This window comes from Protopterus annectens, chromosome 5.part0 (assembly GCF_019279795.1).
Source record: "Protopterus annectens isolate FY-2018-M chromosome 5.part0, PAN1.0, whole genome shotgun sequence".
NCBI lineage: Eukaryota > Metazoa > Chordata > Ceratodontiformes > Protopteridae > Protopterus > Protopterus annectens.
In genome coordinates this window covers 1,980,130,740-1,980,202,828 of record NC_056735.1, presented here as the reverse complement: position 1 = coordinate 1,980,202,828, position 72,089 = coordinate 1,980,130,740, and positions in this window count along the sequence as shown.

The window sequence follows — 72,089 nt, the reverse complement described above, 5'->3', positions numbered from 1 at the left end:
TGGTTTTGTGAGAAATAGACACACATGGGATAACACCATAACACTAGAATCTATAATAAAAATAACTAAACAAGATCCTAACCCCAGATACGCTTTGATTCTGGATGCCTGCAAAGCTTTTGACAGAGTGAACTGGAACTTTTTGTTTCTAGCTCTCGAGAAATTTGGTCTTCCACCTGAATTTATAAACCTTATTAAGACTTTATATAATAGTTCAAAGACCCACCTATACATAAACAAGAAACTCTCAAATCCGATTAAAATCACTAATGGAACCAGGCAGGGCTGCCCCTTATCCCCACTATTGTTCAATCTATACTTAGAAGTTTTGCTCTTGTTCATATCACAGAAATCTTACCATGCTATTCCTAGAATCTGTAACTCTAATATTAGATTTACTGCCTTTGCAGATGACCTGAATCTGTACTTTATGTATCCCCTAACTGACGCCATGAAGTTGGTTAACTCTCTAGATGCCTTTGAAGCAATCTCAGACTTTAAGATCAATGTCAATAAATCTAGTATTTTTCAAATTAATCCCTTAGCACACAAGCCCCATCTTTTCCCGGTTTTACCTATCCATACCAGTCATTCCCTAAACTATTTAGGTGTCTCTTATGACCATTCATATTCATCTGTTCTGCAAGCTAACCTAAATAGAATATGGTCCACTATCTCACAGGATATGAAAAGATGGCAAACATTAAAACTTTCTACACTTTCAAAAATCTCTATTGTCAAAATGAATATTCTGCCAAAAATTCTATATCAATATAACTCATCCCTATCCCCGGTTGCAACTACCTTTATCAAGAAAATACAGAATGAAATTGCAAAATTTGTATGGTACCCAAAGTCAGTGAGAATGTCTTATTACAAACTTACAGTTCCTAAATCAAGAGGGGGCATGGCGATGCCCAATCTCATTCTATATTACAGAATTATTCATGCTAATAGGCTTTTAGCAATTGCTAATTATACTCCTGGTTCCATCCCGTGGACTCCTTATGGATTAAAATTTGGTATAACCACACTCTTAATAACAACATTAATCCCAGAGCTTTACCTTTTTTGACGAAAACTTCAACTAGAGGAGCTAAATTACATAACTTATTAAGAAGTTTAATTGACAATTTTCAGGAACTATTCAATTCTTTAGGATTGGGTAGCGCTTTCTTACTACTTCAGCCCCTCCACCTCAACCCTAATATTAAATTAGGAGGACAGATGGTTAACTTGAATAAACTTCCCTTAATTAAAGATCTTACGGTGTGGGATTTTTGTAAGCTTAAACATCTCTCATTGACAGAACTTAGAGAAACACTTTCTCTGTCTAAAGCTTATACCACCACTTTGAGACAATTAAAGGAACTCACCTCAACTTTCTTAATAAATCAACATAACGTAGATATGGAAGTTAATATAATTAGACAGCTTCTACTAAGTTTAGATTCCAAGAAACATATGACTTCTATTGCATACAAAGCATTTTCTGTATATTTATATAGAAAAGAACTTATTTTTGCTGACTTTTGGAATAAACAAGATATTACAATATCCCCGCAACAAAAATTGGATTCGATAAAACTCACACTTAAACACTCCCCTTTTAAGAAGTTCACGCTTACTCAATTTATGATTATTAATAATTTATATTATACCCCAACTCATTTAAATAAATTTAACTCATCTGTATCCACTGTTTGCCCCTGTTGTTCACACCCACGTGCCGACATTATCCATATTTTATGGTTTTGTAAATATGCCCAAAACCTATGGTGTTCTCTTAAGGTCAGACTAAGTAAAATGGGTTACCATAAGTCAACATTATCTTGGGAAATGGCCTTACTACATATTACTAATATAAATTTGTCACCCTTACGACTTAGGTTACTGATTAATGTCTGTCTTCTAATTAAGTTCTATATTACCAAACACTGGATGGATCGCTCAAAGCTATCTTGGATTAGTTTTAGGAATATGGCAATTACTTATATTACCTCCCAGAAATTGATTACCATGAGCCCGCGTAAAAGATTTGAAAACCAGAGTCTATGGAATTCTCTTTTTTTACTCCTCGCTGAAATTTGATTGTTGAGAATCCAAATATATGATTTATATATAAAGAGAGATCTCCTTATTGTATAAACTCTACTGAGGGTCAGAGATGGGTAGGATTTACCAATTTAAAACATTGGCACTTTGTATATATTGTGTATATAGTTTGTGTATGACAATAGGCTTAAATGATATCTTATCCTTTATATCTCGTTTTAATGTTCTAATGCTTATGTATCGCTGATATGGTGTAACCACTGACTTCTGTTGTTGCATATAAAACTGAAATAAAGAATTTAAAAAAAAAAAAAAGAAATGATAGACAAGGCATGTGGTTGAGTATCACTGTGCTTACCAGGCATTTGGTGAAGTTATCACTAGCCAACACAAGCAGTTGCCCATCATGTAGAAGTTTGACTGTGCTTCAGTGTTATTTATTTTTCTTCTATAACCAGTTGGAATTCCATGGAAGCTGGTATAACCAGGATCACCATCAACCTCACCCTTCCTGCAGCCATGTATACATGTCAGTACTGACACTGCCTTGGTAAGTATATGGCTAGTGTATGTGTGGTATATGTGCCATGTACATGCCCATAAGCTGCCTTATCTGTGTCTGGCTGATGATTAAACTTGCTGATCAATGCTTTATTAAAACATGGTGATAGTTAAAAAGTAGTAATAGGAGTATCAGGGTACAATGGGTTTGTCAGTGCAAGTTTTACTCTTCCTGGCTGATTATGAACTGTCTATAGGATTTGTCTGCTACATAACTCGTGATTTTATTAATGCTAATAAAGGTACCACAGAACAGGACAATATAAGACAAAGGATTAAGAAAAAGTGATAGAAGTACATAAACAAAGCAGAGGTTGGTAAGTTAAGTCGTTCTATGAAGGGTACATGACATTTTATTTGCTCATAGTACTACAAAAAAAAACACAATGCAAAACATATTAAGCTCATGTACTTGTATTGTTCCACACCACATCTGACATGAAGTCTCAAGGGAGGATCAAGCTATATTTATTTATTTTATTTTATTTACATTTGTTCACCGGGAAAATCCGACTGGACACATGTCCATTTTCAGCGGAGGCCCGGGGAGAAAAGCTCCACAGTACAAGAGAATGCAGTATATAGAACAAAATATACAATTAATTTTAATACATATTAGGTTAGAAGTTAACAGTTTTAGTTAGACAATACAGTAGACAGTCATTGAGGTACATAATAAAAACATTGAGGTACATAGTCGAAAACTTAAAAAATAAATTTTTTTTTTTTTTTAACCAGTATCTGGGTTTACAAGCTTTTTACGGCAAATCTGTTTATACTTATCTGAACATATGATGCACAATTATTATTATACTATGGAACAGATTTTATCAGAAACTGACCTTGTGCAAGCTTATGCTAGACATTAGTGGTACTGCTGATAATGCACTCTTCCCATTCCTACTCATTATTTTTATTATCACTAGAAATCGGACCATTTATTCTTGACATCAGGTAAAACAGAAAAGTTGTGGGTTAAAAATTCATGGCAACCATTTGTAGTGATTTCACCAATAACAGTATAGCAAAGTACTAATGTAGTTTTGTCTTCATGTAGTACTGATAAACTACTTGCATAGTTACAGAACCCCATAACCAAATCAATATATTTGTTTGGAATAAACATTGTGCATTCTGCAAAGCAACATGGAAAAGGTAAGATATATCATCTTTCAGTGTGCAGTTTAGCAGTTTTGTAATAATACCTGCAGATCAATCATGCTAAGATTAGTTGCTTTACTTCTATGCCATTATTACTTTTCTGAGGTGAAAGGAAGGCAAAATTGCCTAATTTTTCTTTCTTGGTCAGTAAAATGTGGAATAACATCAAAGACCGTATCAAACACTGTAATAGGATTTATTTAAGTCTGTGGATATTAATGTAATAAATATTCATTAGTTAAGCAGAAGCCTAGCAGAACTTCATAACCCTGCTACAGTAAATGTTAAAAGTATACATTAAAGTAGCTGTAAGATCTCCATTTAATTTCCAGAGATCAGATTGTGGTTAATTGCTGTAAATGCTGTACGTCCTGCTCTTTGGTTCAGTGGACTGAAGTGCTCTTCATAAAGCAGGACCTGCTTATATGTAACTCTGTGTCTAGGGAGCATTACCATGGCGGTGGACCAGATAAGATAAGGATTATTTTTCCTGTCTCATAATTAATGTAAAATGGGCTTGTGCTTACAGCAAAACTAAAAAGTCCCTTTTGGATTGAAATGATCCAGTTAGTAAAAATGTGTAGCCATCTCTACCGTTAGCAATTGACTTTCTTTTGTAAAATGTTTGCTGCGTGTTCTCTTGCTCAGCTTTTCCTTGTGGTGGTAAAGACATTTGAAACAGATGCAATCACTCATGAATCTGACAGCACCTTGAATACAAACATTGCATCTAAAATTGTAATATTTTCAATTAAGGACTGGATTCCAGATGCTTGGGATAATGGCATTGCAAGCTGTATGCCTTGCCTGATTCCAGAAAAGGACCCCTGCAATTCCTCAAACAGAATAGGCTAATGAGATTAAAAGGTATAGTCCTGATTCTGAAAGTCAGTTGTTTTTCTTTAAATTGAAACAATGAGTAAATATGCATCAGTGTACCAAACCAGTGCATTCTTCCAAAGCAGTGGTATAGGCCACTGACTCCAAAGGACCGTTTCTTCTTCGATTCGAGTTCCATCTATATGCCAGTAGTGCAAATGCATACATAATGGAGGAGGACTTGCTCATATATTAACATTGCCATGACTGATATCCAGAGGGAACATGCCACACTAGCAAAGTTGTATTTTAATGTTCAAGTTGACCCCAACACTCATTTGCAGTTACCTTCTAAATGATGCTGACCCTTCATGCATAGCGGCTAATGTTATAGTAAAAATACTGTTGTAAAATGAGTGTTGCACACATGTGATCTATGTAATGCACTTTATTTATTCATTTTTATCTTATTTTTGATTACTGGGAAAGTCTAATTTGGTTAAAAAAAACTTTTCAGTGGAGGCCTGGGGAGGGAAGTTCCAACAAACATATCACACCCGTATTAAAACAGAAATGTAAAAATTTACACAGTTCTTCAACTAGCAAATGCAAATAAATGACCTATATAATATATTATTGAGTATCTGACAATAATATATTTACAATTAAAAGCACTTACACTAAAATGAATAGATTATATATGTACATTTTGTAGGTGTATCGGCTTATAACATATCAAGTTCTAACATGTCAAGGATCTTTTAATATTGCTATATATACAACATACAAGTAGAAGTTCTCCATTTAAAAGTACTATAGCTGAAAGAGCTCTTTCTAGACTGGGACCTGCTGCCTGGAACCACATGCCTACTGACATCAAAAACCTAGATACTATTAAGAGCTTCAAAAATGCACTTATCTACAACTTCTACCACAATAATAATTAGATAACTTACCAGCTCTTATCATAGAAAACAGAATACATTTAAGAAACTTTTCTCAGCCTTTTATTGTGGTATTTTATACCTGTATATTTCAAATGTACATAGAAGTATATGTCTGTGTATTATTTGCATTTATAGATATGTATGCATATCGTGTGGTTGTGTGTTTTTTTTTTTGTTCTTCTGTGGGTGTACTCTATCTACATCTTCTTAATCTTATCCAGACTGCACTGAATGTTATTGTCATATATTGATTTTACCATTTCCTCATTCTGTATATGATATTGTTGCTTACCAATATCCTAATTAAAAAGGATCAGTAGACCAGCTCACTTATGCAGGGAACAAAGCATAATTAATAAATAGTAAGTCAAACATGAGGATTTAATAGTGGGTGAAGCAGAGTATAAACATAAGCAAATTCATGAGGGTGTAATGCTGGTAGCATGGAAGCAGACATAGGCACTAAATGTGAGCAGTGCAATGTGAAAAAAGTTAAGGACAGGGAGGTGGGGATGGAGATGGCCGGAGTATCTAAGTGGGTAAAATGGGCTACTATTTTTTAGTTAACTTTCTTAGAAAATATAAAAGTAGTGCAGGCAGTACAATATCTTCCTTGTAGTGCATGAAACACAGATGCTGATTGACATAGGTGGTGATGTAGGGTTCAGAAGCCTTCATCTCAGGTGAACTTCACCATTCATAGGTAACACAGTTCGTTAACATGTAATGTTTCTGACCCACATTACCCATGCATGACACAGAGTGCCTTATACAGACAGATCATCCTTTGTGTAAGCTCTGGCATAGTTTAATGCAATCTGTCCCCTGACTGACATCATTCAGGGGTTGGTCTGTTTTTGTGGGGCATGGGGTAACAATACATGGCTCTGGAGGCTGTCTGCAATGCCACATCATTGTTTTTGGAATATAGCCCTGTTTTTTTCTCTATTAATCTGAGAATAGACTAGAATATCTGCTTTTGGGGAGGGGCAGAGGATAGATCCCAGAAGAGCCACTTAAGTTCAAACTGTTTCTTTTTCATTTATCGTCAGACTGTAAAAAATTGCTTGGTATGTTTTTTTGGTTGCAAAATTCCAGTTCACTGGAACTAGGAAGTCCCACTCTCTCTGCAGTCATTAAATGTAGCTGGAGCAGTGAACAAGGCTCATGCAATTTGCTATTTACAGCGAAGGTACTGTTACAAACTGCAAAGTTTCCTGTTTACCTATGAAATGCCATGTCATAATAACAAAAATATCCACTTCCTTATTGAAATCAGAAAGGTAGGAGTAATAAGTAAGGCTTAGTTTCTTTACATATGGGGTATGTCAGGGACTGCAAACCATTTTTCCCACCAAAGAAACTAATTCCCATCAAACCTAGAATGACATCTTCTTCTGGGCAGGAGGAGTATACCACTAACAACCCAATAATTGCATAGTTCTAGCATATAGTGTCCTTTCCTTTGTTATGCACCTTTATAACTGCTCAGTATTTTAGCTAGATTGTTTTCAGGGCTGTCAGATTTTCAGCTGTTGAAAGTGTGGCACAACGGATGTGACTATAGGTATGATACTAACATGGGGTGTGGCAGGATGCAAAGATTAATATGATATGGGTTGAGCTGCAACAAATAGCTCTGATGCCTCTCATGTCTCATACCTTTGTGCGGCTCTACATTCAGAGTGAAAGATAAAAATATAAATAAGCTCATCAGTCCGAAGTTACAGGAAGCAATGAAGTCACTGTGCACAGTGTGCAGACACTGGATTGTAACAGTAAACCCTCCTCCGTTGTTGTGTCTGGCTTGTCCTGCCAACATTATGCAGTAAGTGATTGATCAGTCACTATGAAGTCCCTCGTAAAACAAGGAAATTAAGGAAAATATAAAATAAAAGAGGATCTATTTAGTGGTTGTCTGGGTTGTTGGTATACCTAAGTGAAGACTTTCTCACAATCCTGCTCCCACCATTGTAGCTGGGACATTTGGTCGACTGTTAAAAGTCTGTGTGGGTGGCAGGAAAGCAGAGCCAGAATTAGGACTGCCTATAAGACCCAGGACAGGGGGGGAACTCAACTTTTTTATTATACTAGGCTCAAACTGGACAGGTTCCCAGCACTGTAGTCACACTTTTTCAATCATGCATTGTGCCTCAACCCTGCTCTAGAAAACATGCATGTAGCAATTACCCCTTCAGGAAGGGGAAGCCATAGAAAAAAAATGTTTTCTGACCCCCCCCCCCAAGTGTATCAATGGCCTTTTTTGCATCCTGCAATTTTCACAAATCCCAAAAAGGAAAGCAGTTTATCCAGCTTTTTTTAATGAGTAAGGCTCTTATGCAAAACAAGCTCTTGATCTTAAATGGGTTTGTTCTGTTTTCAAACTTCAAACAACAAAAAGAAGGAACAAACCACACTAGGATAAATAATCAGGGTTAGCACTTTCGTTTACTGAATTAAGCAAACTTCTTCAGACAAATGGAAAAGACAAATAGATGCATTTAAATAAATTCACAAATCATTACATCATTTCCTTTTCACAAAGACCAAGCCTCCAAATAAAGTACCAAACCACTTACAAACATAAATAAAAAAAAATCAATGTAAAATTCAAACATAAACATGTACATGTTAAAACAATACATGAATTGAATAAAAAACACATTTAAGGCATATAGGTGTATTTATAAATGAAGTAATGATTTGTGAATGTATTTAAATGCATCTATTTGTCTTTTCCATTTGTCTGAAGAAGTTTGCTTAATTCAGTAAACGAAAGCGCTAACCCTGATTATTTGTCCTAATATGGTTTGTTCCTTCCTTTTGTTGTTTGAAGTTTGCAGTTTCATTTTTTATCAGTTTCCTTTTTGTTTGTTCTGTTTTCAAGCTGTGATTACATTCATCTAGTCTTTCTTGAATATGAAAGTAGTGATGAAGAAGATTTTGTATTTGTACTGGCTATATTAATATGGAGGCTCATGCCACAGTCGTAGGGCACCAGCTAGTTATAAGTATATTTTAATAATTAATTTTAGTTGCTTTTTTGGTGTGACTGAGTTCTGTAGAAGCATAGCTTTAAGTTTCAAATATGTAATAGTTGCCTTTTCAACCCCCACTCCTTCTTCAGAGACTTTGTAAGAAAATCATTAGTTTTCACTTCAGCGTCTGACCTTTCCTAGCTCCATTTGGAAGAACAGCCCATTGGGTAGGCGAGGCTGAGAGTATAAGGCCAAGAGACATGCTAACATTTCAGTTTTTTAAAGTAAAACAAGCCTTACAGGCACTTATGTCATTGTAAGGGAACCAGGGAATTTCTTATATTTAAAGCTTAACATAAGCAGTAACTTAACCTTCTTATCAGCAGCTGCAGCATTATGATCAAATTTTGGATTTAACTATCCTAATGATTTAACTATCCTAATGAATTTTGTTATTTTGCCATTGGTCATAAGCAAACAGCACAGGGAAAAAAAAATTGTACTGTATAATTGCTCAGAACTGCTCATCGTTTGGTCACTATGCCAGAGAGCTCCAGTGAATCTGCTTACAGCTATGGCAATCCTCTGCAAAAAAAATGAAAATAAGTATTATTTTTCACTTCTATTTTTAATTGTGATCACATTTTATTAGTTTCCTGTGATATTTGCTGTATTTGCTGCACTTTACAAAAGCTGTACTGTTCTATTGCTGCTTTAAGTGCTTATTACATTGTATCTAGGGGTCAGGGCTGTTGTATCTAGATTGTGTGGTCTTACATTTTGGCTCCAAACCAGCCATTTCACATTAAGAAGGTTTTTTTTCCGTACTCTTGTGGCAGAAGTGTACTGATCTAAACCTATCTGAGTTGGGGATTGCTGGTGGAAGGCCTATTCTGTGCTTTCTAGATTGGTAGTTAGCTTAAAACCTGTTCTTTTTTGCCCGTATATAAATCTCATGTTTGCATGAAGCTTAGCCGTGCCCTGTATAGACACAATAACCTTAAAGATGAAACTTCGCTAGAATAACTATCACTGAAACCATACCCATCTCCCTGCTACTCTAGGAACATCTATGTTGTGCACTGAGCAACACTGCTCTGTTAGTTAATCGTAGACTACACAAAGTATTGTTCCCACTCGTAGTCTCTGTGCTACCAGCACATTCCAGTCTAATTAACCCATATCTTTCCCCTGATAAAAGGTACAGTAAGAACCTGATATCATGGATGGGCAGTTTTCTACCATCTCCGTAGCCAGCCTGATGGACATGAGCATCCTGAGACAATGTAGCAATTGTCTCATGTACATTGACAACCACTTAATCCTGAAACAAACAAAGAGTATATGTGAGAGATGCAGTTATACTATGGAAATGGAGGCAAGACTCTAATGTACAGACAAACTGAATGCCTAATAGGTTGTCAACACACACACACAGACACACACACACACACACACACACACACACACACACACACACACACACACACACACACACACACACACACACTAAATAAGGGTTTGATGCATAAACCCACATATGCGGACGTATTCACTAGTAACTTACCAAAAACTCAGAGGCCTCCCACACACTGCCTTCAGAAACCACATATACACACAACAAAACAAACAACAACCACAACACATAACAGTACATACACCAGTGTCTCAACAATCAAGCCCATGAATAACCTGAGATGTACCTCTCTGTACTATATGAAGAGAGACATGATTGAGCTCTCAGATTATATGTCACAGGCAGGTATGAACCTAGCCTTGAGCTGCATTCTACCCCCTCCAAGGATGATGTCACAATATAAAAAAAAAGACTGACTTTAACAATTGGCTTAACTTTTGGTTTCAGTCTAAGGGAATCCAATATTTGTCAGCCTGGGAGGACATGATCAACAGACCAGACTGTGTTGCCAGAGATGGTCTGCACCTGTCTCCTCTAGGCTTTAAGATACTGGCAAATGCTTTCCCCACTCCTACAGTACCTTTTTTAGGCCATGTCAAAATAAGCAACCTATCAACATAGCAAAATCTTCTCTTGACAAGCTTAATGTACTGATACTCAGTGCTAGGAGTCTAAACAGGAAATTGCACTACCTGGAAGCACTCAACACCTTGGAAAAGCTGATGTCTCTGCAGTCACTGAGGCGTGGTGCAAAGCCATGGAAAGCACCCCAGCCATGCATGGTTGCAATTCTTCCATATGTTCAGACCATTGACTAAGGAAGAAAGAACCAAAGGAGGAGGTATATCCATCTTCATACGGATAAATACACCTCATGACTGGTCAAACAGTATGACTCTCTTGATCTACTCCATGTCCAATTAAGCACAACCAAAACCACCTACTACATCATCGCTAGCTACAGGTCCACCACCATGAACCAGGAAAAACATACTGCGCACCTGGACTTACTGCAGTCACTCGCCATGCAGCCCATTACCTTACTCATGGGTGATTTTTAGTATCCTACCATTGACTGGGGAACATACATGATCACTAACATGCAGGCTCAGAGATTCTTGGACGTTGTCAATGCAAAATGCAAATGCTCAACAGCTGGTGAGCACACCAACTAAGGGCTCAAATATCCCGGACATAGTACTCACTAACATGGGAGAGCAATGGACCCCCATGTAATCTCCTCTTGGTAAGATTGTATTACAAAATGGTCTTCTTTGAAATAAATATAAGACCAGATACCCCATCAAGCTCAAAAGCACTAAATAATTTCTCCAAGACAAATTATCTTCTACTAAGTGATGGAATAAGACATTTTGAAGCTCCCCGAAACCCAGACAATATAGATTTCTATGCATTGGTGTACACCAATACCCTGTATAGCTAGTTAAGGATTTGTATAGAATTGGCGACACTGGAGCAGATTAAACTCAAGTATTGCTGGAAAAACAAGCCACCCTGGTGGGCTCCTGGTATAAACATCTTTAAGGCCATGGAAAGAATCTTCATGGACCTTATTAACAAGGACATAGGTAATCTCCAGATTCTGGACCCAAAAAGTTTGGGTTTGTTAACAGTAACAAAAGAAAGATACTAATGTCCAAAAATAAGCAGGAACAGGCTCAGCTGAAGAAGAAATCCCTCACTAGTCTAAACAAAGAAATCAGAGATCTGGTCAAGTCCTTAAAAGAAAATTATGAAGCAAAAGTAGCCTCCCTAGCCAAGGAAAATTACAACACATTTTTTTAACTATGCACAAAATCTAAAGGGGACTACACAGCTATGCAAAGAGCTGGTTGTGGATAGCACCTCCCACACTCAACCAGATGAAATAGCAAACCTGCTAGCTGACAGATTTAGATCAGACGTCACCCCCCTGTCCCCATCAGCCGTCTCCCCAAAGTATACCTGCCACCATTCCTCAGCTTATTATCTCAAGAGAGCAGTTCATCTTTGCACTCTCTAAGACTAAAAACACAGCATCAATAGGCCCCAAGAACAACCCAGGTCACCTTTTAAATAATTTAGAACATGTCCTAGCAGACCCACTTGAATCCCTGTTTAACCACTGCCTTCAGACAGGCTATGTTCCAGGAGAATAGAGAAGAGCAACAGTCATCCGTCTGCACAAGCGGGGACCATTAACCAACCCAGGGAATTATAGACTCATAAGCCTGACAAGGCTCGTCTGTAAGGCCATGGAAAGAATCTTTATGGACCTTACCAAAAAAGGCATAGATAATCTCTAGATTCTCGACCCAACCCAGTTTGTATTTGTTAAGTGTAGATCATGTCTGTTAAATCTGGTTAACTTCTTTGGGTAGGTCACCAAGGCCATGGATGAGGGAAAGACAGTGCATACTGCATATCTTGAACTGGCTAAGGCATTTGGCACTATTTCCCACTCAGGTATTCTAGAGAAACCCTGTCAATTAGGCATAAACCCCTACAACACTAGGTGGGCACCCAAATGGCTCACCAACAGGACACATACTGTCAAAGTGGGCATATTCACCTCTAGCAAGAGGTCAGTCACCAGCAGCATACCACAGGGTTCTGTACTAGGCCCTCTCCTGTTCTGTACTTATTTCTCAGAAGTCAAGGCAAATATAAACAGCTTGTCGCTGACCAAGTTCATGGATGACTGCAAACTGGGGGCAGTCATTGACAGTACTGATATACTGCAGAAAGGGTTAATGCATTAACAAATGACTGGTGCCAGACCATGGACTGAAACTAAATACAAAAAAATGCATAATTATTCTTTTTGGGAAAGCAAATACCCCATCTATTTGCAATATAGACAGCACCCCTCTAAAAGTAGATCCAGTGATACGTGATCTGGGTACTCAGGTTGATAGTAATCTGAACTTCGACCGTGTGTCCATAGTGGTGAGAAACTCCTTCTATGTGACACAACTCATAAGTAAGGGCATGGAATATAGATCAAAGGACATTATAATTCCATTGTACTCAGCCCTCTTCAGACCAATAATTGAATACAATGCATCCCTTTCCATGTACCTCACCAAACATCTGCATCAGTTGGAGCAACCCCAGAGGTTTCTCACTAGGAATATACAGGGTATATACAATAAGTCCTACACAGAAAGATTGAAATCCTTATCACAGTATTCTGTCTCCTACAGACTATTAAGGGGTGATCTGTGTCTGGCCTACAGGTCTCTGATCTGGCCCTGATTGAAATGTTACACATTCGTAAATCAAACTGCACTAGATTCACTCATTCCAGGAATCAAAACCTAGCCTCTAACATAAATAAATCATGTCTGAGAGATAGATACATCTCTCAGAAACTGCCTCTTCTGTGGAACAAGCTGCTCTCTGACCCTCTTCAAGTACAACCTAGATCAATTGTTGAGTAATCATAAATTTACTCCTGAGGTGGCACCCATGTCCATCATGGGCAGAGGCAGTTGGTATGCCCATGTCCACCATGAACAGAGCCAGTCAGTATTAGATACCATAGCATAGGCTCATATGTCTGTGAGCTTTGTTCACCTAGCTATTGAAAACTGGAAAGTTTAGGTTAAATATAGCTAGGCTTGTAAGGGCTCATGGGCCATTAACATAGTAATATCCTATGAACCTATGTTACGTAGAACTACTTTCCTTAATAAAAATTTTGCTGACAAAAAGAAGATCCATTGCTTCTGAAATTGAGCAAACAATACTTTGGATTACATATTTTTAGCTTTAAAATCAGATGGAAATTTGCTTATCCACTTATTATTAGATAACTAAAGGTGAATATAACAAGAATAAATAGATTAAGGATTACCATAATAACTTGAGTACTTTCAGGCATATTTTCTTAATAAATGCTCTTAAGTTGTATAATCTGTAATCTTCCAGGTTTTAGGCTTTATTACATAGTTTGTCCAAATATGACTTTGCATTTGATAACTGCACTTTGTGAGATTGTGAGATGTTTGGATAATTTAAAATACCCTATGGCAGCTGGAAACCCAGTGTGCAAAGAGTGGTTTAAGTTTTTAAAATGTTTTACATTTGCTTCTGAAAGATCTGCCGTGTTGGTAGTTGCACTGATTCATATGAGTATATTACATAGAATTCTTCTCTTTATCTTGTTTGGTCATATTATTTTTTTTCACAGATGGGGTACACAATTTAAATTGTACTTTAAGCTTCTGACGCAGCATACACTGCTTTTAAAAATAACTTTCATCTGATGTATTTGATTGGCTAAATGGAATATTTTTACAAGCGAGAAACTACAATTACCACCTAAAAAAGATCAAGATGCAGCTGAAATCAGTCAGACTTGCTACCATTAAGCTATTAATGGCAAGTTTAACAAATTCTATCAAATAAAACAAAATATATCATCTTGCAATGTGATAGCAATCTTCATTAAAGAACAAATGTAGAAAAAATTCAGTTACATTTATTTAATGCCACATAACAGTGGTCTGAACTGTACAAGTGTTAGTGCAAGTAAGCACATGCAGAAATAAGCAGATACTAAGTAGATAAGATAGAGCCTGTTCTTAGTATATGCAAAGAAACCCACTAAAGAGGAAGAGTAGCATTATACACAGAAGTTGTTTAATCCAAGTAAGAAATTGCTTTTTTACTAACTATAGTCTATAATACTAGTAGTTACTGCCATACAATGGGAGAAGCATGATTTGCCCATTCCTAGCAAAGGTTTATTGAGCTGAGCTTCAACCTCATGGGTAAACCACAGTGGTTGATAATATATATGGCTTCAACAAAAAGGCAGACATTCTACACAGATGAAATACCTCATTATTACAATTGTAAAACAGTAAAACACCATAAGCTTTCACATCCAAGACAATTCTTCAGATGTTCCAAATGGTAACAACAGAATATTTATTAGAAGTATCTGACATTATAAATATAAGGTGATTAGCAATTAATATTTAAAGGTTGAACAGCAACATTAATATGAATTTCCTAAAACGGTAACTGATGATGTATAAAATGTGTATAAATTAAATGTATTAGAATTACTTAAAAGTTGGTCTAAATGGTGGATTGCTCAGATCTTTGTATACTTTGGCACACCGAATATAGCAGGTAATTTTGGAATTTCAATGTGCATAAAATTATATTGACTAGGTGTTATTTGGCCTTGCATTAACATGTCATGCAGGAAAATATATTTTCTAATATTGAAATATTGATTTCATTTAGGGAGGCTTCTAAATACATGTCTTCATAAAGAATATTTAGCATACGCTGCTCATATTCAATTGGTCCATGATGACCAAGCCTCTCCCTTTATACAGTTGCATAATTCTTAATTGTGTATATTTAAGTTCATTCCGTAAATCCCATTGTTTTTCATCAAGGTTACGATTATTATTAATACACTGTTGATTCAACAAGTGCTGGACATCAAGCTCACAAAACTGCTCAAAGATGCTAAGGGTCGGATACAAACCCAGATTAAATGTACTTAGGACCCATAAACTGCTAGGTACCCTTTCGTTATTATCATTACTAAACAGTAGACTCAGATTACGATTTCTAGTAAACATTTTCTATTCACTGATGACCTTAGTAATATCTGCATGTTTGGAAGGAACAAATGTATAGCCCCTATTGAACAGGTCAGCATATTCTGAAGTGGTGATAAAGTCAGTATACTTGTAAACTTTAAAATTATTTGTTTTGTTAAAAATGACTTTACAGGTACCTGCATTGTTTGTCTGCTGGTGTTGGCCATTCCTCTTGCTTTTGTAGGTGTTCCTCTGTTGCAATTACAGTTCCCGAGAAGGAGCAGGATAGGAGCTGTAATTGTTGCCCCTTTTGTTCTGCAGGCAGTCTGACCTTCGTGGTTCTAGACACTCCAAAGGGTGTTCATCTTGCCCTTGTTCAAGATAATCCTCATGGATACTTTCTAATCCAGTGTCATGGACTGGTCCATTTCAGTGCTCTGCCCTGTATTGGCTCCTGGGTGGTTTAGTATATGCTGTGCACCTGAAATAGTCAGTCCAGTCCCATTCAATTTTCCTAGTTTTCTGCTGTTGAATGCTGTTGCAAATTGTATCAATTTCCACAAAGAAGGACTGATATTTGAATTTAAAATCACTAAATAAAACATCCTGCATGATGGCAGCATCAGGTTGATTGATCTCAATGTATAGCCCATCCATTTCATTTGAATTGTATTTAATCAGCAGTTCCATCATCTCACACCCATGTCCATAGCTCTCAATCTTCCATCTCCAAAATGAGGAACACTAGCCCTCATAATATGGAACAAATGGGCAAAATGTGGAACACAAACTAATGGCTTACTAACAACCTCAACTAGGAAGGTCATAGGATGGTTAAAATATGCTGGTTTTACTTATAAAGAAGATCTTTTTAATGAATTAATATGATTCTTTTCTACTTACCATGGATTTCACTTAAAAAAATTCCTAAAACTGAATGTGTGACAGTCTTTCAATGTGGAACATTGAGGAACATGAACTTTTTAAGACCCCAAATGAGGTACACTTGAGAGGTATGACCATGTCCATTAAACATGGCAAGCAATTCTTGGTGTAACAAGGAATGCTGGACAATTCCCGTTGAATATTTCCAGCATCTTAGCCCCTCAGGAACTTGCTGCAGCTTAATGCATTCTCAGAAATAAGCATTTTCGATTTGCAATTTAGTAAACCGCTGTATCTTACTATCTTTAGACAGAGACTACATGGGTAAGTAATGGTTAACTAACAACCAAGTTTGTGGTTGAGTGATGCCACTTGTTCTGGGTTAAAAACATTAATCCCATAGGTTTATTTAACCAGTTATCCAAATTAACTGGTTGAGAAATGTAAGAAAAAGAGTGAGGGATATCCATGTAGTTTATATTATAAGACTGGAGTTGTTGCTGGAACTGCTGCTGCCCGGGTGGAATACCTTCTCTCTGTTGTGAGTTGGAATCCAAATTAAAGCCAAGTAAACTGTGTTGATCCTTGTGGGTGCCTGAAATATTTTTTTGGCATTTGCTGAGCATTACTTAAAAGTAGTTATGCTAAAATGAATGTTTTAAATCTCTAAGCTTTAATACTGAATCACAGCTCAGTAATCTCTACGCCATTAATTTAAGAGTATGTGTTGTTAGTATTCAAAACTATTTGCATTGTGTATTATTATTTAACTTTCTGTATCAGAAATTTGCTCAGATAGTCAATATTTTAAGCTTTACTTTGTCTTATCTACATAACAGGTCTATATTATCGGATCAAAACTTTCAAACTCCGAATATGGTCGACACCATATGTTTGAAGTTTTAAAATTTCAAATCCTAAAAAAAAAAAAACAAAAAAACAAAAACCGCAAACCTGTCATTAAGGGTTTTATGGCAAGCCCCCCTGCACCCCCCACACCCCCACTACTTAAATATACCAACTCCAAGATCGCACTACATTGAAGTAAAGGGAAGAATTCCCTATGGCAATGTCCAGTCACACTTGCAAAGTTTTCAATATTCGAACATTTGGTGTCGCCCAAATGGTGTTTGACTATTGAAATCTTCGCTGTGATAATATAGACCCTACATAACAGACATATGAGATTATACAGTACACTGTATGTACCAATGTTGTAACTGTTGCATCTTGCATAAAATCTAAATGTACACAGTATGGTGGTGGCCATAGTAGAAATAATTACAGAATTTATCACATGAGTACATGCCCTGTCTTTCACTAATATTAAGAGCAAGAATGACAAAGTATCTGTAGCAAAATTGTTGCTTTAAATTAGACACGTTTACAAAGTAAGGGAATTACGTGGGACTCTGGCAACTTTTTCTGATGCATTTAAAATATCCCAATGCTTTTTCACAATAGCATTTATATCAGAAGTATGTGTAATATTTCCTATTGGACTCTATAGTTTCTGAGTAGTTGCTAGTTTGACTTTAAGAGGTAATATTTAAAAAAAAAAAGTTATGTACTTAACATAACATTCCATGTGAGTTGTTCATCTCGCCTTCATTCTTTACTGATGGGTTCGGAACTGATCCCTCAGCTCCAATACGGCCAATTGCAAAGCTCGAGATCTTCAAATAGCTCGAGGCCAAGTCCATATCCCACAATGCACCTGTAAATTGCCTCAGATCTTGATTGCTGTGTATACTAATACTATGTCATTCTTACATTCCTAGAGAAAAGGAAGAGAAGGTTTGAGTAACCAGGATGGAACAAGCATCTCTGTCATCTATCAGCCCAGAAGGGGGTAGGAGGGAGGGATATAAGAATGAAGACGAGATGAACAACTCACATGGAATGTTATGGTAAGGGCATAACTTCTTTATGTGAAATTGTTCAATCTCACCATTCATTCTTTATTGATGGTAGCATCCCAAGCACTATCAATCTAGGGTGGCTCACAGGAGTATATTTCTCGGGACTGTGGATCCAAAGGAGGCCCTGTCTCTGGAGGCTTTGTCAACTTTGTAATGAGTGATAAAAGTATGAGGTTTTGACCAAGTGGCTGCTGCACAAATATTATCAATAGGAAGTCTGGCAGAAAAGGCAGATGATGTAGAAACTGCTCTGGTTGAGTGAGCTTTAATCTCGTGTTGCAAAGGTATATTGGCAGCTGAATAGGCAAAGGTGATACAATCAGATAACCATTTAGACAGAGTAGTTTTAGCCACTGGTCTCCCTTTCCTAGAATCTGAAAATGAAACAAAAAGCTGGTCTGATTTCCTAAAATCTTTTGTTTTATCCAAATAGAATCTGAGCTGTCTGTGAACATCTAGTTTGTGCACCATATACTCTAAATTGTTAGAATGATTTGGGGAAGAAAACTGGCAAATCAATAACTTGGTTGAGATTGGTTTCAGTGCAAACTTTGGGCAAGAATGAGGTATTTGTTCTAAGTGATACTCTGTCAGGGTGAAATATGAAATAGGGAGGCTTGACGGAGAAAGCCTGAAGCTCTGACACTCTGCGGGCAGAAGTAATAGCTACCAGAAAGATGGTCTTCCAAGACAACAATCTGAGATCACAAGATGAAGCTGGCTCAAATGGAGGGAGAATTATACATGAAAGCATAACATTTAGATTCCATGGAGAATAGGGAGATTTCATAGGAGGTCTCATATGAAAAGTCCCTTTGCGAAATGCTTTGAATAACTTGCGAGACATGATATTCAAACCCAAGATGAAAATTAGAAATAGCAATCAATTGTACCTCAACTGTTGCTGCTGCAGCTCCTTCATTGAAAATCATAGTTAAAAATTCTAAAATGGAAGCCACAGGGGCTTGGTTAGGATCGATATTATTTTTTGAGGCCCATATAGAAAATTTCTTCCATTTGCTAGGATATAGCTTTCTGGTAGAAGATTTGTGAGAGGACAAAAGGATCTATTTTGTCTCATTGGAAAGGTTATGGAACCTGGCTATGATGGGAACTGGACCAGCCAAGCTGTCAGCTTCAGGGACTGCAGAGAAGGATGAAGGTCCCCTGAAGGATGTGTCAGAAGGTCTGGAACTGGGTCCAGGATCCAAGGATCCTCCAAAAGATGAGGTAAAAGGAAGGGGAACAAATCTGATGAGGCCAATGAGGGGCTATAAGAATGATGGTTCTTCCCAGGGATTTTGCTTTCTGTAGAACCTTGAGTATCAATGGGATTGGTGGAAATGCATAGAGGAGACCCGGAGGCCAATTGTGCATGAGTGTGTCCCTCGGGGCTTCTACCAGAGGGGGGAATGAGGGCAAAGTAGCTTCTGGATTTCGTGTTTATGTGACTGGTAAAAAGGTGACAGCAAAGCTGGACCCAACTGCGGAATATCCTGTCCGCAATTTCTTTCTTGAGGGACCACTCATGGGGCAACAAGATTGCCCTGCAAAGTTTGTCTGCTATCATGTTGAATCTCCCTGGGATGCGCATTGCCAACAGAAAGTGCTGGGTGGAAACAGCCCACTGCCAAACTCTGAGAGCCTCTCAACAAAGGAGGTAAGATCTGGCTTCTCCTTGTTTGTTCAAGTACCAGAACCCTGACATGTTGTCTGCCTGAATCGCAATCGTACCCAGAGGGAGAAAGTCCTGAAAGTACTGCAATGCCAAAAGTACTGCTCTCATCTCCAGGACATTGATATGCAGATGTGTCTCTTGATCGGTCCATGTGCCTTGGGCAGTCTTTTCCTGAAAATGCCCCCCCATCATATCAGGGAAGCATCCATGGTCACTCTGTGGCCGCTGGAGGGGGAAGAACAAATGGGCGTCCTATGGTGACATGAAATGAGGTCAACCACCACTGAAGGTCCTTCTTGCAAGAATTTGTGATCATTATGGTGTGATTCATGGGGAGCTCTTGGTAAGTCCATTGAGTGAATAATAGCCATTGAAGTATTCTCATGTGCATACGAGCAAGTAGTATGGCTAGAATTGCTGTTGCCATCATGCCTAATACTTTCAGAACTTCCAATGCTGGTGCTTTGTCCTTTGATATCAGGATGCTGACATGTGGACGAAGAAGAGGGACTCTTTCTATTGGAAACCTTATAGTGGTGGTAGTGGTGTCCAGTTCTGACCCTATAAAAATGATATGCTGTGATGATGACAAGGCAGATTTTTCTGAGTGGATTGTAATGCCCAGATGATTGCAGAGTGATGGCGTGGACTCCCTGGCCTGAATTAGTTGATGCCTGGTGGTGGCGGTAAGGAGCCAATCATCTAGGTACAGAAACACCTGGAATCCTAGATGCCTCAGGTGAGCCGTGACCACTGCCATGCATTTGGTAAACACACTGGGGGCTATAGTGAGACCAAAGGGCAGGGCTCAAAACGGATAGTGATTGGCTCCCAGCTGGAAGCGCAGATGATCCCTGGATGGTCTGGCCATTTTTATGTGGTAGTACGCATCCTTGAGATCTATTGAGCACATCTAATTGTCTTTCCCTAAGAAGGAAAGTATAGACTGTAGCATAACCATCCAAAAGTTCTCTTTCTTTATGTATTGGTTCAGTCTGCTGAGGTCCGATATGGGTCTCCAGTCCCCCATCTTCTTTGGAACCAAAAAGAATCTTGAGTAAGTTCCGTATCCTGTCTGGTCTGCTGGGACTGGTTGGATGACTCTTTTTCTTAGCAATATTTGGACCTCTACTGTTGCTTGATCCCTGTAACTGGGTGGAACATCTGGGATTTGTCTTATGATTGGAGGGGGTATGGCGAATGGTATGAAGTATCCTCTGGAAATGATACTTTGTACCCAGCTGTCTTTTGTTATATTGAGCCAGGCATCTGAGTACAAGAATAAGTGACCTGCGACTGCCTCCAGAACAGGATAGTTGAGCCTCCTCTCAGGAGCACTAGTAGGGTGTCCCAGAGAAGTGATCTCTGTCAATTTTAGTTGGGTATGCTAGGAAGCTGTGTCAATTAAATAATTAATTAATTAATTAAGCTATTGTATTAAGTAATTATACTATTAAGAAAATGTATATTTATACTGTGATAAAATGCTGAGTTTTTGTGATCCGTTGAAGGCGAAAGGCCGAGGTACCAGATCCGAATAAAGAGCTGGTTGTTTGGATTACGGACTACGTTTGTGCTTTATTTATTTTTGAACTGTGTGATAGATATATGTGGATTTGTTCTTAGTCCTATTCTACTGCCAGCATCATGACACAGGCGAGTGGAGCTTCGGGGCAGACTTTAATGCCAGGAGCTTTTGATTTTGCTGAGATAGTGAACGAACGTCAGAGGAAATTTGTTAATGCAGATTTGTGGAATATTGGTGGAAATAGTCAGATGGATGAGCGCTTTTTTTCTTTGGACAAACTCATGGTTAAAGAGACTGCTTTATTTCTCGACACTTGTTTGCTAGAGAAGTATCTTAACTTGAATGTGACGCCCAGAGGATTACGGATTGACAAATTGCCGGCTACAGCCTTTTCCGAAGAGGAGCAAGACCTACTAGATGAGTGGAAACAAGCGGCACTTGAGTGTACCACCAAATGGCTTCGAATTCTAGTTAAACGTAACCAAAGGTTACATGACAAGCTGAAAAATGATATCATGCACCTACAGGACGAGGTGGTGGAGGAGTCCTGTTTTAAGGTGCAATTCACCAAAATTAAGGAAAAGGTGTCTAAATTGGAGAATGACATCTTACAGCGGAAAAGAAGTAAACTGTTACGCGATTTGAAAGATTATGAAACAGGTGTACTTTTTTCCTGGCAGCGTGAAAAAACGCGTAGTAGGTCAAAGGTTAGAAGGAATTCTTCCAGGCAGAGGAGTATGTCGGCTTCTTCGGGTGAACGAGAAAAAGGTACTGTGGGTTCTAAAAATGTTACTTTTGTTGAATTCAATGGCAACGAGAATGTTGAGACTGTTTGTGCTGATGGTGGAGTAAATACGTCTAAAAATGACAGTTCCTTTCAGAGTAATAGATCGGGCCGTGGAAGAAACGGCCGCAAAGGAAGGAACCGTTTCAAAGAATAGTAACGTGAATTTGTTTAATGAACGCTCTCTGTATGTGGTCAATTTGTCCAATTTAACACTAAGTGAGGGGATGGAATTAGTATTAAGAAAAGGTGGTAAATTTGTGCCAACGTTTTTTCCTTCACTTGGTGATTTGTACATGGAATTTAAAAGCTTTGTTAGAAAGCTGTATTTAAAAGTTTATTTTTCTAACATTAATGATACTGTGTATACTGAAAGTTGTAGTACTGATGAAACTGATGATGCTGATGTTGATACTGATTTGCTGAATCTGTCCATATATGATTATGAAAACATGGATTGCAGTCTGCTAGATGAAGATGCAGTAGGTTCAAATAGAAGTGATGATGATTTGGGAAACTTCTATACAGGTTATGGAAAATTAATGTTACCAAAATTAGTATCTAACAGTAAATTTATGCCTAATATTAAAGTTCCAGTGATTGCTATGTTTTTTAAGATTGTATTTAGGGAACTGTCGCAATTAATCAAAAAAGTGAATGACGATGGAAAACAATACAATCTAACGAAACTTGAATGGAAGGCCTTAAAGGAGTTAATACATGTTAAAAATGAATTCATTTTTAAAAGTGCAGATAAAGGGGGCAATTGGGTTATTACAAATAGAGATGCTTATTGTGAAATGGTATATGATCTACTACATAATGAAGATGATTACAAACAGCTAGTTAAAAATCCTATAATGGAATTCAATGCTGAATTATTAAATTTGTTGGAAAGAGGGGAACACCTAGGCTTTTTTTCTAACAATGATGTTTGTAAATTATATATTAAAAACCCTTTAACACCTAGTTTTTACGTTCTACCTAAGATACATAAAAACTTAACTAAACCCCCTGGTAGGCCAATAGTATCTGGTATTGGTGCATTTTTAAGTAATGTTAATCTATTCCTTGACTTCCATTTGAAGGAACATCTAGGTAAAGTGATGGCACACATCTCTAATACCCAGGCTTTATTGAATGAGCTCACTCACATTAAATGGTGTAGTGACTATTACTGGGTAACAATTGATGTGAAATCATTATATACAAATATTAATAGAAAATGGGGACTGGATGCAGTTTTTGAGATGTTAGGTGATGGACCCAGGACGATGTTTTTGATTCAGTTATTGGAATTCAGCCTGACTCATAACTACTTTTGCTTTAATAATGAGTTCTTTTTGCAAGTAAAGGGAACGGCTATGGGGGCTGCTTTTGCACCCTCATATGCCATTATGTATATGGGTTACTTTGAAAAGTCATTTATCTACCCTAGTGCCTTTTATAAAAATAATATTGTTCTTTATAAGCGTTATATTGATGATTTATTTTTAATTTGTAGGGGTGACATTATGGAATTTTTTGAATTTTTTGATATACTGAATAGGAATAACCATGGGCTCTCTTTTTCATTTGAATTGAGTAGGGAAGAGATTAACTTTCTGGATATAACTTTATATCAGAAGGAAGAAAACATTGGTTATAGACCATTTAGAAAAAACACCTCTGTTAACATGTTTCTTCATGCTGACAGTATGCACCCCGGGCATCTTATACGCTCATTACCATTAGGGGAGTTTAAAAGAATTTTTGACCACACAAGTAATCCTAGTGAGAGAAACAAAGAATTAAATATGGTTGAATCAAGATTGACTGAGAGAGGTTATGATAAGAGGAATCTAGGTATGATAAAAAACAAAGTTCTGGGGATTACTGATAATGAACATCGAGTAACCAATAAGAGCTTTAGGAATACTGATTATGCTTATGATAGCTCTAATAAAAACACTAAAGAGATGTGGGAGGAAGAAGAAAAACTATTTTATGTGACTAAGTTCTCTCCCTTATCAGGTGAGATTGAGAAGCTGATAAGAAAGTATTGGTATCTCATTACTGATGATGAGAATATAGGTCACCTTTTTCCGAGATATATAACATTCTCTTATAAGAGGGGGAAAAATTTAAAAGAATTATTAAACTTTAAATTTGGAAAAAGAAATGAAAATTTTGATCTTCCGATAGGTACACATCCATGTGGTCTTTGTAATATTTGTAGTAAGGTTATAAACCCAAGTAAAATCAATGGAATATCCTTCTTACCAAGATTCTACTTTAATTGTAGGTCAGTAGGAGTAGTATATATACTGGGATGTGCATGCAATGACATATGGTATATAGGGCAGACCAAGAGAATGGTTCGAGTGCGCATACTCGAACACTTAAGGGACATAAAGAATAAAAGTGAATTTAGTCCTGTAGCGAAACATTTTTTGGAATATCATGGTGGCTGCTCTAATAGTTTAAGATTTTGTATCTTGGGTAAACCAGTTTTTTCTGTAGGTGGTGAAATGTTTGTTCAAAAATTACTGGAATTGGAAACCAAAATGATTTTAAAGTATCAGACTTTAAAACCAGGTGGACTAAATTTGGAATTAAGCATCTAGTTGTTGTAATAAAATCACTTTACACAGTATTTATGATATGGATTTATGTATTTATTTATTTATTTATTTGAATTATTATAAATTATATTATTATTATTTATGTAATAATTATAATTTTTAAAAAAATTTTGAATGGTATATTCATATATAAGATGTATATTTTTGTACTTATTTGAAGGTGAATATTTCTGTTGGTGCTGACTATCCCCACACTAGGGTATTTTGAAACTTTAAAATGAAATGTTATCTGCATTTGAAAGTTCGTGAAAGTATCATTGTTTATGTAATGGTGAATGTTCACTTTAAATATATGAAACAATTTTAGTTGGGTATGCTAGGAAGCTGTGTCAATTAAATAATTAATTAATTAAGCTATTGTATTAAGTAATTATACTATTAAGAAAATGTATATTTATACTGTGATAAAATGCTGAGTTTTTGTGATCCGTTGAAGGCGAAAGGCCGAGGTACCAGATCCGAATAAAGAGCTGGTTGTTTGGATTACGGACTACGTTTGTGCTTTATTTATTTTTGAACTGTGTGATAGATATAAGTGATCTCTGTCACCCTGGTACTGTGGATTCCCTCTGCCATGAGGGCAGCATCTTCCATTATTACCCCCTCCTCTGCTCCGGGGGGGTTCACCACGTATGTCCTGAAAGGTTCCTAGGGCTTTTCGGAACCACATTTTTCCTCCCCTTTGACCTTTAGGGTATGGTCGGGTAGGGGTGGAAAAACAGACCCCAATGGCAGACAAGAGTCTTTCCATCCTGTTCACACCTGGTTAAGCTTTCCTTCACTTTAGGCCTGAAAAGGGATGAGCCATCAAAGGGAGTGTTCATGAAGGAAGACTTGAAATGTTCCATGAAGGAACACAAGCGCATCCCGGAATGTCTCCTAAGAGCAATTTCTGTACCCGCTGCCCTACTCATTCCATCAGCTGCATAAGATATGAGGTGCATGGACAAGTTGACGATAGAATGTAGGGTAAAAGGCTAGGCAGTAACTTTGTCAGAAGCTGCCACAGCCACTGTACCCTGAAGAGTATCTCTGCCACAGCCACTGTACCCTGAAGAGTATCTCCCAACTCCTTAAGGAGATCTCTTTTCAAAATAGTAAAATGGGTTAAGTAGTTCAGCAAATGGAGAGCAAAGGTCACTGAACTGAACATGCACTTCCTATATCTATCCATAATCCTGGAGTCTCTGTTAGGAGGATGGATGGATGAGGAAGTCTCAGACATTTCCTTCTTGGTGGCCGTCATCACCACCATGGCATCAACCAGAACACTTTAGTTAAAAATATTTTCTCAACTGGGGCTGAAATAAATTTATTAGGCCTCCTGGGGATAGGCTCCATAGAATCCAGGGACTCCCACACCCTTCGTGAGACCAGCTGCATCAGCTCATCAAAGAGCGGAGTCAACCAAGAGGTGCAGGGCTGAGACCTGAAAGCCTTCTGGAAAACTGATTCATCCTCAGTAGGGCTTTTGGACTGCCAGTCACCCCTCTGCCCAAGGATCTCAAGTATATCAGCAAATGAGATATCCTCTGAGGAGGACTGTGGAGACCCTTCTGACTCCTCAAAGTCAGTATCCGATGTGAGAGACTCCTGTGGGGAGTCTAGGTGCTTCCTCTTGCACAATCTCTTTCTGGGAACCTCATCAGTGGGGGCCTCTGGTGAGGTCTCAGAAGAGCAGGGGCCATCCATTGGGGCTTTCTGAGGCTCTACATCTCTACACTTGGTCAGGACGTGTGATGCAGAAGCAGACACAGGCACTTTTAGGGAGGAGGAGGGCAGACCCTAGGTCAAGGATATTCTGGGAGACATGACTCTCCTCATGGCATCGAAAGCACCTCTGCTCTGATATGAGGGAGCTGACAGATTCAAGGACACCATCGACACCCCGGGCACCAGGACAGTGGGCTCTGAGCCCAAGGTAGGAGCCAAGCTCATCCGAGCCAAGGCCTCGAGTGGCAAAGTCAGAACCAACAAGTCGGTTTGACTATCCTCCATGGACCCGACCAGAAAGTGTCATCTCCTAGAGTCCTCGATTGGCACCAAGGATGTCAGAGTACATGGAGCTGAAGACACTGGATCAGGTGTTGGCTCCGTGGGTTCCACTAACATCAGGTCTGCCTCTTCCGGCTCCGAAGGACCAGCATGACTCAGAAGAGGAATAGTAATAGTCAGTGCAATGGTCTTTGGCGCCAAAGCCATTTGGGTCAAAGCCGATAACATTTTGGCTAATGCCAGTGTTGACAACAGCTTCTGTACCACACGATCCAAGTCCAGATCTAACATGCTGATAGAAGATCGAGATGATCTTACAGAAGTTGGTATCAACTGGAGAATAGGACTCTTCAGAGCTTTAGAGACCAGTTCCAAGACAGGGGACCGGCTCCAAAAGGGATGGACTGTCAGCTCCGAAAGCAGTGGAGCTGAAGTCGATGACTTTTTTGATTTTTTTGACTCCAAAGTCTTGGAAGACTTTGAAGACCAACTGGAACCATCCTGGTCACGCAAAGCTTCCTGAAAGGAAGGCTTCAACTAGTCTCTATCGATTAGTTTCCTCTTCCTTTCCTGCAGGACCCCAGAGGAGAAGGAATGGCAAATGGCACAACTGTCTTGCAAATGCAGAGCCCCTAGACAATAAACACAGTTGACGTGATTGTCTGTAGCTGACATTTTCTGGTCACACTTGGCACTTTTTGGACCCAGATTTGGGGTGCTTGTCTTGATCCGCCATAATAAAGATAAGAGATATTATTGCCACACAAAAACAATAGTAAATTTTCTCCAAAGAGAACAGATAGCAGGTAAGCCTTAATAAAAACAGGCTAAACACACACACACACACACACACACACACACTATGTGAAGTCACACAAAGCAGAGAAATAATGTTATCTAAATAAGTAGAGTACACTGTAAATTAGACAGCAACCAACACAGACGAGACCACTATCTACGAAATGTGACAAAAGGTCATAAAAAGCACAGCAAGCTGAAAGAAGGAAAGGAAGAATATTTGAAGAAGTATCAGTGATTCATAGTTCCTTGCCAAGTACAGGATGCACAAACTGTTTTGCACACTAGACAGCACTATCCCCATTCATATAGCAGTGCACTAAATGCTTAAGTGCTTGCACAGTTTAACCTTGCACAACTGTACATGTCAGTGACAAGTGTCCACACAGAGAGAACATGGCAACATCACCCTGCTCAGGCTGTTGATCCAGTTAAATATTACAGTGAAGTGTGTATATGTAACAGTCTTAGGTAGTGCACCTCTTTGAATGTGTGTGTGTGTGTGTGTGTGTGTGTGTGTGTGTGTGTGTGTGTGTGTGTGTGTGTGTGCATGTAACAGGTTAAGGTAGTGCACCTCTTTGTGTGTCTGTGTGTGTATAACAGGCTAAGGTAGTGCACCTCTTTGTGTGTGTGTGTGTGTGTATGTAACAGGCTAAGGTAGTGCACTTCTTTGAGTGTGTGTGTGTGTGTGTGTGTGTGTGTGTGTGTGTGTGTGTGCATGTAACAGGCTAAGGTAGTGCACCTCTTTGTGTGTCTGTGTGTGTGTAACAGGCTAAGGTAGTGCACCTCTTTGATTGTGTGTGTGTATGTAACAGGCTAAGGTAGTGCACTTCTTTGTGTGTGTGTGTGTGTGTGTGTGTGTGTGTGTGTGTGTGTGTGTGTGTGTGTGTGTGTGCGTAACAGGCTAAGGTACTGCACCCCTCTTTGATTTTGTGTGTGTGTGTGTGTGTGTGTGTGTGTGTGTCTATGTAATGGGCTAAGGTAGTAAACCTCTTTGATTTTGTGTGTGTGTGTGTGTGTGTGTGTGTGTGTGTGTGTGTGTGTGTGTGTGTGTGTGTGTGTGTGTGTTTGTGTGTATATGTGGGTCTATCTAACAGGCTAAGGTAGTGCACCTCTTTGATTGTGTGTGTGTGTGTGTGTGTGTGTGTGTGTGTGTGTGTGTGTGTATGTGTGTGTGTGTGTATATGTGCACGTGAACTTGTGTGTGTGTGTTTGTGCCTGTGTGTGTGTTTGTTCAAGCATGTCTGAGCATCTGTAAAGGGTGTATGACTGTGTGTCTTTGCTACCAGGCAAGGAATACGGATTAGAGCAGATTTGCAGTTTATAATGGCTCAGTTGTAATTGGCCTTCCCTATCTGATAGCACTTGAGGAAGCCACAGTATGGAAGGTGTGTGTGTGTGTGTGTGTGTGTGTGTGTGTGTGTGTGTGTGTGTGTGTGTGTGTGTGTGTGTGTGTGTGTGTGTGTGTGTGTATATGTGCACGTGAACTTGTCTGTGTGTGTTTGTGCCTGTGTGTGTGTTTGTTCAAGCATGTCTGAGCATCTGTAAAGGGTGTATGACTGTGTGTCTTTGCTACCAGGCAAGGAATACGGATTAGAGCAGATTTGCAGTTTATAATGGCTCAGTTGTAATTGGCCTTCCCTATCTGATAGCACTTGAGGAAGCCACAGTATGGAAGGTGTGTGTGTCTGTGTGTGTGTGTGTGTGTGTGTGTGTGTGTGTGTGTGTGTGTGTGTGTGTGTGGGTGTTTGTGAGTGTCTCTCATTCTCTCTCTCTCTCTCTCTCTGATTGTGGGAAGAGTGCCTGATTCTGTACAGTTTGCAAGGTACTTATATTACCTACCGGCACAGGTTGGCAGAGTGGTCAACTGATTACTTGTTCAAACTGCACAGCTGAGCAACACATGGTTATACACATATTCCCAACCTTGGAATTCTGTATGCTGCCACACGGAATGCCATAACCATTTATTATGTTAGCACAGCAGCACAACTCACCTTATATGTGTAGCATGTGCTGTGCTGCTGCACTTTTCATTGGATTCTACTTACTGCTTGTCATTTATTTGGCTCAGTCTGATCTAGTTTGACTCACTTTTATTTTTATTTTAATTAGATCCTGCATTACCCTTGGTTGACTTGCAATTGCTTATAAGATCATGGTCCACAGGAAATACAAGGCAAATGAGTCACAAGATTATTTCTGCCTTGCCAGTATGTACCATTATGCTGTAGCACCTTCTCATTAAGGGCAAAACAGGTCACTCCTGGAGTATGTACCAAGCATTCACTCACCCAAGTTTAATATGAAGGATGCTAAGGTGTCACTTTGTTTAACTTACAGGGGAAGTCTGATCCAGAGGTAGGGTAGGTATTATATAATACACTTGTATCTCAAGCACGTTTTGTTTTTATTGATGTGCTGATAAATATTTAAATCCCTAGTTTTGGTATTAGTAGAGTTATATAACTAGTAAAGATGCAGGAGATCACGTTCACTAATGGTGCAGAATCAAGGCATCAATCACCTCACATGAGCCTATAAGAAACCAGGTAAAGGATATTACTTGAGCCTACCCTGGTAGCATGGGGACTTTAGGATAATAATTGTCTTCATTAAGAACCTTTGTGGCCTTTCCATCTGCTTAAAAAACCCAGAAAGGTACAGCCTAAAGGTTGCATTGTACAGAATAATCAGTATAATTAGGGCTGGATAGAGAGGGATGATAATTTCTATTGACCTGAATGATATGCTTTCAGATATTAGTTGTGCTAAATCGAAGGATTTTTGACTGATTTTGCTACATAGTATTCAAAGAAGAGATAATTATCCCATTTCCAAGACTGTTGACAACATTACCATTTAGGAATGGGTTATTGGTTACACTGCACTTTGAGACAATTGTTTAACAAATATGACAATACAACACTTGACACATTTAATTTTAGTCCTTTTTTGTTTAAAACTTGTTTATGATGGTTAGTTTCCATTGTAATGAGTGAGTATTACAGGGACATTTAATGGTATCATCCAGTCTGCAGTCATCTGCAAGTTGCTTTGGCTTGTTTGTCACATGTTTCTGCTTTTCATGATAATAACATTTTAGGAGGCCTTGTTGCTACAAACTTCCTCTCTTATATGAAACAGAAATTTTACAAAATGCTTGTGAAGTGGAAATTAGGCAGATTTTATCTGGGCCTGTTAAGAACAAATTCTACAATTTGAATTTAGAGGACAGGAAAGCCTTGTAAGAATTGTGTGTAAATAAGAAACTTAGAAATGGGTAGTGGCTTTGCTTTAACGGATATTGTGGCATATTAACATAAACTGTTGCAGCTTCTATCTCAAGATAAAGCTTACAAAGTGATTAGTAGCAGGTTACTGATGAAATGTATGCTTGAATAGATGATTTTATGGATACAGATTCCCAGCTGCAGTGATATAGATATTTATATGACTACTTTAAGGTACCGAGTCATAAACTGCCAGTTATCTTTTGCATTCCAAAGATTCACAGGGATCATCATTGCCCTCTGTTTCATCCAATAGTGGAGTGGTGGCAGTTGCTTCAAGGACTGAACCATTGCCTGCATGGGTAAAACATAAATTGAAACTGTAGTTAAAAATATATCAGCCAGAATTCATTAAGAGGTACACGAAGTGTAGCCATCGAGTTGGCATTGCACAGAGCACCAACATGACAGCATGCTAATTGGTATACATTAAGCAGCTCTACATGATGTGTAGAGCTACCAAACAAAGGGAAATGGGAGAATATGCTAATGAAATTATAAAGAAGCAAAGTACATGCTAATTAAGCAATCAAAATGGCGGAGCTATTCAGGAAGCTATAAAGCAATAGTGTACACTCGGTGTAAGCATTTGCCATTTACACCAAAACCTTTTGGAATACAGGCACAACTACACTTAGAAAAAAACATGTTAGGGGCTGCTGCTGCCACTATTATGCTGTATGTGCAACAAGCTTTAAATCAAGGAGCTGCTGCTGTTGTTGTTGCTGCCAGACCTCGGGCAAGAAGGAGAAGAGTGTTTAGACCCTGTTAAACTTATCATGGGTTGCATGAAACAAATTGTTGAGAAATATAGGGTAGACAGGGAAATATGCAACCACTGCTGCCCCACCTCAGGCCACAGGGAAATTGTGGAGAACCAATCCGAGTGCAAACAAAGATAAGTGTAGCATTACCTATACGGGTGTCACAGGCATTAGATTCTAGAATGTTACATCAGTTTTTAAATGCAATGTACTACATGCAATGGACTGTATCTGTTTCCCATGAACACCACAGGAGAAAGCAAGAATCATTCAGGAATTCTCTGCAACAGCACACTTCCCTGAAGTTTTGGGTGTCATAGATTGCACATACATTGAAATAAAAGTCCCACCGAGGGAACAGAGGAAGAAGTGCATCAAAAGAAAAGGTTGGGATCATCATCATCAACATCTGTGCAGGTAACCCAGGCAACTTCCATGACTCACACACACAGCATGTTTTTGAGCTGTACACCAGGTTTGCTAGGAGTGACATTTCTCAACGGCATCTAGTGGAGATGCAGGTTATGCACTAGAGTTCTGGCTCAAGACACCTATGGAAAATCCATACAACCCACTGAGCAAGGATACAATGAGGGCCATGCTCAAACTAGGAATATTATTGGACGTGTGTCTGGTTTGCTTAACTCAAGAATCTGGTGTCCAGACACATCAGGAGGTGCACCGCAGTATGACCCCAGAATCTGTGCTGAAGTACTTATAGTCTGTGCCATGTTACACAATACAATTCTCAGGAAACAACTTCAATGAGGACAGCAAGGGGAAGGACCACAGTTTCAAGGACCACAGGCAGGGCCATCAGTGGCAGGTACAGATGACAAGTCTGTGGGAGAACTACCAGATGCAGATGGTGCTGGCAAAGTGTACACAGTATCCCCTGACTCTGGCTAATGGGCAAAGGAGAGCACACAATTACTAACTAGTTCAAAGTCTAAGGTCCCATGCACATGCAGATAGGAAATTTGATGCCTATCAGACACCATAGCATTTATTTAACCATGGAATGGCTGTGTTCTGATAGTTTCAGACAGAGACGACCCCAAGGGCACAATTGTTACTTGTAGTAATTACAAGGTAAGTGTGGAACCTGTAAAGCAAAAACAGTTATATATCTGATTACTCTCATATACCCCTAAGCAGGGCCTTTTGATTGAGGTCTAAGGTTGTGTCCGTAATATCTCCTCTGTAAGATGTTTGCAACATACAGGTATGTATTAGGAATAGTTTGCATTAATTAGACCATCATTTGCACAGCTATACCAAGAGACAAGACTAAAGTAACTAATGCTTCCAATGTTGTATTGACAATACTAACTGAAATATGAGGAGATACAACAATGTAGCAGTACGTCATTCACAAATGTGTAGGAACAAGAAATCATCAGCTTTAGCTCTGTAATACATATTGATTAATCTAATCTTGTAAATAAGCAAGCATTAGCTATCCACTGTGTATATCAACCCTAAGACACAAAGACATGTGCAAATGGCAGGGCACAGTGATCATCATTTGCACATGGTGGAGGGGGAGTTAGAGACCTAGTCTGACACCAAAGATGTGAGTCTGTGCAAGTAAGAAACACAACGCATGTTCCTCTCAGATCAATGGTGTTCAGGGCCAATAACAACAGATGTATAGCCCTCAACAATACTGTTTAGATAGCTTGCCTGTGTGTAAAGTGGTATGACCAAGTGAGTTACTTTATTCTATGTGTTTGCATCTGCATAAACAAAACCAAGCACTATGCTAGCACTAAGTCATAGCATCTTGGACAGCACATGCTCACTTAATTATAAACAGCCTGACACATGCACACACACATACACACACTCACACATGTTTACCATGTTGGGTATTGAACCTTCTACCTGTCTAGTTTACACAATCTAGAGAGCACTGTATTACTCACAAGCACCACAGGAGAAGTTTAACTCTTAAGGAGAGACAGTGCACTCTTATCAGGATGACTTCATCAGTGTTTAATACAGGATGTTTCCATAAAAGTTGGTATAAAGGAGCTCTGTTCACATTTAAATGCATCCTCTCCAAGAGAAATGGAGATAGCAACAAGCATTACACACACATGCACCTTACTAGGTATTGACCTCATACCTATCTAGATTGCACAATCTAGAGAACACTGTATTAGTTACAAGCACAACAGGAGAAGTCTGACTCTCAGAGGAGAGAGAGAACACTCTTTTCAGGATGACCTCATCACTGTGTTTCATACAGGATGTTACTGTAATAACAGGGAGAATGGATCTGTGAGAGCAGTTAAATGTATTATTCTCAGGGAAAGTGAATATACCACCAAGTGATACACACATTCACACACATGCAAATCTTCAATTTTGGGCAACATACCACCTCTCTGTCTAAGTTACACTATCTAGAGAACATTGTATTAGTCACAAGTACTGCAGAAGAAGTGACTTTTAGGGGAGAGATTGCACTTTTGTCAAGATGACCTCATCAGTGTGTTTCAGAGGGGATGTTACTGTAAAAAATATGGACAAGGGATCCATGAGAGCAGTTAAATGTATGATACATACATTTGCACACATATGCACACAAGTCTTCAGTGTTGAGTATGAAGCAAGCACCATAGGAGGTTGACTGACTCTTAGGGGAGAGATTCAACTTTTGTCAAGATGACCTCATCAGTGTGTTTCAGAGAGGATGTTACTATAAAAACAGGGATAAGGGAACTGCAAAAAACACTTAAATGTATTATTCTTGATGGAAGTGGATACACCAGCAAGTAATACACATACACAAAACAGGTTGGGTGTTGAACCTTCTACCTATCTAGGTTACACAATCTAGAAAGCAATCTACTAGTCACAAGCACCACAAGAGAAGATGGTAACACCTTTATGAAACTGGACATTGGAATAATTGTAAAAAGTAATGCTTTGAAGAGATGGTACTGTACATCGAAGATCATACAATAAATGCATACATGTGCACAGGACAATGTTGCATCACTATGATTGAAACATGTAATGACATGATTTTATAATGAAATGTAGATACTGTCCTTACTGTACATTGAGTTACTGTAAAATAGTTTGACATGTCCCACATAATGGGATGACACAGACATTGAAAGTTATACACCAGTGGATTATTAGTCAAACATTGCAGTGACATCATGTCAGGATGATTACACACTTGCATTTTCTGATACTTGCACTATGTGCATTGTCAAGACAAACATGCAAAGTCATACATAGGGCTGTGCACTACAGAATGACAGTGCTGGATTTGATGAGAATAAGTAAACTAAACTGGTAACACAGTGCAAGTGTAAAAATTGCACAGAAGACATACTACTTTAAATGAATGAATGGAGTCAGCATCATTCAAAAATCATGATAATCTTTGGGTAAAAGTAATGCAGACATACAAACTTTGTGCAATGGAAAAGTATAATACTTTAATCGCCTCTTTTTCTTGTACTTTTTGAACGCAGCATCACTAAGATGATTTGTGCTGCTAATGTTAAAGTGTCAGGGCATGCATAACCATATCCTAAAGTGTTGAACTTACAATGATAATTAGCAGTACTCTATGTTGCTCTATGCTGACTTACACTCAAAGATCATTACAAGACAGCCTTCACAATAGGTACCAGCCAGGTTACTGTAGCAGCAGGAAAATGATGTGTGAACTAAAGGTTTAACCAACATTGACAGACACAGTAGTTAGACAAAACATCATAAAACATGTTGTCATCCACACATATTCAAACATTTTCAGCATGCCAAGAAACAAAATTAGACCTGAGATTTAGCTTAGCACAACAATTAGAAATTCATATTTGTGAAAGTTAATATTTGACAGCAGATTTCAGAAAACATGAGTGTATGTAATCATCTTTATTACCATATTGATCACTATAATCTGTACATCAAACTCTTCATCTTGTGAAAATTGCATTGAACTGAAGAAGCATAGTTTAGTACAACAGCATGAGGTGAGACAGAGTAATGCGGAAGAAGATAATCAAATCCAAAGGTATTGCCATAAGCTTTGCACTTCCATTTAGCCGTAGTTGCATTTGTTGGCTGACACCAGACATTGCACAAATGCAGAGGTAGAATAATAATAATGCGACAGAAGGGAGAGGATACATCGTCAGGGTGACATGGAGGCAGGGACAAAGTAGATTAGCACTGAAGAAGGAATATGGTGGCTCACAAAATGTTGTAGTCAACAGATACACCTAAATTACTGAACTAAAAATTCTCATTAATATTTAGCTAATGGTCAGAATAGAACCACAGAAATTATTCAAAAGTATTTCTACACATTTGAACATTAGTTCATCATGCCACAAAAGAATTATTACTTCATAGCATTACAATAACACTATTGAAGCACACTGACAATTTATTAAAGAAAGTAGTGTGATTAGAGAGAATTATAGACAAAGAGGAATAGTTAAATTATGTTTTGTAGGGCATGTAGGAGCATTTCACTAATCTGTCATGCTCTGTACAATAAGATGATTGCTCTACACACAAATAAGGCTGGGAAAGTGCAATAAACAGGAATACCTAACCAGGATAAGGTTGGCTTACTAAATGTCCCTGTTGGGGCTGCAATGTTTTTGAAAATGTCTTGCTGCACTATTCCAATGTTATGTTAAGCAAATGTGTTATATTTTGAGAAATACAGACATTTGCAAGTGAATATATGGCAGGAATATGAACTATCATGAAGTAATAAATTGATATATAGCTGTAATCGACCCATGCCACTATGTCAAAACATCCGGTTACAAACAGGGTAATTTTTGCAATATGTCACACAGGAATTCCTTGTGTATGTATGTATGTATGTATATATATATATATATATATATATATATATATATATTTATATATGGGATCTGTGCAGATCCCCGAATGCACTTTCCACCAAAGCAGAAATCACCAAGCATACTTAACCGAAAGTACTATTCACCGAAGCAGCACTTTTGGATAAGTATGGTTGTTGTGCCGGTCATACTACAGTGCGGATAAGGGAAAATTCCCTATTTCCCACTGTAGTGCAACCTCAGAGTGCATAGAAGTAGGTTTAATGTTGTGTTTTTTTTTTAAACATACTTTACCGTAAGCGCTATTTCGGTAAAAACGCTTTCGGTAAAGTATGTTCGGTGATAATGGATTCGGACTTTTGATCTTTCGATCAAAAGTCCTACATCTATATATATATATATATATATATATATATATATATATATATATATATATATATATATATATATATATGTATAGTAGAGAGAGACAATAACCGTGTGCATCATAGAGAAACGGTGGAGTTTGCTTTGGGTTTGGGAGGACAGCCAACTGTTCACTTTTTTTTTATTATGAGAACCTGTTTAATGTGATCTTGTGAAGGGGAATGTTCTCTTTTTCTTATTTCATTTGCATTGTAATACTTAGCAGACTTCTTTCCTTTCCATTCCTCTGATAAAGGCACTTCTGGGCTGCAAGCTACCAGTCCACCTACACATAGTAATACACATTTGTTTGTTGTTAATACTGTATATAAGGGAGAGTCAGGTCTATATGGCAGTGAAGTTTTTATAGCTTTAGCATCTGGTTTGGAATTAAAACATACCTTTATTATAAGGAAAATATGTGATCAGTTTTATTCTCCATGGTTTGTTCATTGTGATTATTGCTTGTTATCATAGATGATTCTGAGAGTGGCAATGTGGAACTCCTATGACCTGAAGTTGGAGTATCAGTAGCCTCTGATGATGATGGTGGTGATGAACAGGCACAGTCTGGGGGTGCAGAAGGTCAGTCTGACACTGAGGTTGTGACTCCCACATCCCTGCCCATGCTTTGGACATGGTAAGTATGCCTATGCATACATAGGACATACAGACATCTAATATAGGACAGGTTGAGGTTGACACAGTTGATCTGGCTAGTCTGGTTACTCCAGTTGTAGAGCTGGCTGCTTTTCCTGGTAGCAATTATGAAGGCATATTGCCACACATAAGGGTTGGCAGTGGTGGTCAGAGGAGGCCTGCTGTTCACTCTTCTCCTGAAGCCGGTGTGTCATTAGGTGCTGCCAGACATATGCGTAGGGCTGTCATGGAGGCACAAGCATGTTCCACCCAGGCCTCAATAGACATAGTACGATTACTGAATGTAATGCGCTCTAATGTGAGTGACTCTCTGAACTGTGTGGGTGACTCCTTGGATAGGGTGAATGATACACTGGATCAGGAAGCTTCTATGATGGGACATCTATTGGTGGAGGGTATGCATCCATTGGCCAGAGAGGTGCACCATCTTCTGGTGTTAGCAGATGTGACCATGCAAGATCCTGTTCATGCAGTGACACTACATCCACTGCTCTGTCAGTGACTGCAGCATCCACACCCAGACATGGTAGGCCACAAGCCACAAGATCATGATTCTGGATGTAGTCCTGATGAGAGCTCATCCAGCAGACATTGCTCATGTTCAGGTAGTACCCTGACTTATAGCTAGGGCCATGGAAGTCCCAGTGTAAGATATGGCAGTGGTGTTTCTCATGGTCAGGGGCAATGACACTGAACTAAGTAATCTGCCATGCATGGCTCATGCTTACTGCATTCAAAGAGCATTTAAAGTACCTTTGGTGTAAAATCATTGTCTTCTCTAATTGTTTCTTTCTAAACTTCTTGCATTTAAATAGCTTTGCTGTAGGGTGGTCTTACCAAGCATTGTTATTTTGCTGCTGGATTGCATTTGTGGGCTCCTTTTCTGCTGTATTTTTACATTATGAGGACCAGATCATCTATCTTATTGCAGAAGTTCTTTGCCTGGTCTTTCTGAGTATAGAAGCACTTCAGAAGAGCAGAAAGTATAATTGTTTATTGGCCAGAGCACTCAGGAGTTATATTTCAGTTTATTTTCTGTTGCTATAAATTACACGCATTTATGTGCAGCTGCTTACCTTGCAGTGCTGACTGGAATTGCCCTGAGCAGAAGCAAATGTTTAGACAGTAAAGTTTACCTATATAACTAGTATTAGGACTGTAACCTGTAACTTAGTGAGGCGTTATACAGAGTTAAGCTTAGACCAGCCAGCTTGCATTGTATAACAGTACTAATACCATATCTTAACATTGTCTAACTCTAGTCCCTAACACTAGAGACCACCTTAGGGACCTCTGTATAACCCAGTTCTCAAACCATAATAGCCTACCATAATACACGTCCTAACAACATGGATATGCAATTTCCAAATATATCCATAGCCAGCTTGGTAGATATGGGTATCCTGAGACAATGTAGAAATTGTCTCATATTCACAGATGACCTTTTCATCACTGAAGAAACTAACACAGCATCTGAATGCTGTACATATACAATTTCCTTGGAGGCAGAAATATCTCTTACAAACAAGGTTGTCATAAAAATGCACACAACATCCACCACACACAGTGCCTGTCACACAAATAGACGATCTTATGCTGAGGCATTAAAAAGAAATCGTCCTAAACTTCAAAAACCTCCTAAGTGAACAAACAGCAACATCTATGCCTAGCAGTCTCTAAAGTACACACCAAAAGTAACACTAAGCACCATATATAAGCCTATACCCAATGGACCCCCAGGAACAAAGCCCATAAGGCAAGCAAACATTTTACCCTGGATTGTTGTCATAGCAGACTCCGTTATACACACAGATGCCCTACTCATCAGACCCTGGATCCATCAGTTCCTGCACTCACTAATGCACCACAGATACCAGAATGATTCTGTCATAGCCCATATTGGTGTAAATGACCTGAGACATACCTCAATGGACTTAATATAGAGAGACATTATGGATCTCTCTGAATATGTGTCTCACAGAGGTATGTGCATTACATTAAGCAGCATTTTACCTTCACCAAGAATGATGTCACAGTATGAACAAAAAATATTTGACTTTAACAATTGGCTTAGTTTCTGGCATCATTGCAGGGGGATTCAATATTTGTCAGCATGGGAGGACAGGGTTAATAGACCACATTGCTTTGTCAAGGATGGTGTGTACCTTTTCCCCCAGGCTTCCAGATATTGGTTGAAACTTTATCCACCCCCTTAGTCATTTTTAGGCAATTCCAAATTTACAAAACTACCAGCTTAGCAAATAAAACCCAAAGGAACCTAAAGGAGTTACTGCTCATTGCTAGAAGACTAAACAAAAATTCCACACCCTACAAGCTCTCTTCACTCTGGAGAATATAGATACTTGTGCCATTACCAAGACATGGTTTAAAATCACAGAGACTTCTCCGAAGTGCAGGGTGACCATCAGCCACACAGACATCTGAAACTACATCACCAACATATAGTTGACCATCTATTCCCCAAGAATCCCATAACTTGTACCTTGACCTGCTTGAAGTACTCATCATCTAGCCAATTACTCTATTCATGGGAGACTTCAACTACCCCTCTATAGACTGGGAAACATACACTGCCTCCAACTTGCAGGCACAACATTTCTTGGACTTTATTGACACAAATTCCCTTGACCATATAGTGCACACTACAGACAGATTTAATCATACTGGACCTAGTAATCATCAATATTAGAGAGTGCTTCACCCCCCACCACCATGTCACATCTTCACTGGTGATGTCAGATCATAAAGCCATCTCCTTGAAAATAAAAAGCAACATGGAAAACTCAGAAAATCCTGAAAAAGTTAGGAACTATTCTAAAGCAAGCTACATCTTATTAAGTGAAAGTATGTCAAACTTCAATTTGCCTGTGAACCCCAAGTTCACAGCAAACTATGTGGAATTGTTCACACAGAATTTGTATAACCATGTAAATGGCAAATGGCTGCTATATGTATCAGATGTGAGCAAAAAACAAACCTCACTGGTGGAATCCTTACCTTAATATGGTATACAACAAAAGGAAAAAAGTCATGGCCAAAATCAGAAAAAGCAACTTTCATAATGACAACACCTTACTAATTAAACTAAACAGGAAACTAAGAGGACTAATACAAGGCCAGTTACAAGGTCAAGGTAACCTCATAGGCTAAAGACAACCACAGGACCTTCTACTTCAGTGTCTGAAACCTTTGATAGAACCCACATTGTAAAAGTTGCAGACTCCAAATCTGACCTCAAAGCAGTGTGTACCACAGAGTCCTGTCCTAGGACCTCTCCTGTTTGGTATCTACTTCTCTGAAGTACAGGCTAACACAGAAGGCCTCTGGCTAATGAAGTTCGCAGATGACTGCAAACTAGGGGCCATAGTCAAGTCCTCAAATGATGTGGACATCCTACAGAAGGGCCTGACTGAGACAGATGCCTGGTGTCAGAGCCATGGCCTCAAGCTCAATGGCAAAAAGTGCAGTGTCATCCCCTTTGGTAAAAACTCTGTACTCATGAACTACCACATAGGCAGCAATCTACTTAACACCAAATGTGTGATAAGAGACCTTGGGACCCATGTGGACAGTAGTCTCTCCTTTGATAGTTACATCACCACAGTAGTCAGGTAGTCCTTCTAAGTGGCACAACTCATCATAAAAGGGTTCTCATCCAGGAAAAAAGAGGTCATTGTTCCTCTCTACTTGACACTCATTAGACCCATTATAGAGTACAATGCCCCTTTTGGACTGTACCTTACAAGACATCTGCAGCAGCTGGAAAGGCCACAGAAGTACCTCACAAAAAAGATTACTGCCCTTAAACAAATGCCCTACACTGATCATCTCAAAAAACTCCAGCTTTACTCCGTAGCATATCGCCTACTCCAAGGTGATCCCTGCCTAACATATAAAGCTATGTCAAACCCAGAGCTGTTGGACATGCTACACCTAAAGAAATCCCAATCCCGCCGAGCTACATGCTCTAGGGACCTAAATGTTGTCAACACAATAAACAGGACATGCTGGAGGGATAGATTCCTGTCTCAGGGACTTCCCATACTCTGGAACAGGCTACCCATCTATGTCAAGCAAAGTTCTTCATTAGCACTCTTCAAGAAAAATCTTGATGAGTGGATGGGAAATAGGAAATACAGCCCAGGGATCACTTCTGTGTCTCTACTCGATAGTGGCACAGGAAAATAACTTTCTTGGGTGGTGTAAGCCAGGGAACCTTGTTGGCTAGGTTTATGTAGGTCCTTGGGCCGATAGCCTAGTACCTACCTATGAACCTATGAAACGTTACAGACAGCAGCAAGCTGAACTGGTGGTAAATGGTACCACCTTTATAGGTTCATATGTTCATAAGTGTGTAGTAGGCTAATGGCCCTGGAGTCTTTACAAGCCTAGTCCATAGAAGTGCCCTGGCATTGTGCCGCCCGATGTTAGTTCCCAGTGCCTCTATCAAGTAGAGCCACTGGAGTGATCCCCTGGGTGAACTTTCTATTTCCCATCCACTCATCAAGATTTCTCTTTAAGAGGGCCAGTGAGGTGCTCTGCTTAACATGTATGGGAAGTCTATTCCAGACCATGGGCAGTCTCTGGGTTATAAACCTGTCCCTCCAGCATGTTCTGTTGATTGTGGTAATGAGATTGAGTTCTTTGGAGCATGTGGTGTGGAGGGATTGGGATTTCTTTAGATGTAGCATTTCTAACAGTGCTGGGTCAGACATGGCTTTGTAAGTCAAGCAGAGATCACCTCTTAGTAGACGACATGAGGCAGAGAATAGCTGGAGTTTTTTGAGACTGTCCATGTAGGACTGTAGAGAGTCTGTCTTGGTGTTCACCAAGCAGAGTGGCATAGCAAATATGTTAACTGACAAATTCATCTCTTAACTTCACCACTCACTCTCCCCCTGCCTCCCCCATGAAATCCGTTCGAACATATCCCCTCTACTATTAGCAGGGAGCAAGTCATGGTAACACTCACAAAAGTCAAACACACAGCCTCAATGGGCCCAGACAATATCCCAGGTTACCTCCTACATAGCTTCACACATGACCTATCAGGACCACTTGAGTCACATTTCAACTACAACCTCAAAACAGGCTATGTACCACATGAATGGAAGACTACAACAGTTATCCCTCTTCACAATGGTGGACCATCAACTGACTCTGGAAACTATAGACCCCTTAATCTGACTAGTCTAATATGCAAAGCCATGGAATAAATTATCATGGAAATGATCAACAAAGACAGTGGCAACTTACAGACACTGGACCCATCCCAGTTTGGTTTTGTCAAGGGAAGGTCATGCCTACTTAACCTGATAAACTTCTTGGAATGGGTCACCAAGGTGATGGATGAGGGAAAAACAGTGCATACCATCTACCTACACTGGGCTAAGGATTTTGATAAAATACCCCACTCAAGTATTTGTTGAATTATTTATGTTAAGTAGAAGGTCATTGTCTGTGAACATATGGCAGTTCCTACACTGCCTGAGTGTAACGAGTGCTACAAGGCTAGAAACAGAAGGGTCACAAGCAGGTTTACTTCCTATTTTGTCTTGGTGAGTCTAGGATTTAGTTTGATGGTAAAATAAGAACTAAGCTAGGTGTTGGCACAACTAATTCCAAGCAGTTAAGTGGTCTAATGCAGCCACACACACACACACACACACACACACACACACACACACACACACACACACACACACACACACACACACACACACACACACACAAACTGGGCGAACAAGACAACTGGTATAGCAACAACTACAGTAGTAAGGAGTCTATCGACACACTGGGCATCCACAACTACTGTAGTGGTAAGGAGTATATGTTTAACTGTTACCAGTCCAGTAACACTGAGGAGGAAATCACAAGTACTAGTGACCCAGAGCAAATACACGCAAACTACAGTAATAGCATATGAATGAAATGCTCAACCAGCAACTGATGACAGACTTCTGCAATCTGTGTACAGCTTTTATCAATAAGTGAGAGTGAAGCACTTGATCAGCATAATAGCCAAAGGCCAGGCACCCTACAAAGATGACTGGTCATTAGAGGGTGACCACTGAAACCAGCTACTGTGCAGCATCATCTTCAGCTGTACTGTTTGAAATGCTACACTCAACAAACCACCACAATATATATTAAAAAAATAAAAACAGAAATTTGAAACAGACAAACAGAATACAGCCTACTACAGTTTAGTACTAGGTCAGCAGTAATTTTATCTTCCAAAACAGCAGCAAATTACTCTCTTATATAAGATAATCACTTGCAATGTTCCAGGATGTGTTTCAACATTGTTAGAATAATATTTGCAAGACTGGAACAGACAGTCAAGAGAAGGTCAACACTTGCACCACAACTCCAGCCACACATAGACCTACTAAACCAGCACTGGCAAAAAAATACACATAAATACACAAAAGCATACTCGGAGGCTCTAAATAAAAACCTGCAAAAGCATCAGACACCTCCAAAGCAGACACCCAAACAACCTGCACCTCCCATCACAAACCAGACAACACATAAAACACAAAATCAGTGTGCCGCACAATCACAGCCCTTAAGGCAAAATAACATACCTAACACACTAGTAATAGGTGACTCTATAGTCAGGCACACTGACGTCCCACTCACTAGGCTGGACAAGCAGAAGGTTACTGTTAGATGCCTGTCAGGAGCCAGAATCCACCATATAACACAAGCACCTCACCAAGAATGATACCTCAGTATAAAGAGACCATCAAGTTCAACAATTGGCTAAGCTCCTGGTGTTATTCAAAGGGGATCCAGTGTCTGTCAGCCTGGGACGACATGCTCGACAAGCTGCATTACTTTGCAAGAGATGGCTTGCACCTGTCACCCCTAGGCTTTCGAATACTGGCCAAGGCTCTTGCTGCCCACATAGTGCCTTTTTTAGACAAGGCTCAAAAGTCAAGCCCGCCACTGTAAACAGCACAATTAACAAAAAACTGAGGGTTATGCTACTCAACGCCAGAAGTTTAAATCTCAAAATGCACGCGCTCTAAGCACTCCTCAGTATGGAGAACGTTGACATCTGTGCAGTAACTGAAACCTGGTTCAAGGCTCCAGAGAGCACCCCAGCACTACCGGACTACAACTCGTACCACATGTTTCAGCCACAGAATACGGACCGAAACACAAAAGGAGGGGGTGTATCCATATTCATCAAGGATACCTACACCTCCAGGTTAGTGGCACAGCATGATACCTCTGAGATCATCCATGTGCAACTAACATCGGGCAAATCTGCAGTGCAAATTGTGACCTGCTACAGATCACCCTCAATGACCCAGGACCACCACTACACCTTTCTGGAGACACTGGAAAACATGAAGGCCCTACCAAACACCTTGATAATGGGCAATTTCAATAACAATACCATTAACTAGGAAAACTACTCGAGTACAAACTCCCAGGCCCAGCGCTTCCTGGAATTCATAAACTCAAATGCCCTGGATCAGCTTGTAAACTCCCCTACCAGAGGTGAAACATATTGGACCTGGTCATCACAAACATAGGCGACAGGTGTTCCAGACCGGAGGTCAACCTGTCACTGGTTAGATCAGACCATAAACTAATCACTCTTGATGTCTACACCCCACCACCACCCCCAACTAAGGAAACCACAGTAAAAAACTTTTCTAAAGCAAACTTCACCTTACTTAAGACAGAGACGGTAAGTTTCACAGCCCCCGTGCTAAAGGATAACACTGCCGAGGATGCAGAAACCTTTACAAATGCACTCTATGAGCACCTGCAAGAATGCATGGATCGTGCCATCCCTAGAAAAACCAAGATACACTCCTCTAAGAGAAGGATACCAGTCTGGTGGAACCTTGCCATAAACAGGCTATACAATAGAAGGAGGAAACTAGTTCAGGAAAAAAAGAAAATCTCAAGAAGGAAAGACATCCCTGATCAGTATCAGTAAGAAACTAAGGTCTCTCATAAAATCAACCAAGGCTAACTTTGAAAGAAAAATAGCCAAGGATTCAAAAGATAACCACAAAGCCTTCTTTAACGATGTTAAGAAGCTGAGTAGCAACTCACAGATATGCACTGAACTAGTGCAAAATAGCACAAAATATACTGAACCTATTGATATTGCCAACATCCTGGCAGATAGATTCAGTGCAAACTTCACCCCCCTCTCACCCCCAAAAGGGCCCACAACAATACTAGAAAAGTGTAGTGTCCCGGAAATCACAGATGCACAGGTGAAAATAGCACTTTCAAAACCCAAAAACACAGCATCAATGGGGCCAGATGGTGTCCCAGGCTGCGTCTTGCATGAACTACAATACGACCCAACCCCCCACCTAAACACGCTGTTCAACCTCAGCCTCTCCACAGGCTATGTGCCCATAGAATGGTGCACAGCAATGGTTATCCCACTCCACAATGGAGGGGCCACAACTGACCCTGGTAGCTATCACTCCATAAGCCTGACTAGTCTAATCTGCAAGGCTATGGAGTGCATCATCATGGAAGTCATTAACAAATACATTGGGAACCTCCAAACACTTGACCCGACCCAGTTTGGCTTTGTTAGCGACAGATCATGCCTACTAAACCTGGTTGACTTCTTCAAGACAGTCACCAAGGCCATAGACGAGGGAAAGGTTGTTCACACAGTGTACCTTGACCTCACCAAGGCTTTCGACACCATTCCCCACTCAGGTATTACAGAAAAACTCACCAGCCTGAACATAAACCCCTATGTCATGAGATGGGTTGCCAACTGGCTTAAAGACAGAACTCACACAGTAAGAATAGCAGGCTCCCGGTCCGACTCTAAACCAGTCACAAGTGGTGTCCCCCAAGGCTCAGTCCTGGGACCCCTACTGTTCGGCATATACTTCTCAGAAGTACAGGCAAAGACAGGAGGACTATGGCTAACCAAGTTCGCCGATGACTGCAATCTGGGAACCATAATTGACTCTCCGGCTGACGTGGACATCCTCCAAAAGGGCCTTACTGAGATGGACATCTGGTGTCAAAGTCATGGCCTCAAGCTAAATGCTAAAAAATGCATAGTCATCCCGTTTGGGAAAAACAAAACACCCACGAATTACCACATAGGTGGCAGCCCCTTTAATACAGAAGAGGTAATAAGAGATCTGGGGACCCAGGTAGATAGTAATCTCTCCTTTGACAATCATATTGCCAAAGTAGTTAGGAAATCCTTCTATGTGGCCCATCTAATTACTAAAGGGTTCGCATCTAGAAATAAAGAGGTTATAGTGCCCCTCTACTCGTCACTCACAAACCCATCATAGAGTACAATGCCCCATTTGGGATGTACCTCACAAGACACTTCCAACAGCTGGAGAGACCACAAAAGTACCTCACCAAGAGGATTACTGGCCTCAAACATATGTCCTATGCAGCCCGACTGAAAAAACTCTGGCTGTACTCAGTGGCATATCGCTTACTCAGAGGTGATCTCTGCCTGACTTACAAAGCCATGTTCAACTAAGAATTGATGGACATGCTCCACCTAAAGAAATTCAAGTCACTGTGAGCTATGTGCTCTAGTGAGCTAAACCTCACCATGACAATAAATAGAACATGCTGGAGGGATAGATTCCTGTCACAGAGACTCCCCATGCTTTGGAACAAAATTCCATACTACATTAGGCAGAGCCCCTCAATAACACTCTTCAAGAGAAACCTTTACGAGTGGATGGGTAACAGAAAATATACCCCTGGGATCACTTCATTGGCTCTGATTGACAGAGGATCAGTTAATTAATCAATGGGGCGGTGATAACCGACACACTCTGGCTAGGCTTAGCCTAGTACCTACCTATGAACCTATGAATCTATATATGATAGAACTACTAGCCATGTAAATTGTAGTAACAAAGGAATGACACATGATGTGGATACTCATATATAAGCTTGGCTTGTTTTATTAGTAGGTGAATTCAACATGTATTGCTACCAGTTGAATGCCTATGGTTCTTCTGTTAGAATAAGGGTAATTTAGAGTTAAGAAAAAAGCAAATCATAAGTTAAGTCAGACTGCTACAACATGACTATCCTTTGTTATACTGGCATTACATTTGAGTGAGAATAAGTCCAGCTTTCGTTACCTTCATAGTACACATGCTATTTGAATATGATTTCTTACTCTTATTTATGTTTTTCAGCTGCTTTTCTGTGCTGGTCTCGCAGCAGATATTTTAAGTAGAACAAAAATGTATTAATGGCTGTTTTGACCGATGTTCATGGTCTCATGTTTACACAATTTTCTACTGATGCATTTTTGTTAAAATATGTAAATGTATTGGCTGAGTGTTATGTTCAACTTTGTTGGAAAAAAGTATTCCTGTTACAGATAAAGTTAGTCATACAGTAGTCTGCATTTATCCATATAAGTATTACAGACTTTTGTTTCTAAATTCTATCAATCAGCAAATGTACTAATGTTTATATAAAATGAGTCTTTGCTACTTTCATCCATGTTACTTTGATTTCCAATTAGTTGGAAACTCAAATCAAATAAAATAAAAAAAAGTAAGCATTTTTGTAGGGGGAAACCCTCCTGAATCCTTCTTGTGTGAGGCAACATCCCCAAAAAGTTATATATACCAACTATATGATTGCTCAACCACTTAGAAAAGAGAAACTCATATTATACATGAAATCACTGCTGGTGTACTCTTAGAAATCACTCTGGCAGGGATTTACTACAAAATGATAATTTGAGTTCTGCACTGGGGAGTTGAATTGAAACACATGGAACCTCAGTGAGTTGAATCTAAACAAGGTATAAGAATCTGTACTTGCTATAGGAAGAGAAATATTATTATACAATTATCAGCATTTCCAACAGGAGGGGAAAACTGGATCTTTAAATAGAAGATAAACATTACTTGCTATTATAATACATAATATGGAATGAACTCAAGACACTTTGAGGTTTCATCTAAAAATACAGGACCATTTTTCAATAACAACACAAACTGTCTAGCATTCAGGATGAAGTTGATACAATTCAACTGATTTTTGAGAACATGTAAACATTGTGATAAAGAAAACTAATGGCAGATTTCCTGTAATATTTTCAAGTTATTGTTAACAATGGAATTCTTATAAACCTTGATATAGCCGAATTCCAGTCCCTTACTAAATATGCATATCCTTGTCATAGCATGAAAACTTTTTGAATTCAAGAGTAATCCACCTTTTTTGTTTTCCTTCTGGAATGCAATATGAACAATTTTGCCTTATATACAAAAATCAGTGCAATGACTATAATATAATTGTGAATTACAGTGCAGCAAGAATAACAGAAAACATTCTAGTTAGAGTGACAAATGTTTCATATCATAGGAACCATGCCATGTGTTCCAAACATAGACGGATTTCAATGCTAAAACATGTTTCTGGGTATGTATCTGGCATTTCACTGTATAAACTCAGTAAATGATTATATCAGTCAAATGTCACAATACCCATAGTTAACTCATTACAGCTGAATGACACCTCCAGGTGTTTATACCGTTACATCCTACTGATACCTCTAGATGTTAAATATTGCTTGTTCATATTTGCATTAATAATTCCAAAACCATGCTCCATACAGAGTATTAAAAGGTTTCATCTTAAAGCTTATATAATGGGAAACATGACTATATTGCTATCTGACCACTGTCAAGTTAAGGTAACAAGATCAGTTGTTCATATAATATTTATTTTTATTGTCATAAATGTCATGTTTTTCTAAATATCTCTGCAACCAAGTAGCACAGACAGAAATCCTTAGTATCATATGAATACTCTCAGCTGGATGAACAAAATGCTGCTGACAGTACATGTGCAACGTGAGTGACTGCTGAGATATTGTAAGTTGACAAAATATTACAAACTAAATAGTCACCATATTAAATGTGGCTTATAAAAATCTATTTTAAGACATAGAACCTAAAGACTACAACTACTACAATAAAATTAGTTTGTGTTAAAGAGTTTACCTTTTACACTTCTTTAGTAACTCCTGTTGTTTCAGATATATGAAAATGTGTTTGAAAAGTGAGGATATAACATAATGCTATCAAAAAGCTTAGGCTGTGCTCATTGGAAGTTACAGTGCAAATCTCCAGAACTTCATGAGTTAAAATACATAAAATGAATCCACATAATATTTATTAGATATATTCAATCAGTTTTAGAAATGTACATATACATTCTTTCCTGCTGTAACTGTGTGCGTGTATTTCACAATCTCAAACAAGAAACATCGAGACCCATTACATCGAAAGTGCACTACATCAAAAGTGCACTTTCGCAAAAGCCGGTTCTCCAAACTGGAAAAAAAACAAAAACAAAATATTTTAAACAGTATTTTGCAGGGGAGCAAGCCCCCCTGCACCCCCATGTGGGGTGCTGCCCCTCCACAACCCCCCTACTTAAATATAATAACTCTGAGTTCGCATTACAGTGGGGAAGAATATATATTTCCTTATCCCCACTGTAATGTGCTTCCGAGACCGGCTTTTGCAAAAGTGTACTTTCGAGTTAGTGCACTTTCGCTTAAATGGGTTTGATCTTCTGGTTGTCGAGAAAATGTGTTTTCTTTGATATATATATATATATATAGAGAGAGAGAGAGAGAGAGAGAGCCATATCTATAACTATGAATATTTCTCTCTCTCTCTCTCTGTTATATATAATATGCATTTTATATAGCTGTATCAAGATATATATATATATATATATATATATATATATATATATATATATATATATATATATATATATATATATATATCCTCCTATATATCTGTATCTATCTGTCCATCTATCTATATATCTATTTATCTATCTGTATAAAATTATATTTACATATATGGTTGTTTACTGCCATCTACTAGCCATAGCAAATATATCTCAGAAAAAATGTAACAGTGAAAAACTAACCTGCAGAAAATGTAAAATCATAGATGTTCATTTAATACAGGGGGAATAAAGCTCCTAAATTAATGATCCATTGATATTCCTTGTTATTTAGTGTATCTGGCAAACTTGTTTTGTTTGGACCCAAGGGCTTGCATGTATTGATATAAATAAATATAAAGATGACTCCCATGGACTCCCATATCTTAACTTATGTTTGTACAGAGGACTGGCGTTCACTTAAGATGTTCAAGGACATCAACAGATGTATTAAAATTGTTTTAAATCTTTTGTTTAGATTTTGTCACTATTTTCTGGTAAAGTCTACCACTCCTTAACTACAGATAGATTTCCTTCTTGTAGTAAGTTATTTCCCAGACTACTATAGCCCCACCTTTGCTTCATTAATCTTAGTATCCCCGTTGGTATGTGGATTGTTAGGGGGCTGTCTTTGGGTAAATGTTAAATTATATGTTCTCCTAGCATGCAGATCAGCCGTGTTAAAATATAAATCTTTTAGAATTTTGTTTTTCAAAAGCTACAACAGGTTCATTGGTTGGAAGATTAATTGTAGATGGTCTGAATCTAAAATTCAAATCAGAGTCAGACACATCATTTAAAAAATATATATCAGATTCAACTTTCTACAATAAGACTTAAGATTCCAAACCATTTGTTATTCAGAAACAGAAGCTGTAGGAATAAAATGCAAACCTTTATAAAACTATTCTTTGTGATTACTAGTTATTATAGTAGAGGAAATGGTATGCATTAATTCCACCAAACACATCCATTTCTGGTTATCCATTAGTTTTTGAAACATTTGTAGGACTTTCATGCCACTGTAGATGTTTCTGGTCAACTGTTCTATATTTCTTAAAACATTACTATTACCTCTTTTGGAAAGAGGTAACCTAGAGGCTACTTCTGTATCAGTGTCATTAACAGATGAGGTTTCATCTATAGAAAAAAAGTCAGTAGACTCTTAACGATTTAATTATACAACGGGCATGGGGTGACCCTTTGGCTTATTATGTACATTCTTAGATAGACTATTCCCTGTCTTTTTGGTAAAACATAGTGCCTTTTTGAAACATTTCCAAGAAAATTGTTTATTAGTTTTATAGACTTTTAAATATTTTTGGTACTCATTTAATTTCTTGTCCTGTAAATCTGTTTCAAGTGTTGATAATGCCTTAGCTAATTGTTCATAACCCATTTAAAAATCCTTTTGCATGTTAAAGTTCATGGACCAAAAGCTACATTTTTCATCTTCATGTTATTTATTGATTTGACAGTTGTGCAATTCAATTAATGCTTGTGCAAACACCACAGATGCTATTTGTTGCATTGGCTTCCATGTTTGTTCAAATGTCCCATCAGAGTTTGTTACTCTGGGTTCAGTGATAATTCTAAGGCCTCTTGGAGTTTTGTAGTATAATGTGACACCACACTATACTACAAAACGTTTCAGAGGCCCGATGTTGATACTTTAAAAATATCTGATGTTAAGTCACTGAACATAGGCATTGTACTCTTACAGAAGTTTCATATGTATCTGAGTTATGAATCTGTCCAGCAAATAATGTACATCAGCTTTGTCCAGAGTAAGACCATAGTGAATGCATGATGGTAGACAAATAACCACTAATCACTTTTGAATTTTGTGCACCCAAACAAAGACGAATGGCTTAATACAGACTTTGGTGTGTGTGTGTGTGTGTGTGTGTGTGTGTGTGTGTGTGTGTGTGTGTGTGTGTGTGTGTGTGTGTGTGTGTGTGTGTGTGTGTGTTTGTAGATGCTGGATAAATCATGCTTCAGTAATATAGCTCAGTGTTGACTCAAACATTATTTCATTACTCTAAGAGAAACTCTATGTCACTGAATTTTAGGTTTTAAAATCTTATTATACTCTATATTTATTTGATTGTACTTTGAACTGTTATGAATGCTAGGCAATAAGTGGTTATTTTAATTTTACCAAGAGGCATGGATAATTCCAGAAAAGTCACACATCTGACAAATGAATGCTATGCATTTGCATTTAAATTACAGTCACTAGGTGTGTTATTATATTTCCTGCATACAAGGCTTTATATTTTAAATCACTTACTTTTGTCTCAACTTTATTCTGTGATGTTAAATTTTGTATTATCTGCAACACTGGGCATACATTTTGAGCATAGTAAAATAGTTTTATCTCTTATTTAAGTACACCATCCCTGCTTTCTTCCTTAGCTCTTGTTATATATATTATAACATCTTTGCTTTCTTCCTCATCTTCTACACTACCTCTGCTTTCCTCTACTCTGTTGCCAACTCTCACTGTCACTCTGTCTTCATCTACCTCACCTTCTACCCATGCCTCTCTTAACCGTTTATCTCTATAGAGTATAATTAGTATAAGAAGTCTTACTACTTTATACATAGTTACTATTTTACTTGTTCTGGCATTGTAAAATATATTTTAACTGTATTATACCTGAAATTGTTCATATTATAAACCTTAGAAGATTTTGATTATACTGCATGTACTAGAGCTTTTTTCCTGAGGCCTCTGCTGAAAAGGGGCCTTTGTGTCCAACTTGACTTTCCTGGTCAGCAAATGTAAAACAAAATAAATAAATACATTTTAAAACACAAAACAAAAACATGGAAAAACTTTCAGAGACCAAACCAGGAAACACAAAGAAAACCAGTCCTGTGACGCAAATCCAAAGACCACACTGGAACAGTATATTAGCGCTTTCATCCACTTTTAATTCTGTGAACTTCTTCAGAAAAACATTTACAAATGACCCTACCCTAATTTCCTTTTATATCTTAATCTATTAACAGACAGGAAGTGACTTCAAACAATTAGCATGGTATGAGGTATAGCTGTGTCAGTAGTAGTAAAATACACTTTTTCTTTAAATAAAATGATTATTGTAAAAACATGTATAAACAATGTTCATCTATTAACTAAAAAGCATTTTAAATGTATAGCTTCATTTAATCCAGGTGCACTATCTGCACCTAAAAATAACTGCCAAAGTGCTTCTTTACATTCTAATGTGTTGTTGAGATCACCTTCAAATAAAACCTTGTCCACCTTTTCTAAGACAAAAAATATGAATTTTTTAAAATCAAGACATACGAGTGCATGTCTAGCCAGTGAATTGGTTTTGTCTTTCTTTTTAATGGCCAGATTGTGTTCGTATATCCTACGTTTCAAACTTCTTATGGTCTTTCCAATGTAATAATTGTCACATGACATGCAGATAGCAATGTAAACAACATATTCACTATTACAATTGTAATAGTCTTTTGCCCAAAAAGTTTGGTTTGAATGACTTAGTTACAAAAGAAGAATTATTGATGAACCTACATTGTTTGCAATTCCTGCAAGCATAAGTACCCTTCTTATTACATCCTATTCTAGTGCAACTATTAGACTTGTTATTTCCTGATTCTACCATTGACTTGATGTTAGTTACTCTTTTGTAAGTGAATCTGGGTCTCAATCCTATTGTCGCCACTAACTCTTTGTTTCCAAGTATTATTTCCCAGTTGTTCTCTATAATGTGTTTGATGTACCACATTTCGTTGACTATAGGTATAGGAAAGGCACTCATGTACTTAGAAACTCCAGTATCCAATGTACCTGATGTACTGTCAGTGACTGGACCTACCATTGTGTCAGTAGAATACAAAATAGGTGAAGCCACTCGCCTTCTTAACACCATGTAACCTCTAGAAAGGAAAAGTGACCTCAAAAATAGAACTTCCTTTTTGAAAATGTCATTGTCAGAAGTTAGTCTACTAAGCCTGATGATTTGTCCTTTTATGACTCCCTTTTTCATGTGCTGTGGATGTAAATTATCTTTGTGTGAGTCCTGGTTAGCAAATATTGGTTTCCTGTAGATCCTGCTCATGAACTTATTTCTCTCCTTATTTATACTCAGATGTAAATCTAAATAGTTGATGGATTCACCAAAACCACTGATTTTAAATTTCGAAGTTAGTAGTGGAATTTAGATCACTAACCAAATCCACAAATTCCTCATAGTTTCCAGCCCATAGGAAAAACAAATCATCAATGAATCTATATTAGATTTGTACTTTCTTGAAACTAGGATGTTGGTTTAAGAACTTCAGTTCCCAGTTAGCCATAACTAGGTTTGCAAATGCAGGTGCCACTCTTGCCCCCATAGCTACTCTGGAAATTTGTTTATATAAAGGCTTGTTGAATTTGAAAAAATTGTTGTTCAAAACCAAATCCATCAAACAACAAATGGTGTTAACTTTTCCACCAGTAAAATCAATGTGGTTGGTGAGGTATTCTCTAAGGTATTCAACACCCCTTTTTTGATCAATGGAAGTGTATAGTGACTTGACATCCAAAGTACCAAAATAAATTTGTCTTTTAGTAATGTCAAGTTCTCTCAAAATTTCTAACAAGTGCCATGAATCTCTAAGGTGGTGTTTGGATTTCTGGACAATAGGATTGAGAATATAGTCTAACCAAACAAATATATTTTCTGTTTTTGAGTGTTTAGCTGAAATGACTGGCCTAAATGGGGCATTTTTTTGATCAGTCTGAATTTTTGGGATACCAAAAAGGGATGCCATTTTAGGATGTTCAGTCAATAAGTAATTATAATTTTCGTTGTCAATTTCACCTTGGCTGAACATGTCAAACAGTGTGACATCCAACTTTTTGTAACTTTGATTAACTTATCCAAAATTAACTTTTTTATATGTGTCTAGGTCTTCTAACATGACCTCTAAAGAACTTTCATAATCCTTTATATTCATGATGACAATTTTCCCACCTTTGTCTGCTTTCATAGTTCTAATGTTAGAGATTTTACTCAAGCTGTGTAATGCATTATACTCATCTTTAGTGAGATTCTCTTTATAGTCTCGATGACTGGTTTTTCTAAATTCACTCTTACAAATACTTTGAAAGACCTGAAGGGTGGTTTGTAGGGGAGGGTTGAAGGGTCTACAGGATGCAACTATATAGCCAAACTGGAGGCTGAGCTCTCTCAACATAGTACTGGCACGGTCAGTCTGGAGGAGAAGGTAATCACACACACCACAAATCCAGTCTCACATAGACCTATCGCAACAGCAAACCAAACACATAAACACGCAAAAACATACTCGGAGGATCTAAATAAAAATCTGCCCAAGCAACAGAGACCTTCAAAGCAGACATCCAAGCAACTGCTACCCCACAACAATACCCACGTATCACATAGTTCACAAAGTCAGTGTGCCACACAGTCACAGCCCTTAAGGCTAAACAACACACCTAATACACTTGTAATAGGTGACTCTATTGTCAGACACACTGACGTCCCTCTCACCAGGCTGAACAAGGAGAAGGTCATGATAAGCTGCCTGTCGGGTGCCAGGATCTGCCACATAACACAAGCACTCAGGTCACTCCAAAGCAAGTACAAATATGACTTCGTCATTGTCCATGCTGATGTGAATGACCTGAGATGTACCTCCCTGGATTACATGAAAAGAGACATAGAGGAGCTCTCTGATCATGTGGCCCAGGCCGGTATGACCCTGACCTTGAGTAGCATCTTACCCTCACCAAGAATGATACCACAGTATAAAGACAAAATGATCAATTTCAACAATTGGCTACAGTATTGGTGTCACTCAAAGGGGATCCAGTGTCTGTCAGCCTGAGATGACATGCTTGACAAGCCACGTTGCTTCGCTAGGGACAGCTTACACCTGTCACCCCTGGGTTTTTGAATACTGGCCAAGGCTCTTGCCACCCCCATAGTGCCTTTTTTAGGCAAGGCTCAAAAGACAAACCCACCTCCTTAGACAACACAAGGAAAAAGAAACTAAGGGTAATGCTGCTCAACGCCAGAAGTCTAAACCTCAAGATGCACGCACTCAAGGCTCTCCTCAGTATGGAGACTATCAGTATCTGTGCAGTAACAGAAACCTGGTTCCAGGCTCCCGAGAGCACCCCAGTACTACCAGGCTATACCTCATACCATGCTTTTTGGCCCCAAAACTCGGACCGAAACACAAGAGGAGGGGGAGTATCCATATTCATCAAAAATACCCATACCTCCAGGCTAGTGGCACTGCACGAAGCATCTGAGACCATCCATGTGCAACTAACAGTGGGCAAAACTGCCTTCCAGTTTGTAGCCTGCTACAGACCACCCTCCCAAACTCAAGAACCCCACTCGACTTTCCTGAAGACACTGGAGAATATGAAGGTCTCTCCAAACACCATTATATTGGGTGACTTTAACTACCCAAACATAGACTGGGAGCACTACTCAAGCCCCAACACCCTAGCCCAACGGTTCCTAGAATTTATAAACTCAAATGCTATGGAACAACTGGTCACCACTCCCACAAGAGGGGAAAACATATTGGACCTGATCATCACCGACATGGGGAGTCTATGTTCCATAACAGAGGTATACCCCTCATTGGTAAGATCTGACCATAAATTAATCACTATGGACATCCATATCCCGTTCCCACCCCCAGCAAAGGAAACCACAGTCAAAAACTTCTCAAAAGCAAACTTCCCACTTCTCAAAACCGAAGTGGAATCCTTCAAAGCCACAGGGCCAGTGTAAAATACGGCCCAAACCGCAGAATCCTTTACAAACGCATTCCATGGATACCTACAGGAATGCATGGATCATGCTATCCCAAATAAAACCAAGACACACTCCTCCAAAGGCAGGAAACATCTCTGGTGGACCTCAGCCATAAATAAGCTGTACAACAGAAGGAGGAAGCTACTACACGATAGAGCAAAATCCCTGAAAGGGAAGGCAACTCTGATCAGTACTAGCAAGAAACTACGATCCCTCATAAAATCATCTAAGGCTAGCTTTGAAAGAAAAATTGCACAAGACGCTAAAGCTAATCACAAGGCTTTCTTTAGTTATGTCAGAAACCTGGGTGGAAACTCCCAGATATGCTCTGAGTTAGTGCAAAATGACAAAAAATACACTGAACCCACAGACATTGCCAACATCCTGGCAGACAGGTTCAGTGCAAACTCCCCCCCCCCCCATATGAGCAAATGACTATCCCAACAGAGTGTAGCCTCCCTGACATCACAGATGCAGAGATGAGAGCTGAACTCTCCAAAGCAAAAACACAGCATCAATGGGACCGGACGGTGTCCCAGGCTGCATTTTACATGAGCTCCAAGAAGAACTGAACCCTCACTTAAAATCACTGTTCAGTCTCAGCCTTACAACAGGATATGTACCCAAAGAATGGCATACAGCAACAGTGGTCCCACTCCATAAAGGTGGTGCCACAACGGACCCCAGAAACTATCGCCCTATAAGCCTAACTAGCCTGGTCTGCAAAGCTATGGAGTGTATCATCATGGAACTCATAAACAAAGACATTGGGAACCTCCAAACACTGGATCCTACCCAATTCGGCTTTGTTAAGGGCAGATCTTGCCTCTAGAACCTGGTCAATTTCTTTGAAACAGTCACCAAGGCCATAGACAAAGGGAAGGTAGTCCACACAGCCTACCTTGACCTTGCAAAAGCCTTTGACACAATACCCCACTCGGGCATCATAAATAAGCTCACCAGCTTAAATATCAACCCCTATGTCACAAGATGGGTTGCAAACTGGCTTTGGGATAGAACCCACATGGTCAGAATTGCAGGTGCCATGTCAGACTCTAAACCAGTTACAAGTGGCGTCCCACAAGGCTCAGTCCTGGGACCTCACTTGTTCGGTATATATTTCTCTGAGGTACAGGCTAACACAGGAGGACTATGGCTGACAAAGTTTGCAGATGACTGCAAACTGGGGGCCATAATTGACTCGCCGGCTGACACAAGCATCCTCCAAAAAGGTCTCACAGAGATGGATAACTGGTACCAGAGCCATGGCCTAAAGCTAAATGCCAAAAAGTGCATAGTCATCCCCTTTGGGGAAAACAAAGTGCCCACAAATTGCCACATAGGTGGTAATCCATTAAGTATAGAAGAAGTAATTAGGGATTTGAGGACCCAAACAGATTGCAATCTCTCCTTTGACAATCACATTGCCAAAGTGGTTAGAAAGACATTCTATATAGCCCACCTTATCCCGAAGGGGTTCACATCTAGATCAAGAGAGGTCATTGTGCCCCTCTACTCATCACTCATTAGGCCCATAATTGAATACAATGCCCCATTTGGGATTTACCTAACCTGACACCTGCTACAACTAGAAAGACCCCAAAAGTACCTCACCAAGAGGATCAAGGGACTCAAACAGGTGCCCTACGCAGTTAGGCTAAAGAAACTCCAGCTCTACTCAGTTGCTTACCACCTACTCAGAGGCGATCTGTGCCTGACGTATAAAGCCATGTCCAACCCAGAATTAATGGACATGCTCCACCTCAAGAAATCTAAATCCATCAGAGCTACAAGCTCCAGTGACTTAAACCTCAGCACAGACATAAATAGAACATGCTGGAGGGACAGATTCATATCCCAGAGGCTCCCCTCACTCTGGAACAAAATCCCAATCCATGTCAGACAGAGCCCCTCAATGACCCTCTTCAAGAAGAATCTTGACGTTTGGATGGGAGATCGTAAATTTACCCCTGGGATCTCTTCTGTGTCACTGCTAGACAGAGGCACGGTAAACTAACCTTAAATGGGCTGTCTTCTGTGACCTACACTCTGGCTAGGCTTGTAAATGCCCTAGGGCAGATAGCCTAGTATCAACCTATGAACCTATGAACCTATGAAAGTACTAGGCTTACTTGGCTTGTCATCTAAGGTTTTGTTAGTGATAGTCTGTTTCAAAACATCCTGCATAATGTTCCATTTGTAAACATGTAGTGAATGAGGTAGATAAAATAAATGGAAAAACCTTTACTATAAGAGCTAAATATACGTGTATGAGTAGGGGTGTTATTTATGTTATATTTTGTGATTGTAACAAATACTATATTGGGGAAACAAAAAGAATGTTAGCGGAGAGGATTAAAGAGCATATTAGAGATGTAAAAAATAATAAAATTACTAGTCCCATTGCTGAGCACTTTAACTCTGTACATCATGGAAATATTGAACATATAAAAGTTTCAATTTTGGAACATGTTCCACTTTATTATAATGATGTAGATGGGCAAAAAAATATATTAAGACAAAAGGAATCTATTTTGATTATGAAATTTGGGACTTTGCAACCATATGGAATGAATAGAGAATGTAACTGGCAATGTCTTGTTTAAGACTATGACTTTAAATATATTTAGTATATGTAATTTGATTGTTTGATTACATAATTGATTAATTATTTGTCTTTTGTATATATTGCAAGTGTTTTATGAGTTTTACTGTTTTACTCTGTAAAGGCTGTTGGCCGAGGTGCTAGAGAAAGGATCTGTTCAACGGAATAAATTTTATTTGGAAGGTAGAGCTGGGACTCACTGTTGGTCTTTGTTGTTTATATATATATTTTGCTTCTTGTTGTTCAACTATAATGTAACTTAAGTTTAACTTTCTCAAATACAGTCTAAAATCTATTAACAATTTTCCTATGTTCATACTGCAAGCAGGAATAAATGAAAAATCTTTTTTCAAAACACTTTCTAATTCAGTTGAAAGAGAAGTGTTAGATAAATTAAGAATGTCAAGGCAATAGTTTTGTACACCTTTTTGATTTACCATTTCATACTGTTTTTCCCTTTCCCCTTCCCCTTGTTTTGAGTGGAATTGTACCACTTCAAAGTCTATTTGTTCTTTAATTTGTCCAGGTGAAAAGGGCCATTGTTGTGTCCACTACCAGCAGTGGCTGATGAAACTGCCTGAGCATAACTGGCCCTGTTTTCAATATTTGTTCTGTTTTGGTCCAAAGATGGACCTGCGCTTTGTGTAGCTAGAATGTTGTTATTGTCCATTTCTGAATTTGACAAAGTGTTGTTAGACATCATCTTTTCATGACTGATCGTGTTACTGTCAACTACTTGTGCCAATGCATTGCTGTTCCCAGGACCACAATTATTTGTTCTCAATTTTTCTTGTGTCCCTTCCTGTACAATGTAAGCCTGATTGGATTTATACACAAAAATGTCTCTTTTTAGTTTAGATTGCTTTCTCGATATAATCGTAGCCCTGTGCCTGTTGGCCTTCACCTCTACACCATTGTATAATACAGTGAAATCTTTGAAGCAACCATAATTTTTGATACGCTCATCCATAAGTTTGATATTCTCCTTTACTTTAGTAATCTCTTTGCCATAATGTACCACTAAAATGCATCATATTTAAACCAGTTTTATTGTATAAATCTATGAGAATCTTACTTAGTTCATCTCCAGGTGTGACACAATTAGGAAACTTTGCAGTCCTCAAGCCCTGCGGCACAACTTTATGAGCAATGCACTCTTCCAAATATTGGATTTCTAAATCCAAAGTCACATATTTGAAAACTTGTCTCTCCATGTCATATATAGCCTTTTTACAGTTTACAGTATCCAAAAGTATGTTATCATTAAAACAGTTACTTACATTGGCATTTGTAGTTGTATCATCCACCATAGTGAACGGATTGCCATTCTGCTTACACAAGTAATTCCAAACATTTACTTCAGTAGAACATGCTCACTTGTTTGTAATAGCATGTTAGATTTGTCGTCGTTTGCGTGGTGATGTAAGACATGACAACCCTCCTGTCTCACACCAACCGTGTCATTCTTGTTGAACTGCAAATTAACATGATGGTCTAAACTTTCCTTTACTATCTTAGCAATAGTGTTAACTAATTCATCTTTGTGGTTAAATGTAAGTAAACCACTCGTACCACTTTCAGGAACCGGGTAGGTAGACAGATTCAGTAAGGTATCTTGAGTAGAAACTTCCAAGGCCATAGATAAGTGTCCAGATACTGGAAATAATGACAAAACTGGAAAAACTTTCAGAGACCAAACCAGGAAACACAAAGAAAACCAGTCCTGTGACGCAAATCCAAAGACCACACTGGAACAGTATATTAGTGCTTTCATCCACTTTTAATTCTGTGAACTTCTTCAGAAAAACATTTACAAATGACCCTACCCTAACTTCCTTTAATATCTTAATCTGTTAACAGACAGGAAGTGACTTCAAACAATTAACAATTGCTTAGACAATTAAATAAACACGTGTATGTGTCAGTAGTAGTACAATACACTTTTTCTTTAAATAAAATGATTATTGTAAAAACATGTATAAACAATGTTCATCTATTAACTAAAAAGCATTTTAAATTTATGGATTCATTTAATCCAGGTGCACTATCTGCACCTAAAAATAACTGCCAAAGTGCTTCTTTACATTCTAATGTGTTGTTGAGATCACATTCAAATAAAGCCTTGTCCACCTTTTCTAAGACAAAAAATTCTAATTTTTTAAAATCAAGACATACGAGTGCATGTCTAGCCAGTGAATTGGTTTTGTCTTTCTTTTTAATAGCCAGATTGTGTTCATATACCCAAGTTTCAAACTTCTTATGGTCTTTCCAATGTAATAATTGTCACATGACATGCAGATAGCAATGTAAACAACATATTCACTATTACAATTTCCTTCTTGTAGTAAGTTATTTCCCAGACTACTTTAGCCCCACCTTTGCTTCATTAATCTTAGTATCCCCATTGGTATGTGGATTGTTAGAGGGCTGTCTTTGGGTAAATGTTAAATTATATGTTCTCCTAGCATGCAGATCAGCCGTGTTAAAATATAAATCTTTTATAATTTTTTTTTTCAAAAGCTACAACAGATTCATTGGTTGGAAGATTAAATGTAGATGGTCTGAATCTAAAATTCAAATCAGAGTCAGAAACATCATTTAAAAAAATATATCAGATTCAACTTTCTACAATAAGACTTAAGATTCCAAACCATTTGTTATTCAGAAACAGAAGCTGTAGGAATAAAATGCAAACCTTTATAAAACTACTCTTTGTGATTACTAGTTATTATAGTAGAGGAAATGGTATGCATTAATTCCACCAAACACATCCATTAGTTTTTGAAACATTTGTAGGACTCTCATGCCACTGTAGATGTTTCTGGTCAACTGTTCTATATTTCTTAAAACATTACTATTACCTCTTTTGGAAACAGGTAACCTAGAGGCTACTTCTGTATCAGTGTCATTAACAGATGAGGTTTCATCTAAAAAATCAGTAGACTCTAACAATTTAATTATAGAATGGGCATGGGGTGACCCTTTGGCTTATTATGTACATTCTTAGATGGACTATTCCCTGTCTTTTTGGTAAAACATAGTGCCTTTTTGAAACATTTCCAAGAAAGTTGTTTATTAGTTTTATAGACCTTTAAATCTTTTTGGTACTCATTTAATTTATTGTCCTTGTTTAAAAGACTTGAAATGTCAAACTAATACTGTGCAATTAAATATTCCCTTCACTGAATAATGTTATAGATAATGTTCAGAAACATGAATGTACAGTGAGGAGTGTGTGAGTGTATTCTTTGGTCTTGCTGGTCATGTGTGTATGTGAGTCAGAAGCAAACCTAGGCTCATATAAATGGTCAAAACAATCAAAAAACAAGAAATGTAAACAATGTAAACTGTAAACAAAAAGAATGCTGACTGAGTGTCTTCCAGTGAAATTGAGCACTTTTGTCTTACTTTTATTAGAGACTTCTTCAGAATACAAACACACAGCACTGTACAAACCTTTAAATAGCCATATAAACTATGTGATCTGAGCAAGAAATCATGTGACTAAACACTTAAAGGTGTACACCAAATAAAATATTCTTTAATATATCACTTCCAACCTGATATGTTTGATCTAGGCTGACCATGTAGGCGAGATGAAAACAGTGGCCTTTGACCATAGATCTGTTTTTGGTGTAAAGGATGACAACTAAACTAAATGGAGAAAAGAAATGGAGTAGGTAGGTTACCTATACAAGGAAGGCACAAACGTCTTGTTAGATCTATCTTTAGAATGTAGTACATTTAAATAGTGTACCCTGTCTTCACTAATTTCTATAGTGAACCTAAAAAATTCTGTGCTAGAATTCATGATCGCAGAGAACTGATCTAACTGCTCCTTGGTTCCACTCCAAAAAATTATAATGTCATACAAAAATTGCCCATAAAAGTGCCAGTACTTTGAAAATTCAGAGGTAAAAATAGTACTAATTTCCCATTGTAATAAAACAATGTTGGCAAAGATGGGGGCACATGCAACCCACATCGCAACACCCTTCCTCTCTCTAAAAAACTGACTGTCAGAAAGGTTGAAAGTCAGGTATTAAAGGAAATGTTTCTCAAGATGGGTTACCCGAAAGAATTTCTTGATCCTGTTTTTGATGAGGTAAAGCATAAAAGGTCTAGTGGGTACTTTTTCCCTTTATTAGGTTCCCTGATACCATTCAACAGAAAGGTATGGGATCCAATTCCAGTGTCTACAACAAAGCCATTGTCGTACCTTTTAATATTCATTTTCAGAGTATCAAGGACATAATTTGCAGGAACTGGGTTATTTCTGAGTTATCCAGGTTATCCAGGTCAATGATTTTAATTTGTCTAACTTCTTTCAACATGTAATGGAAGTCTGCTTTAGGGCCTACAACCTTGAAATATCATAATTACCTTCCTTAGTATTATTATCCATGAATTGACAGGATGGTGGTGCAATAATTCTTTCATGGCAAATTCCAGACTAGTCTTAGCAATAGAAGATGATCCTTCAGCTACTTAGTTTATTTTTAACTTAAATTAACACATCTGTGATGCTTAATATCCTTTAATAATTGTCTGCATCTGTGACAGCCTAGGCCTACTTCTGTACATGGAACTCCAAATAGTACAACCTCTGCGAGTGAGGCAGCTGCAGGGTCACAAAGAGCAAAGTATTCAAACAAAAAGAAAATAGGACCAGCATACAAGGCACCTTAAAAATAAATTTATTGACTGAGGTTCTTGAAAAACAGACTGGTTTCGGCAAATATTTAACAAAGCATTCTTCAGTGTTTAAAAAACAACAAAAAGGAACCTGTATTTAAATACTCAAGTGAGTCATGTGCTTAATTACATATGCTCATTCAGACCTGGCTAAAGAGCCCACCAAGTTTAATAATCCATTTTTTCTTCATTGAATTTAATAAATTATGCCAACCTGATTTGTTATGCCTTGATCTTCTAATTTTATCAATAATGCTAAAACTAAAAGTAGCCTTTGGATGTACCAAATAATATTTATATAAATCATTGGTGTCTCTCTTGTGTCTGATATCACTAAAGTGTTCAGAGATTCGAAGCTTCAAGGGTCTGGAGGTTTGGCCAATATAGAATGCAGGACATGTGCATTTGGCCAAATAAATGACCCAATCTGAGGAACAGTTAGCAAAAAATGTTATATTGAATACTTGAGTGGTGTTTTGACTGCTGAAACTGGTGGTTTTGAGTATGATGTTACAATAGATACAGTGTCCACAAGGGAAGCAACCAATTAATGGATCCCCTGATAATGTGGTCTGGATACTTTTGGTACCTTTCTTCTCAAGATGTTTAAAGTGATTAAAAAGGCAGATAGATTTTTGCCTTTCCGAAAGGAAAATGAACATCTATCTCCAAGAATGTCCTGAAGTCTAGGTTCACATGTTAATATGTTCCAATTATGTTGAACAATTTGCATCAATATGTTGGTATTCCGACCATATGTGGTGATAAATCTAGGTGTTACTGAAGGTGATTTGTGTCTAGTTTTGTAATGAAGCAATTCAGTGCGTTCTGTCTGGTCAACTGTGTGTTTGGTATGGAATAGTTTACCCATTTTATACCCACGGTCATGGAATCGATGTACTAAATCATCTCTGAAGTGTCTATAAGTGTGCTGATCAGAACAAATACATTTAATGCGCATGAACTGTGATTTGGGAATATTTTGCAGATGTGAGGAGGATGAAAGCTGGTTGCATGGAGAAGTGAATTATTTTGGGGGAATTTACGATGAATTTCTGTAGTCAGCGTATGATCAGATGCATGGCAAACCAATACATCTAAGAAAATAATTTTATCTCTATCATAGCTGACAGAAAATTCAATCCCCCATTTATTTCCGTTCAAATAAGAAACAAATTCCGAAAGGTATTCTTTATTCGCTCTCCATACCAACCAGCAGTCATCCAAATATCTGCGCCAAATGTCCATTTCAACCATGTAAATGTTATGAGAGTTGTCGTAAATAACCTGTTCTTCAAAGTATGCCATGAACAAATCGGCATATATGGGTGCAAAAGATGCACCCATAGCTGTCCCCTTGGTTTGTAAATAGCATTTGTCTTTGTAAAAAAACACATTTTTTGTTAAAACATGTTCTGTTAAACACAACAAAAGGGTGTTGAAACCTGGCTTGTATATTTCAGTTTTGTTGAGCCAGTATTCCAACGCCTCTAGGCAGCCCAATATGGTATATTGGTATATAATGATTTTACATCCAATGTGCAAAGTAACCAGTCGGGCTCAAGCTGTGTATCAGAGATAATCTATAAAAATTCCATTGTATCTTGAACTCTAGAATGGACACATTGTAAAAGGGGCTTAAGAAATTTGGTAAGGAATAGAGATAATGGTTCTGTTAATGAATTTCTACCTGAAACAATGGGTCTGCTGGGTGGGTGTTGAAGGTCCTTTTGTATTTTAGGTAGGAAATAAATGTATTGTGGACAAGGGTTGGCAATGGTAAGTTGATGCTGTGTGTTTTGAGTGATGATACCTTCTGCAACAACTAAACTAAGGAAAGAATCAATCTGTTCCTTGAATACTGGTGTTGGATCAATGGTGAGTTCCGAGTAATAGCGTGCATTGGATAATTGGTTCAGTGCTTCATGATCATATTGTAATGTATCCTGAATCACTATAGAACCACCTTTGTCAGCGCCAGTTATGACTAGATTGTAATTGTTTGCCAATGTGTTGATATTTTCCATGCATATTTTGGATACATTATTAAGTAATGGTGGAAGTGATCTAAACTGAAAATGGAGATCTTTGATAATGGCTTGTTGAAACATGTAAACTTGGTGATTCATGGGTGGCATGAACGAAGACCTATGGTATTTAAATTCATCAGAGATCTTTGGTTCTTGTTCCTGGAAAAATAAGATTTCTACAAAATGAAACAATATCTTGAACAAAACTTTCTTCAGAAACAAAAAAACCAGGGATGAATGATAATCCTTTATTAAGAATGTCAATTTCAGAGGAGGAGAGGACATGTGATGAAATATTAGTGATGTTTACAGTGGTTGTTTGGTCACAAACATCTCTAATAGCATTTCCATGTTGTCCACATCTTTTATGTTTCCTGCCCCCCCTCCTCCTACGTGTAAATCCTGTGAGGTGACAGAATTTCTTGTCTTGGATACTGGTGAGCCTGTGGCACCCCCTGAATCAGTGTCAAGACATGAGGATGAATATTCATCAGCTGAAGTGTCAGTATAGTTATATGTGCCTTTCTTAAGGATAGATTTAGTCTATTTCCTCTTCGGATAGGTACGATTCGAAGGAGAAAATCGTACATGTTTGTTTTTGTTTGTAAAATTGAAGGGTTCCCCTCTGGTATAATCATCTAAATCCCTTTGCAACTTTTTATTTTTCTTATCCTTAAGCTGTGATTCCAATGTCATAAGTTCCTTGATTATGTTCTTGATACTATTTGTATATATGGTCTGACCCTCAAATTGCTTGGCCTTGTCACTAAGAGAAGAAATGGATTTAATTTCTTGTTCAATGACTCTATTATGGAAATTTGCTAGTACAAGAAAAGAACATAAAAGCAAGGCGTGACAATGATGTATAGGAAACCAGTGGATGTGCACCATCATGTCCACCTTCTTTGATATGGAGGTGGTGTGAGACTTATTTAATATGATTTTTGATGGCATATCCACTGGTTTCCTATACATCCTTGTCACGCCTTGCTTTTATGTTCTTTTCTTGTTTTAAGCTCAGCATTAATGTCAATATTGGTCCCATTAAGATTTTTTGGGCTCAGTAGTGGACAATCTTGCTGTTAGACATTTGTTAATATCAAACCATTTATATATGGTCTCTGATGACCGTCACTTTTGCTTGGCCTCACTTTTTTTAACTGCTACATCGGGATTGTTTTATTGTTGTATGACTCTATAGCATCAGAATCAATCTTTACACATTTTTCTATTATTTTTTAGATTTTCATTCCATATTAGTTTGAGCTATTGTACACTTGGCCTAATACTACAATACTTAACACAAATTGTGTTTTAATTAGAAATTTTTATACATTTTCACATTACAGGCCTTTCAATCTATTCAAGATTATCATCAGTAAGATTTTAGATCTTGTTTTTTCAGCCTGTTGTCAAATATTACTCCAACTATCATTTTAAGTAAGGAGCCATATGATGCTTTGGACCTAAGGCTTATTGGTTCAGATAGGACCGGCAATAGACACAATCCAGGTGAATAGTCTCTTTGGGAATATTTTCACATGCACTTATGTCAGCTATAATATTATATTGGTCTGCTGCTTATTGATTCTATGCTGAACCGGCCCAGGTCTATTTAACTTTGGTATTATTTTGGACAGTGGTCTTCATTAATATATTTAAACATGGAATTGCATCATTTAATAAATGAGCTGTCTTCTGACAGAGACGATCTTTTTATTTTTGGAATTGGTCCCCTTGGTGAAAAGTTGGATGACCTTGGCAACACAGGCCTTGATGAAAATTGTGTAAACATTTTTTCAAATCTTAACAAACATATGAGATCTTTGAGAAATAACGTTTGGCATTACAAACTTTTTCGTGCATATTTACTCAAAGGCATCACTCCACGAGGGTTACGAGTACGTACCCAACCATTGGTTAATTCCCCTGATGATCTTCTATTGAAACAATGGAATGAAATTCAACAAGAGACAACCCTGAAATTTGTTGAAGTACTAGCAAATTTCCATAATAGAGTCATTGAACAAGAAATTAAATCCATTTCTTCTCTTAGTGACAAGGCCAAGCAATTTGAGGGTCAGACCATATATACAAATAGTATCAAGAACATAAGCAAGGAACTTATGACATTGGAATCACAGCTTAAGGATAGGAAAAATAAAAAGTTGCAAAGGGATTTAGATGATTATATCAGAGGGGATCCCTTCAATTTTACAAACAAAAACAAACGTACGATTTTCTCCTTCGAATCGTACCTATCCCAAGAGGAAACAGACTAAATCTATCCTAAAGAAAGGCACATATAACTATACTGACACTTCAGCTGATGAATATTCATCCTCATGTCTTGACACTGATTCAGGGGGTGCCACAGGCTCACCAGTATCCAAGACAAGAAATTCTGTCACCTCACAGAGGATTTACACGTAGGAGGGGGGGGGGAGGAAACATAAAAGATGTGGACAACATGGAAACGCTATTAGAGATGTTTGTGACCAAACAACCACTGTAAACATCACTAATATTTCATCACATGTCCTCTCCTCCTCTGAAATTGACATTCTTAATAAAGGATTATCATTCATCCCTGTTTTTTTTGTTTCTGAAGAAAGTTTTGTTCAAGATATTGTTTCATTTTGTAGAAATCTTAACCTTAAACTATTTTTCCAGGAACAAGAACCAAAGATCTCTGATGAATTTAAATACCATAGGTCTTCGTTCATGCCACCCATGAATCATCAAGTTTACATGTTTCAACAAGCCATTATCAAAGATCTCCATTTTCAGTTTAGATCAATTCCACCATTACCTAATAATGTATCCAAAATATGCATGGAAAATATCAACACATTGGCAAACAATCACAATCTAGTCATAATTGGCGCTGACAAAGGTGGTTCTATAGTGATTCAGGATACATTACAATATGATCATGAAGCACTGAACCAATTATCCAATGCACACTATTACTCGGAACTCACCATTGATCCAACACCAGTATTCAAGGAACAGATTGATTCTTTCCTTAGTTTAGCTGTTGCAGAAGGTATCATCACTCAAAACACACAGCATCAGCTTACCATTGCCAACCCTTGTCCACAATACATTTATTTCCTACCTAAATTACACAAGGACCTTCAACACCCACCCGGCAGACCCATTGTTTCAAGTAGAAATTCATTAACAGAACCATTATCTCTAGTCCTTACCAAATTTCTTAAGCCCCTTTTACAATGTGTCCATTCTAGAATTCAAGATACCATGGAATTTTTACAGATTATCTCTGTTACACAGCTTGAGCCCGACTGGTTACTTTGCACATTGGATGTAAAATCATTATATACCAACATACCACAATGGGCTGGCCTAGAGGCGTTGGAATACTGGCTCAACAAAACTGAAATATACAAGCCAGGTTTCAACACCATTTTGTTGTGTTTAACAGAACATGTTTTAACAAAAAATGTGTTTTTTTACAAAGACAAATGCTATTTACAAACCAAGGGGACAGCTATGGGTGCATCTTTTGCACCCATATATGCCGATTTGTTCATGGCATACTTTGAAGAACAGGTTATTTACGACAACTCTCATAACATTTACATGGTTGAAATGAACATTTGGCGCAGATATTTGGATGACTGCTGGTTGGTATGGAGAGCGAATAAAGAATACCTTTCAGAATTTGTTTCTTATTTGAACGAAAATAAATGGGGGATTGAATTTTCTGTCAGCTATGATAGAGATAAAATTATTTTCTTAGATGTATTGGTTTGCTGTGCATCTGATCATATGCTGACTACAGAAATTCATCGTAAATTCCCCCCAAATAATTCACTTCTCCATGCAACCAGCTTTCATCCTCCTCACATCTGCAAAAACATTCCCAAATCACAGTTCATGTGCATTAAACACATTTGTTCTGATCAGCACACTTATAGACACTTCAGAGATGATTTAGTACATCGATTCCATGACCGTGGGTATAAAATGGGTCAACTATTCCATACCAAACACACAGTTGACCAGATAGAACGCACTGAATTGCTTCATTACAAAACTAGACACAAATCACCTTCAGTAACACCTAGATTTATCACCACATATGGTCGGAATACCAACATATTGATGCAAATTGTTCAACATAATTGGAACATATTAACACGTGAACCTAGACCAGGACATTCTTGGAGACAGATGTTTGTTTTCCTTTCGGAAAGGCAAACATCTATCTGCCTTTTTTAATCACTTTAAACATCTTGAGAAGAAAGGTACCAAAAGTATCCAGACCACATTACCAGGGGATCCATTAATTGGTTGCTTCCCTTGTGGACACTGTATCTATTGTAACATCATACTCAAAACCACCAGTTTCAGCAGTCAAAACACCCCTCAAGTATTCAATATAACATTTTTTGCTAACTGTTCCTCAGATTGGGTCATTTATTTGGCCAAATGCACTTATTTGGCCAAATGCACATGTCCTGCATTCTATATTGGCCAAACCTCCAGACCCTTGAAGCTTCGAATCTCTGAACACTTTATTGATATCAGACACAAGAGAGACACCAATGCTTTATATAAACATTCTTTGGTACATCCAAAGGCTACTTTTAGTTTTACCAATATTGATAAAATTAGAAGATCCAGGCATAACAAATCAGGTTGGCATAACTTATTAAATTCAATGGAGAAAAAATGGATTATTAAACTTGGTGGGCTCTTTAAGCCAGGTCTGAATGAGCATATGTAATTAAGCACATGACTCACTTGAGTATTTAAATACAGGTTCCTTTTTGTTGTTTTTTAAACACTGAAGAAGGCTTTGTTAAATATTTGCCTAAACCAGTCTGTTTTTCAAGAACCTCAGTCAATAACTTTATTTTTAAGGTGCTTTGTATGCTGGGCATATTTTCTTTTTGTTTGACTACTTCTGTACATGGCTAAAACTAAAAAAAAATATAAAAAACATTTAAAAATAATTTCAATGTCAACTTTCTTCACTGAAGTCAAAAATAACTGCAGAGTCACCAAATATTTGATCTTCAACAGATTAAATGACCAAGCTGGGTATGGTTAGCATGCCTTCATTAATTAATTGCATCTCAAGCAGCCTCATACTGCTAAACATATGCCTCAGACTGAAATACCTTCAATCATTTATTAGTAAAACATTGTGAAATTATATTTATTCCTTATTAGCTAATAAACATCATATACACATCAGCTATTTAATGTTTTAAGATTTTGACAACTAGACTAAAATATTTGCCACAACCTCATGAATCAACAGACAGCCTGCTCATCAAACATTTTGGGTTAACAAGCATTAATAAAACAAATTTGGCCAGTAATTTTGTTGCTTTAACTCATTAATTAGATTATACACATTGTTTACTTGTTTTTCTAAAATGTAAACAAGCACTGAACTCATGGTGTGTGGTAGTTTTGGAAAATTTCATAGTGC